The sequence below is a fragment of the Phocoena phocoena genome, chromosome 13 (assembly GCF_963924675.1).
Source record: "Phocoena phocoena chromosome 13, mPhoPho1.1, whole genome shotgun sequence".
NCBI lineage: Eukaryota > Metazoa > Chordata > Mammalia > Artiodactyla > Phocoenidae > Phocoena > Phocoena phocoena.
The window spans coordinates 2,763,070-2,824,017 of record NC_089231.1 but is presented as its reverse complement, the minus strand read 5'-3'; the positions used below and the strand labels follow the sequence as shown (position 1 = coordinate 2,824,017).

Here is a 60,948-nt window from a genome sequence, read left to right as displayed (position 1 = left end):
GAAGCTCGGAGCCGCACGGTCTGCGCGCCCCGCTCGGTGGTCCCCAGGGCCGCGCCCCGGGCCATCGCGGGACGGGGGCCGGCGACGGGAGAGGGTCGCCGGCCCCGGCTCTCGGGGGACGTCACTGATCTCCAAGGGCGAGGGGACAGAGGGGCGGCCGGCCAGAAGCCGGCAGGCCGCGCGCGGGGCCTGCTGTGCGCTGTCGCCAGGGTTAGGGGGCAGCGGCTACGTTAGGGATCTACGGCTCGCGGTTAACTTCCAGGCAGTTGTGTTAAGAAGCTGGGGACGGACGGGATTCCGGGACACGGGGCAGGGCTTCAGCGTCTCGCCATTGGGGACCCCGAACGGCCGTCTCGTCCTCCCTGAGAAAAGGAAACAGAGGGTTAGGAGGGCCGGGGCCGCCCGGCCGCCCCGCGTCCTTGCGGTCAGTGGATCGCCAGCCACGGGGCCTCTTCTGGAGTCTGTTGCTGGAAATGATGCCGCACGGAGCAAGTCTTTGACCCCGTGTCTCCAGCATCCTTTAGCCCGTCGGACCTCCAAGTGCCTCAGGGCAAATAGGACGCAGAGAGTTGGGGGTCTCGTCTGAGAGCATTGCGTTTTCTGGGCGTGAGAAGCTCAACTGATATATTACCAGGTTTCCAAGGAGCTCGTTTCCTCGGCCGAGATTCCCGGGGACCGGGGGAAGCGGCCCGTGAACGATGACAGGGACAGACTCCTCTGTGGGAGCTGAGGTGCTGATGTGATGGGCACACCCTTGCTTGGGCCGCCAGGGAGGGGCCACTGCTCAGCTGGTCTCCCCGGGGACAGTCCCCTCCCATGAGCCCTCTTCTGCGTCACCAAGAAAACCACCCTCCCAGAGGGGCCGGCCGCTAACTCCGACCTCAGGGTCTTAAAACATGTGAATTGACATGTTTTCTGGACAAATACAATTTGCAATAAAAAAAAAAAAAAAGAGTTGGCAGTCGTGGAGGTGGAGACGGCTGGGCGGGGACAACAGCTTCCAGGGAGCATGGCTGGGCATCGGCTCTGAGAAGATGGCACTTGTCACCCCAGATGTCACTTAGATTAACTCGGAAAAGGGCGCTTTTTTTTTTTTTTTTGCCTTTGAATTTTCATTCAAATTTTAGTCTCTTTGGATTTCCCTTTTCTCTTAGGTTATGGATGAAAAATTGACCTCTCAAAGATTCCCTTGAGACTGTGAGCCCCCAGAGAGCAAGACAGACATGAAATACCCTGTTGACCAGATGACAGACGGACACCTATTGACCTGACCTCAGCCACGCCTCCGCCCCTCACGTTACCAGAAATAAGGTGACGGAAGCACGAGGGCCCCAGATCCTTATAGTTAACGCAGTCAGCCAGAGAGATGGTAGTTCTGATTTCTTGGGGTTTTGCTTTTTCCAGAAACATCCCTATGTTGCCGAACAACTCACTGGAGGAATTTTATTTTCACAAGCGAGAAGGTTTGTGGAATTCTAACCTCTGAAGGTACCAGGAATCACCCAGAGACGCTCCCTCCCGGGGAAGGGGCTTTGTCACCTCTGCCTCAGGGCCACCCTCCTCAGCGGGGACTCGGGTCCGGTCCCGCGTGAGCCCGGCTCAGCTTTGTGTGCTCGGTCCTCAGAGCCGCTGCCGGAGAAGCCCTGATCCAGTCTGCCCCGGCCCACCGTGCCCTGAATTTCCCGCAGATCAACCTGTCAGGGCTCCCTCGAAAGTGTGATTTATTCCTGTGCAGGACCAGAGTCACGGCCCCATCTGACAAAGTACACCTGTGCTGAGACGGAGCCAGCTCCCCACGCCCTGGGCCAGACATTTCACGGGAGACGCCCCTGAATGTCCTCGGGGCTCCTTGTGAAATGAAAAGTGGCAAATTTGGGGGGTTTATTTTCTATCCTCGTGCCTACAATGTATTGAGCATCTCCCGCGAGCTAAATCCGTGACATCTGTTTCCTCTTGTGAGCGAGCAAGCCAACGTGGAGAGAGGCGTTGTTAGCATCCCCCTCACGTGGTCGAAGGAGCTGAAGCTCAGAGAGGTTGCGTAATTTCCCCAAAGTCAGCCAGCCAAAGGGGTTAGAACCCCAGATGAGGAGGGAAATTGTCCTAACTGCAGACGTCTGGGTTCAGCCCTGGGACATTCTTGTTCAGAAGTCTTGGGAGACTCAGAAATGGTCTGGGCATTGCAGGCAACCTCCCGGCCAGGCTTGGGTCACTGGTGGAAACCCTGCAGTTCCGGGTTTAGACCCAGAGCTCCTCCGGGGTCTGTACCCTCGCCGTCTCGCTGCTACGTTTCAGAATCGAGACACGTATATCGTGATGGTCTCTGTTGCTTGGACGTTTAGGTAGAATTTATTTTCTTATCAGATTTGCCTCAGAATTGACATTTTGAAGAGTGGGTCCTGCCTCTGGGTTTTTTGCTTGTTTGTTTGCTTTTGTGTTTCTGTTTTTTTGCTGCATTGGGTCTTCATCGCTCCGCAGGCCTTCTCTAGTTGCGGAGAGCAGGGGCTACTCTTCGTTGCGGTGCGCGGGCTTCTCATTGCAATGTGTTCTCTTGTTGCGGAGCACGGGCTCTAGGTGCGCGGGCTTCAGTAGTTGTGGCATGTGGGCTCAGTAGTTGTGGCTCGCAGGCTCTAGAGCACAGGCTCAGTAGCTGTGGCACATGGGCTTAGTTGCTCTGCAGCATGTGGGATCTTCCTGGACCGGGAATTGAATCCGTGTCCCCTGCATTGGCAGGCGGATTCTTAACCACTGCACCACCAGGGAAGTCCCTGCATTTTATCTGACATTAACCAGCTTAGCCACGGTTTACTCACCACTCACTTCATGTATTTAAGGTTTTTCTTGAGGAGACTAAGGGTCCTCAAAGCTGAGTCCTGCTTCACATCACCCACGAGTGTCCAGCATCTTCCAGAATCTGGGTCATGCGGTCCATCCGTGCTGTGTGTATATCCCGACCACCAAATACACCACACATGGGACTCGATATTGAATTAAAGATTAGGTGACCAATCAATGAGTCTTTGGGTTCCTGACCAAATCTTTCCACCATAAATTGTAGAATCTCGACGTTTTAATGAACCAAGTAGGAAGCCCACTTCTGCAGGTCAGAGGTCAGAGGTGATTCAGGTTGAGGGGCCGCTGTGCTTTGCTGGTGGTGATTGAGCCCTTGAGACGGGGCACACGGGGCTGTCAGATCTCCTGGTGACACGACCACGCCACGTACCACGGGACCTTCTCATGTTAAATCACATTGTGACCTGCTGTGATCCCAGCAGGTGTTCCCCAGGAGACGCTCCCATTCTCACCTGAGCCCACGAACACCTGGGACAGGAGTCCGTGGAAACTCCCGCCTCCCCCAGGTGGCCTCCGGACTGAGGACACGGGGGGAGGAAGCTGCCACACGGGGTGAGAATTGGGCTGCGTCTGCCTGCGATGCTGACACCATGATGCTCGAGGACGCAGGACGGTCCAAAGTCCGGGGACCGAGCAGCTGGCTCCCCTCCTGCGGCCGGATCCCGGCTTTCCTTTATCCGCAGGGAGCATCTGACGGTGCTGAGGGCATCGTGTGTGTCGTGTCCTTACAACGCCACTCCCGTCGTAACAGATGGACTCTGTCTTTTCCTCACTGGCGTCCGTCTTCCGTATGACGTTTCTTCCAGCTGGAAGAGGAGTTGACTGGACCCTCTTAGCAGTCAGGGCTTTGGTAGTAGTTGGATGTCGGCAGGGAAGTGATGGCCTGTTTGGATGAAGAGTCAGCGGAAGTGAAGGCTGGGCTGTTACTCTGACGAGAAAACATGGGACCCGAATATGGTGAAGTTTGTCCCTGCCCAGCTGCCCTGTGAACACGGTTCTGTGCCAGGGATGGCAAGTGCCCTCCTGGAGCCTCAGATCTGTGTGGACACGGCCCCAGCGGCACGGTAGGCTCGCCGTGGCTCCACGGGGTCATCCCAACTCCCAGCCCCCTTCCAGGTTTAAGCCTGAAAAGCTGACACGTGGTTAGAACCTGGGCTCAGCCGCCAAAGCCCCGGATGCGCAGCCGCGGAAATCCACAGGGTCTTCCTCGCTCTCCAGTCCAGGAAGTGCAAAATCCGGTCCCGTTTTTGTTAGTTTTTGCCAGATGGTCTTTCAACATGAGAACATAAGTCACACCGTGTCACTAGATCCCGGGGACCTCCCCATTCAGGGCCAGGGTCAGAGCGCTCAGGAGGGTCCCGGGACCCTCTGTGGGGGGAGCCCCTTACCCCTCCCACCGGTCACTCGGTGCCGGTGCCGCTGCCGCAGCCGCCTCCCTCCTCCGGGACCCGGCCAGGCCTCCCCGTGCTCCGTCAGCGGTCAGCCGGGAGCCCTGTCCCCGTGCCAGGCCAGCCCCTGCCCCCTTCGCGCCCCTGCGCCCGCCACCCGCTCCGCCGGGCCCTGTCTGGCGCCCCGCCTGGAATCCCGATGGCCTGGAGGGCACAGAGGGGCACGTTCGCGCTCAGCCCATCCCGCCTCCCCGCCAGCATGCACCGTGTGTTTTCCGTCGCCCAACCAACAGGACGACACGGCTCCTTTAAGAGGCGGCGGCCTGCGCGTAAGGCTTCGCCGGCACGTGACGACGCACCGAGCAGGCGCTCAGCAAAGCCCGGCGCAGAGCCCGCGGGGCCACAGGGCTGCCGCCGGGCCGGGGCCCCCGGCGCCATGCCCGGAGCAGGTCCGTCACTGGGTTAGTCCCGAGGCCTCCGCCACCGCCGCGAAGGCCCTTCCCAAGGCTCTCGGGGCCCCAAGCCTCAGGCGGTGGCGGCATGTTTCCGAGGCTGCGCCTCGTGCCCCGGGGTCTGTGACCTTCCTACGAGGAGCCGTCAGCGGGCCAGCGAACGGAGGCCACACACGTCTCTGCCGCCACCTGGAAGTCGCCTCGGCGTCGGGCGGCCAGCGGCGCAGGACGCAGGGGCGGAGCCCGCCGCCCTCAGCCCGTCCGCTCCAGGCCCAGCCCGGCTCCCGGCCCTCCCGTCTCCGGGCCGTCCGGCTTCCTCACAGGTGAGCTTGGCCTCGGTCAGAAGGCAGCCCTGGACGTGGGCGCCCCCGACCTCCCCCGGGAGGGAGCTGCAGCCTCGCGTCTCCGAGAGGGAGGCTCTGAGAGGCCTGGGGGGAAGGGCCACTGCCGGCCCCCGTCCGAGTCCAGAACCTTCCTTTCCCTCTTCCGTGCGGCTCAGGCCCGGGGTGATGGCGCCCGTCCCGCGTCAGAGCCCCTCCTGAGATGTCGGGTGCTCCGAGCGAGGCCGTCTTGTCACCAGCGGGCTGTGGGGGGGGGTGTGCCGGGCAGAGGGCGTTGTGCCCGCTCCACCGTCACAGCGGCTCCGGCCACGCGTCCGTCACCCCGTCGTCCGGAGGACAAGCCGAGCCTCAGGGAGCCCGGGGGCCCAGGTCACGCACTGACGGACGTGGCCGTGACGCCCGGGTTAACCGACGGGACGGGTGCCCGTGGTCCCCGGGGCCTGTCGGCCATCCAGCCGTCTTCCCCTCGTGTCCCCTTGGCCGGTTCCCTCAGGGACGGAGGTGCTGCCGTCTGACCTTCCAGGCCCCCGTGCCTCCCGGGCCCCGGCTGTAACCACGGACGACGGCGTCGCCCGCAAGCTCCCCGAGGGGCCCCGGCCTGGCGCCCAGCGCCGCCCCTGTTCAGGCGGGCCCTGGAGAAGCGCTTGGCGGGGCAGGGATGGCACGTGGGGCGCTGACTGCAGAGAAGCGGCGCGGGGACGAGCCAGAGGCCGGCAGTCCCAGCCCTGTCCCCGAACCCGCCCCCGCGCCGCCCGCCTTAAGAAGGTGCCTTACCAGCTTGAAGATTTTGGAAAGCGTGCCCTGGGCGTCATGCCCCTTGAGGCCCTTGTGACCCGATTTGTAGTCGGAAGCTCTGCCCCCGTAACCGAATCCTGGCTTCTGGCCCTCGGCTCCCTGCAAGAGAGGATGGCCGCTCTCAGTCTGTCCACGCGGCCTGGGCAGCACAGACCCTTCCCATCTGCTTTCCTGGAGGCGTCAGCAGCCTTCAGACTTGGTGAAATTTGGGGGCGCCTACCTTTCTAACGTGCACAGACAAAATTCCCATTCTCCAGCCTGGAGGAGCCTCTCCAGGACGACCAGGACCAGCTCCCCTGGCCGCGGCCTGGGTGCCCTGAGTGTGGACGGTGAACCGGGACCAGGGTCCTTCCAGGGGCTCTGGGCTGGGAGCCGGTCACCGTAGAGGGGAGGGGGCGGGTCCCGGCTGGGAAGCCCTGTCCCCCAGGCCGTGCACCTGGGCACAGCCCCAGAGCCAGCCACCTGGACGGGTCTCAGCAACCCCCTGCCCTGGCTGTGTGACCTTGGGCAAGTGTTGGAACCTCTCTGAGCTTTGGTTTCCTCTTCTATAAAATGGGGATAATGGATGCTCTGCTCTGAGAATGGAGCCTGCGGCTCTGAACTTCCGAGCTTGCTGGTGTTATGGGGAGGGGGGTTCCCCCGGCAGCTCCCAGCCTGGTCTCCAGCTGCCCCGGGAGCCCCTCTCACTTCAGGGAAGATGGAGAAAAATTGCCTTCGTGACACGTAGCAATGACAAGTGATTACTGAAATGTAAGGATATGTGTGTCTCTAGGACCAGTCTGCATTCTAATGCACTTTAGTTTCAAAGGGAAACTTCCACTGTGAACACAAGAAAGGAATGGGGGAAACTCTGATGCTCAGACATAAGGAATGTTAGCCTTTGGGGTAACAGGTGTCCAGCCTGGGGTGCGACATTCCTCCAGGGGTGAACCACACATCCTGTCTGCGTCACGGATCTTATGCAACGGACAGGCTCTGAGGTCTCACTTCAGGTTTCACCAACGAGAAGTAGGAAGCTCTCTGTCTGGCCTCTCCTGAGAATTCTATACACGAAATAAAACCGTCTCCTGATCGAGACCCCAGAACCCTTTGCCTCAGGCTGCAGCGCTTTCCAGTTTCACGAGGGTGCCGCCTTAGGAGCTTGGGAAACCATGGGATCGATCCCTCTGGTTTAGGCTCCAGAAGCTTCCAGATTCCTCCAGTCCACCCCTCTCGTGTTGGAACTGAAGCTGGACCAGGGCCATCTGTCCAGGCACACCCCCTGCCCTGCACCCCCAAGCTACTTCTCTTCAGCCCAGGTTTGGGAACAGACATTGGCCACTCAGCTATTTTCACGTGAAGGTTTGGTTTCAAGGGTTATCAAGTGTGCAAGGGACAGGGGCAGTGAGGATCCAAGACCACATACGAGAGGAGCCCAGAACTTCCCTGAATCCCAGAGGTTTCCATGGACACGCTCACTGCATCATGGTCCAGGGTCGGGGGGGTGGTTAAAGAGGACTGAGGCAAAGGACAGACACAAGAGTTGTCGAGATCCACGCCTTCCCATGCAAGTGCTAAATCGTTCCCTTACTCTGCTGTTTTCTCCAAAAATAAAGAGCTTCTGAGAATTAAATTCAAGGATTGGTTTTCAGATTAATAATCTGCTTAAAGTTTCTCCTTTCAAACTCTTGGTCACTTATATCTTTGGACAACCTAGAATTTACCAAAAAAACATACAACATAGTTTAGAAAACTGGTGGGACTTTCCGGAACTCCAAACGGGAAGACAGTCGTGTGGCTCTAGGAAACCGACAAGCCAGCTCACGGAATACGGAGCAGGATTTTACTTTGGAAAAAAAGAGAAAATTAACAGACATTAGTGGGACCAAACACGGAGACGTGAGAGGCATGCAAAGGCCGTGCTGTTAGCTGCCGGGCTCAAGTGGCCTTTAAACGACTGCAAGAAACATGGTCTTTCCCCCTCCCATCACTCCACGTTCGCCGATGGCTTCGCCCTGGTTCACGCCTAGAAGGTTAGAGGCAGCTCAAGCGGTTACTAAAATCAGATTTCTGGGTCAAAAGTGGGTCCCATTCTTCAGCATCATCTTTGTCTCCTGCTGGCACAGAAAGTCAGTCATTAATTGTCCCTGAGGGCTGGCCCGTGTCGATTCCCTACGTTATCATCACCTTTCGGCAAATTCATTAGGTCAGGAAGACGCTCACGCGTATGTGTATAAAACGTTCCAGCAAACATCTCAGTTCATACTTCAACGTAGTGGTGTGTTGGGGCAGTTTATGGAAGCCTCCCCTGCCTTTTCTCTGAGGGTGGCTCCCCCCGCCCTCCTCCCTCCCTCCCTTCCTTCCTTTTCTTTCTTTCTAAATTCATTCATTGATTTCTGTGATGCTTATTAATTGGGTATCAAGGACATGTAGGCTCTGCACTAGAGATACATTGTGTCTCCAAGGACATTGGAGGATGTGTTTCTAAGGATACTGTGTCTCCAAGACAGACACAGTTCCGGGCCTATAGATTAGTGGTTCTCTTTTTATTCTGGAGATTTTATAAAGTAAGAACGCTATCTAATATTTGCTAGTAAGTATGGTCGATAGATTTAGTTAAAATATAGATAGGCATTTAAAGTCGGTTCAGACACAAAATTTTACTAGAAAGTGAACAGATCAGCCATTTAATATCTTCATGGGTTAAACGAAGATTTTAATCTTCTTTAAAATCTTCTCAGAAACTCCTAAAAAGGTTTTCCTGGATGGCTTGATAGCCAAGCTTTAGTTATGACTAAGTCAAAACCCAAGCCAAACTCTTTTGGATCACTTAGGTTATAAACTGAATGACTGAATTTAGCATCCTTTTGTCTCGTTAGCAGAATCACGGTTTTCTCCCCAAAATGTCAACGTCTGGCAGGGGAGGGAGTGCGGGCTATTTGGACAGGTCCACACGCAGGCTGCAGGGACCCATTTTTCCTCATCTGCCCTTTCGGAAGGAAATCAGGAATTTTCTCATACGTGGAGTCGCTCCTTCCCTGGGGAGGAGCCCAGGGGAGTCTCCTAGGAGCCCTTTGGTGCCTGGGCCCTGGGTCATGAAAACAGGAGCGTGAACCCAGCTGGAAGGAAGGACCGGCTGCGGCGGAAGCAGCGGGGGACAAGCTGGGTGGGATGGGAAGGAAGGTGGGCCCAGAGAGCAACTGAAACAGAGCAGAACAGAACAGCTGAGTGGCCGTGAGGAAGGAGAGGCAACGGGTAGACGTGCATTTGTCACCTACCCAGCTAAATCTGCTGAGGGACAGTCCTCGCCCCTGTGTGAGGAAAAGAAAAAGAGGGACATGGTGATCAGTGTGGGAAAAACGTTCTCTGCACGAAACAGGAAACACAGGACAACACAGTGCTGAGATGGCAAACAGGTTTTGGCACACGCGCCCTATCCTGTGGTTGGCCGTGGCCCCGGGGAGCTGCCCAGGGAGGATTTCAGGTTGGGGTTGAGAGGGAAGGGAGCTGGGATGGTGAGCGCTGTCTGCACGGCAGCAGGCGGGAAGGGGTGTCACGCGCGGCTCAGCCTGTCCTGCGTGGGCTCCACGTGACAAGACATTTTGGGGTGCAGTCAGGGAGCTCTGAGTCCAGCCCTCCTTTTGATCCGTTTAGGGATTTCAGGGAAGGGCTGTAAAGTGATGATGACTCAACACATTGGGAGGTCTTACCTTTCCTTGTGATGGAGGAGGTGTGCGAGGGGTCACCTGCAAAGACACGGGAGAGTGGTGAGCGGGGGTGGGGTCCCTGCTTCACAGCAGCCCTGACCCTCCTCGTGAGAGCCTCCTGTTGTCACCGTGTCACCTCGTGTTGTCACCTGGCTTGTTGCTAGTTCCCTGCTAGCTCCTGCTTGCTGGGAGGGTCTGGTATCTATTGGTATAAGAAGCCACCCACTCAGTCTCTGCCCGGCGTCCCCATTCTGTTTTAGTTGAGAGAGAAATATACGATTTGAGAATTTGAAAGTATCCAGTGCCACCTCGATCTTCCAGAGCACACAGACAGTGTTTGAGAGGGTGGGAAACACACCAAAGGCTCTGCAGCCACAGAGGCGATTCCTCTTGGTGTGTGCTCCCGTGACACACGCCCTCTCGCAGGTGATGGAGACGGTGAGCGTCACCACCGTCCTCTCTGGGGTGGGCAGTCAGGGGCCCCTGGTATTCGAGCCTCAAAAAGGACACCCGCAGGTGTGCGACTCCTAAAGCTCCCTAATCGACATGAAAATACCATCTTAGATGTCTGCTGTACAGAAAGTTTATAATTAGAGCCTGTGGTTTTGTTTTTAAGATGTTATTTTTTAGAGAAGTTTTAGGTTGCCAGAAAACTTGCACAGCAATTGCAGACAGTTCTCATGACCCCTCTGCCCTGTGCACAGCACCCCTGGCTCTCGCGTGGTCCACTTGTTACAACTGAGCCAATGTCAATACATTAACCAAGGTCTGTGGACTCTGTGTTGTACATTCTGTGGATTTTGACAAATGTATGAGGTGTCTCCGCTGTCACGGGATCGTTCAGAGGAGACTCGCTGCCCCCAAATCCCGGGCACTCCTAGTCTATTCGTCCCTCCTGCCCCCGCACCCCTGATCTTCTTACCGTCTCCAGAGTTTTGCAAAGCTTGTATTTTTGAACTAAGCATCTCCTACTAGCTTAGTCTCAAAAGGAGTGAGTTCTTTGGTAGAACTCAAAGTTTTAACACAAAGCTAAGCCGCAGGTGCATCTCAGACCTTGGGACCAGGTGCCGGCCCTGGGCTCCCGAGGCCAGCCTCACCCTGAGGAAGTGGGAGGCGTCACCTGGGGATATACTCAGAGCCCCCATCATGGACTACAGCTGTGTCACATGGAGATATACTCAGATCCCTTGTGGATCAGAGCCGAGTGTCACCTGGGGACATACTCGGGCCCTCGTGGACTGGGGCAGGGCCGGACGCCCCTCACCCCTCTAATCAGTCCCCTCCCACCGTGGCTGCCACTCACGATGTTCTTGAAGAAGTGCACTACGGGGTTTTCATCTTGGGGCCGCCCGTGCTGCGCCTTCTGGGGCAGGGAGCCGTAGTGGGTGGCTCTGGCCGCGTGGTGTCCATCCTGAAAGACAGGACGCGTGGTCTCAGGGCAGGCTGGACCCTCTGCTGTCTGGGGAAGCTGCCTCTGCTCCTCCGTGGATCTGGATACTTTTGGAGACCTGATGCTAGGAAGCTGCTGACGTCACAGGATGTAGCCAGGCGGGTGGGGTCTGGGCGGTGCTGTCCCCGCAGGTCCCTCCTCGGCTGACCTCCTGGCCACTGCAGACGCCCCCTCGGGAGCCCTCCCGACGGGAAGGCCAAGCTCGGGGGGAGCATCGCCAGCCTCCCCGGACGTGGGCTCCACCTTCAGAAGCACTGACAGAGCCTGCGAGCTGGAGGTCCCAGGAGGAGGGGGACTCGCCTGGAGCCCTGGCAGAGAGGACGGTGCTTGTGCACAGCCCCTGCTATGGGAGTGTGGGGGGGTCGTGAGAATGAGGGGATCAGGAAATGTCTGGAAGGTCAGAGGAATCCCCTGAAAGCCCGTCAGGTACATGCGCCAAAGCCTCGTGCACACCTCCTCCATCGCCAGCTCGGTGCTTGTGGTTCGAAAGGACCTTTGCTGTTCAGAAGACACTGTTGCCACCGAAAAGTCTAAATTGGGCTTCTCGGGAATTTAATGCATTTAATGGGCTTAGTTTCACTGGTGATACCTGCACCCCTGACTGGGCTGTCACTGGAGTAACAAGTGCATCGTCCCTGGCACTAGTTAGAGGTACACTGTACCTGGTACTAGTTAGAGGTGCATTCTCCTTGGTACCAGTGACAGATGCGTTATCTCCGGTACTAGTTATGGGTGCATTGTGTCTGGTACTAGTTACAGGTGCATTATCTCTGGTACTAGTTACAGGTGCATTGTCCCCGGCACTAGTTACAGGTGCATTGTCCTTGGTACTAGTTACAGGTGCATTGTCCTTGGTACTAGTTACAGGTGAATTCTCCTTGGTACTAGTTATAGGTGAATTCTCCTTGGTACTAGTTACAGGTGCACTGTCTGTGATACTACTTACAGGTGCATTGTCCTTGGTACTATTTACAGGTACATTGTCCTTGGTACTAGTTACAGGTGAATTCTCCTTGGTACTAGTTATAGGTGCATTGTCCCTGGTACTGGTTACAGGTGCACTGTCCCTGATGCTACTTACAGGTACATTGTCCCTGATACTCGTTACAGGTGCATTATCTCTGGTACTAGTTACAGGTGCATTGTCCCCGGCACTAGTTACAGGTGCATTGTCCTTGGTACTAGTTACAGGTGCATTGTCCTTGGTACTAGTTACAGGTGAATTCTCCTTGGTACTAGTTATAGGTGAATTCTCCTTGGTACTAGTTACAGGTGCACTGTCTCTGATACTACTTACAGGTGCATTGTCCTTGGTACTATTTACAGGTACATTGTCCTTGGTACTAGTTACAGGTGAATTCTCCTTGGTACTAGTTATAGGTGCATTGTCCCTGGTACTAGTTACAGGTGCATTGTCCCTGGTACTGGTTACAGGTGCACTGTCCCTGATGCTACTTACAGGTACATTGTCCCTGATACTCGTTACAGGTGCATTATCTCTGGTACTAGTTACAGGTGCATTGTCCCTGATACTACTTACAGGTGCATTGTCCCCGGTACTAGTTATAGGTGCATTGTCTCTGGTACTAGTTACAGGTGCATTATCTCCGGTACTAGTTACAGGTGCATTGTCTCCGGTACTAGTTACAGGTGCATTATCTCTGGTACTAGTTACAGGTGCATTATCTCCGGTACTAGTTACAGGTGCATTATCTCTGGTACTAGTTACAGGTGCATTATTTCTGGTACTAGTTACAGGTGCATTGTCCCTGATACTACTTACAGGTGCATTGTCCCCGGTACTAGTTACAGGTGCATTATCTCCGGTACTAGTTACAGGTGCATTATCTCTGGTACTAGTTACAGGTGCATTGTTCCTGGTACTAGTTACAGGTGCACTGTCCCTGATACTACTTACAGGTGCATTGTCCACGGTACTAGTTATAGGTGCATTGTCTCTGGTACTAGTTACAGGTGCATTATCTCTGGTACGAGTTACAGGTGTATTGTCTCTGGTACTAGTTATAGGTGCATTATCTCTGGTACGAGTTACAGGTGCATTATCTCTAGTATGAGTTACAGGTGCATTTTCTCTGGTACTAGTTACAGGTGCATTGTCCCCGGTATTAGTTACAGGTGCATTGTCCCCAGTATTAGTTACAGGTGCATTATCTCTGGTATGAGTTACAGGTGCATTTTCTCTGGTACGAGTTACAGGTGCATTGTCTCTGGTACTAGTTACAGGTGCATTATCTCTGGTACGAGTTACAGGTGCATTATCTCTGGTATGAGTTACAGGTGCATTTTCTCTGGTACGAGTTACAGGTGCATTATCTCTGGTATGAGTTACAGGTGCATTTTCTCTGGTACTAGTTACAGGTGCATTGTCCCCAGTATTAGTTACAGGTGCATTATCTCTGGTACTAGTTACAGGTGCATTATCTCTGGTATGAGTTACAGGTGCATTGTCTCTGGTATTAGTCACAGGTGCATTATCTCTGGTACGAGTTACAGGTGCATTATCTCTGGTATGAGTTACAGGTGCATTTTCTCTGGTACTAGTTACAGGTGCATTGTCCCCAGTATTAGTTACAGGTGCATTATCTCTGGTACTAGTTGCAGGTGCATTGTCTCTGGTACTAGTTACAGGTGCATTTTCTCTGGTAGTAGTTACAGGTGCATTGTCCCCGGTATTAGTTACAGGTGCATTGTCCCTGGTATTAGTTACAGGTGCATTATCTCTGGTATGAGTTACAGGTGCATTTTCTCTGGTACGAGTTACAGGTGCATTGTCTCTGGTACTAGTTACAGGTGCATTGTCTCTGGTACGAGTTACAGGTGCATTGTTCCTGGTACTAGTTACAGGTGCACTGTCCCTGATACTACTTACAGGTGCATTGTCCACGGTACTAGTTATAGGTGCATTGTCTCTGGTACTAGTTACAGGTGCATTATCTCTGGTACGAGTTACAGGTGTATTGTCTCTGGTACTAGTTATAGGTGCATTATCTCTGGTACGAGTTACAGGTGCATTATCTCTAGTATGAGTTACAGGTGCATTTTCTCTGGTACTAGTTACAGGTGCATTGTCCCCGGTATTAGTTACAGGTGCATTGTCCCCAGTATTAGTTACAGGTGCATTATCTCTGGTATGAGTTACAGGTGCATTTTCTCTGGTACGAGTTACAGGTGCATTGTCTCTGGTACTAGTTACAGGTGCATTATCTCTGGTACGAGTTACAGGTGCATTATCTCTGGTATGAGTTACAGGTGCATTTTCTCTGGTACGAGTTACAGGTGCATTATCTCTGGTATGAGTTACAGGTGCATTTTCTCTGGTACTAGTTACAGGTGCATTGTCCCCAGTATTAGTTACAGGTGCATTATCTCTGGTACTAGTTACAGGTGCATTATCTCTGGTATGAGTTACAGGTGCATTGTCTCTGGTATTAGTCACAGGTGCATTATCTCTGGTACGAGTTACAGGTGCATTATCTCTGGTATGAGTTACAGGTGCATTTTCTCTGGTACTAGTTACAGGTGCATTGTCCCCAGTATTAGTTACAGGTGCATTATCTCTGGTACTAGTTGCAGGTGCATTGTCTCTGGTACTAGTTACAGGTGCATTTTCTCTGGTAGTAGTTACAGGTGCATTGTCCCCGGTATTAGTTACAGGTGCATTGTCCCTGGTATTAGTTACAGGTGCATTATCTCTGGTATGAGTTACAGGTGCATTTTCTCTGGTACGAGTTACAGGTGCATTGTCTCTGGTACTAGTTACAGGTGCATTGTCTCTGGTACGAGTTACAGGTGCATTATCTCTGGTATGAGTTACAGGTGCATTTTCTCTGGTACGAGTTACAGGTGCATTATCTCTGGTATGAGTTACAGGTGCATTGTCTCTGGTACTAGTTACAGGTGCATTATCTCTGGTACGAGTTACAGGTGCATTATCTCTGGTATGAGTTACAGGTGCATTTTCTCTGGTACTAGTTACAGGTGCATTGTCCCCAGTATTAGTTACAGGTGCATTATCTCTGGTACTAGTTACAGGTGCATTGTCCCTGCTACTAGTTACAGGTGCATTGTCCCCGGTACTAGTTATAGGTGCATTGTCCCTGGTACTAGTTACAGGTGCATTATCTCTGGTATGAGTTACAGGTGCATTTTCTCTGGTACTAGTTACAGGTGCATTGTCTCTGGTACGAGTTACAGGTGCATTGTCTCTGGTACTAGTTACAGGTGCATTATCTCTGGTACGAGTTACAGGTGCATTATCTCTGGTATGAGTTACAGGTGCATTGTCCCTGCTACTAGTTACAGGTGCATTGTCCCTGGTACTAGTTACAGGTGCATTGTCCCTGGTACTAGTTACAGGTGCATTATCTCTGGTATGAGTTACAGGTGCATTTTCTCTGGTACTAGTTACAGGTGCATTGTCTCTGGTACTAGTTACAGGTGCATTATCTCTGGTACTACTTACAGGTGCATTGTCTCTGGTACTAGTTACAGGTGCATTGTCTCTGGTATTAGTCACAGGTGCATTATCTCTGGTACGAGTTACAGGTGCATTATCTCTGGTACTAGTTACAGGTGCTTTGTCTCTGGTACTAGTTACAGGTGCATTGTCCCTGGTACTATTTACAGGTGCATTATCTCTGGTATGAGTTACAGGTGCATTATCTCTGGTATGAGTTACAGGTGCATTTTCTCTGGTACTAGTTACAGGTGCATTATCTCTGGTACTAGTTACAGGTGCATTATCTCTGGTACTACTTACAGGTGCATTGTCTCTGGTATTAGTCACAGGTGCATTATCTCTGGTACGAGTTACAGGTGCATTATCTCTGGTACTAGTTACAGGTGCTTTGTCTCTGGTACTAGGTACAGGTGCATTGTCCCCAGTACTAGTTACTGTTAATGTCTATGCCTGTCTCTAGCTGGCAATCCTCCTACCCCCATCCACCAGGGCTGAAGCCCTGCGGTCACGCTGGCCTCCTTCTCTGCTCTATTTCCCCCACTGACTCAGTTCACAAATCTTGTAGGTTTTTCTTTAAAATATTCCTTACATTTGTCTTCTCCCCACATTGACGTTAAGGCCAAGGCTGGGGTAGCCCTGTTCGGGCCCCTCCCTTTCCAGCCAAGACGGGTTTGCAAAGGATGCTCTCCTCCTGTCCTTCCCCACAACCGTTCCCTGCGCCTGTTTCACAAACTGAACATCTTTTCTCCAGCCGGGGGGCCCCCGAGACCTGGCACCGCATGGCATGGCCTGGTTTTGTCCACTTGGTGAGACCTCGCCTTGGCTCTGAGTAGACCAGCCACCTCGATGTCCTTTGAATGAGGTGTCCACGTGCCCTCCACGCCTCCTGCTTCCCTGTGACTTTTTGTGCCCTGCTCAGCCTTCGAGCTCAAAGTCCATCCTTCTGCGGATCCTGACTGGAGTCAAGGCCCCTTCCCACTTCCCTGTGGCTCTCTGCCTCTCCCAGGCTCCCACCGCTGCCCGACACCCACCCTCCCGACGTCCCGGCTGCGCGTTCTGCTGTCTGCAGTGCCCTTCCTGCGGCCTCTGCTGGGCACAGCTTTCTCAGCTCACCTGGGGCGACTCAGCACGTGATCTGCTTTCCGTGTGGCACATTCACAGCCTCCCAGAAGGGCGGAGGGTGCAGTGGAGGCCTGGTGGCCACGGGCTGAGTCTCCCTCTCCTCCACCGGGCCGGGGACCTCACAGGATTCTGGTTCCCCACAGAGGAAACCGGGGGGATTGAGTTATGATGTGGGTACGATGGCGTGGGCAGAAGTGGACGCCATGCACATTTGAACTTGAAGACGTCAACCTCAAGGGGAAGCGCTGGAGCGTTTCAGGAACTGGTGACCCTCCCTCCCCCGTCCTTACTCTTATTCTCTCTGCTGGGGTTGCCAGAACATAAATAATCTGGTTCTCCTTGTGCTGTGTTGTCTCTCAGCTAGCGCCTTTCTGAGCTCACAGACCAATCAGATTCACTCACCGCTGGCCCACCTTACACATGCTTCTCCAATAAAAGAGAGTATAAAATTAAGAATGAAAAAAGAAAACAGATGAGCTAGGAAACTCTTTAAATTGCTTATTTTAAGAAAAAATTTCTTTGTGTCTAATGTATCTGCCAAGTGAAGTTATTTATTAGATACCACCCTAATGGCCAAAAATAATTAAAGCAGCTCAGAACTTAGTACAATTTGCCCTGACTTTGGGTTTTTTTGTGGTTTTTTTTTTTTTTGGCCGCACTGCACGGCATGTGGGATCTTAGTTCCCTGACCAGGGATCAAACCCACGCCCCCTGCAGTGGAAGTGCAGAGTCTTAACCACTGGAGAAGTCCCTTTTCTTTTGTTTTTATATACCATTTTTCTGCAGGCTGTGTTGGATTTTGAGTCACAGAAACATTGTGCACTTTGATTCACCCATTCTGTGATTAAACTAGAAAAGTTTCTTAAACTTTACAAAAAGGTTTTTAAATAAATGAACGTTCAGTCCTATATGCAGGTCTGATATTATTAAAACTTACTTTTGCTCTGACATAGTTAATGAAGTATTTCACATGTTTATCATGCGTACCAGCTTTGAACGCTAAAAGAAAGAGCATATATTTTGGTGATTTTTATAATGAATACATTGGTCGCCAATCTTTTGAGGGAAAATTAATTTAAATCTTTTAAGGAACACATGAAGTTGGTAAGTTGTGTTCTACCTCTCAGAATCTGGGGTCAGAACTGTTCATGAAAACGTCAATTAGTGTATTTATGGCCCTCGGCACAGAACTAAGCATGCAATGAGCATTAACTGTTGAATTAACGCATCGACAGTTTAGATCCCTTTTAATACAGAGCCCAACACATGCAGTAGATCTTAAGTAAATAGAACAATCATCATGGAATCCTTTTGTAACATATGCATTGAAGAGTGACTGAACTAGGACCCTGACTTGGAATTTTGGCTATAAGTTGTCACAGATAATTTAATGTAGAGTTATAGCTATATTGTTGTAGTTGTAATGGTCTGTTGCTGAAAGAACGTTTAGTCAATCATATTTCTATATATTAGCAATGAACAGTTAAAAAAACACCAAATTTAAAAGCACCACCATATATAATAGCATCAGAGAAACAAAGTATTAGTTATTAACTTGGCAAAGCGTGTATATGATCTTTATGCTAAAAACTAGAAAATGCTGGTGGAAGAAAATCAAAGAAGACTTAAGTGGAGAGACATACTATCTTCATGTGTCAGAAGACCATGAATAGTACAGATGGCAATTCTTCCCAAACTGATCTACAGATGTACTGCTCTGCCACTCAGAATCCTAGCAGGATTTTGTTTAGATATAGAAAAACTAACCTTGAAACTATATGTAACCAAAATAGCCAAACAACTGTGAAAAAGAAGAATAAAATCAGAGGAACCGCATCACTTGATTTAAAGATTTCCTACGTAGCTATAGGCAGTGTCGTACTGGAGAAGGTGTAGATACATAGTTCAGTGGAACACAGTAGAGTCCAAAAGTAGACCCACACAAATAGGACCAGGTGATTTTTGACAAAGGTGCAAAGACAACTCAATGGAGAAAGCATAGTCTTTTCAACATATGGTATTGGAACCACTGGACATCCAATATCCAAAAACATGAACCTCAATCCAAAGTCACACCCTATACAAAAATTAACCCCAAATGGATCATGGATCTCTATCTGCACTGTAAAAGTACAGAGTTTTAGAAGAAAACGGGAGAAAATAGAAGAAAACCTTCATGACGTGAGGGTAGCCAATAAATTTATAGACCTGACACCAAAACCATGATCCATAAAAGAAACAAAATTGATAAACTGAACCTGATCAATATTTAAAACCTTTGTTTTGCAAAAGATACTTTAAGAGAATGAAAAGACAAACTACAGATGGAGAAAATATTTCCAATCATATATGTGACAAAAGACTTGAAACCACAAGTCCTTCTTGTAAAGAACTCTCAAAAATCAATGGTAAAAAAACAAACCACCAGGTTAAAAAATTGGACAAAACACTTGACTAAACACTTGACTGCAGAGGATGAGCAGAATACAAATAAGCACATGAAAAGATGCCCAGCATCATTAGCTATTAGTAAGATGCAAATCAAAATCATCAGGAGACACCACTACACCCCTATTAGAATGGCTAAAATAAAGGATACCGACAATACTAAGTGCTGACTAGGATGCAGTGCCACTGGAACTCTCATGCTTTGCTGGTGGGAATGCAAAATGGTACCCTCACTCTTGAAAACAATTTGACAGTTATTATAAAGCTAACCATGTATCAATACATATTATATGGCCCAGCGATCCCACTTCCTGCTTTGAATGATAAAAGAAAAACTACATATTTTTGGATGAGATTTTTGTAATGAATATATTGGTCTCCAGTCTTTTGATGGAAATAATTTGAATCTTGAATGAAAACTTATGATCACACAAAAACCTCTACATGAATGTTTATAGCAACTCAATTCGTAATCACCAACTCTGCAAACAACCCAAATGTTCGTCACTGAGTAAAGGGATAAACAGACTGTGGTATGTCCGTGCAACAGAATACTATGCAGTAGTAAAAAGGAGCAACAACTCAGAGGCATCTCCAAGGCATTGTACTGAGTGAGAGAAGCCATTCCAAAGAGATTTCATACAGTACGATCTCATACATGTGACTTTCTTCAAAAGAGTACACTACAGGGAGGGTGACCAGAGCAGTGGCTGTCAGGGGTCAGGAATGGGGGAGGGAAGGGTGTGGTGTGAAGTGGGAGGGAGGTTTTGGGGTGATGTACCCTTATTGTGGTGGCGGCCACGTGAAACTACATGTGTGTTAAAATTCACAGATGTGTACACCAGAAACCACCCAATTTTACTGTATATTAATTTATAAAATAAGTCCATTTAACACGATCTATCATTATTTGTCCCAAGGTTGGTGATGGCAACATTACGTCGTTCCGTGAATTTCCTGGTTGGAGATCTCCGCATAGGTGAGTCTGGCCTTCTCCCTACATCCATCTTTTGTCTCCAGGTCTCCAGCTAGATTTTAAGTTTTTGGAGGAAAAAAGAAAAACTTCTACTTGATTCCCCAAAGCTTCTGGCAGTTTGGTTCAGCAAACAGAAGTGGACAAAGGAACAAAGAAACCCTCTTTCTACTGGGGCCTCCTGGAAAGAGCAAGCCTCTGGGGGCTGGAGGGCTCTGGTCCTGACCCAAAAACCCCTGCGAACCGAGCACGCCAAGCGCTGGGGCTTCTGTTTCCCCACATGTGAAAGCACGGGGTTGAAACCGAGACTCGCTGAGAGAGTTTTTAGCTCTCAGCTTTTACTAAGGGGCCACCTCTGAGTAGCAGGCAAGGAAAGAAAGGTAATTCTGCAGCTGGTTTATGTATTAGGGCGTTTTCCTAAGACTCTAGGGCTGCCGCTTAATCTGTTTGTTTATGTATCACTAAAGAGTTCTGTGGTGAGCACAGGAAGAGGAGCTAAGAAACGAGCCTCTGTTGCCATGGTGATGACACCTTTACACAGTGGCGGGGGGGGGGGGAGTGCTGTATCTGTCACCCTTAATTTTTTTTTATTGTGGTAAAACATACGTTACGTGAAATCTACCATTTTGCCGTCGTTAAGTACGCAGTTCAGTGGCCGTACGTGTATTCACAATGCTGTGTGTCCATTACACCATCCACCTCCAGAACTTTCCCATCTTCCCAAACTGAGACTGTACCCAGGAGACACAAACTCCCCATCCGCTGCTGCGGCCCCTGGAAAGCCCCATCCTACTCTCTCTATGGATCTGACGGCTCAGGGGACCCCATACAAGTGGAATCACACAGTGTCCGGTGGCAACTGGCTTCTTTCACTGGTGTAGTGTCCTCAGGGTTCAGCCATGCTGTAGCTGGGTCAGAATTTCCTTCCTGTTAAGGCCAGGCCATATCCCGTCGCCCGTGTAAGCCACGTTTTGCTCACCCTTTCATCCACTGACGGACACTTGGGTTGTTTCCACCCTTTGGCTCTTGTGCTGAGTCACCTGCTCTGACTCGGACCCCGTGATGCTGACGTGGTCCGGCCTCCGACAGGTGGCTGAGGGGATGCAGGCTCCCAGCTTCCTTCCCCACAGTCTGAAGAGCATCCTTTATTCTTTGAAGGAACATGGGGTGGGGGGGGGCGGGTTGTGACTCTGAGGCCATATCGAAGGCCCGCCTGCGCTGAGGAAAGGGGTCCACACCCAACTTGAGGGGTGCCGGGCGGGGAGGCTTCGGCCGTGCAGGACGTCTCTGCTGTCAATCCTCAGCTCACAGTCAGAGCAGGGCCAGCCTTTGTCTCCCGGGCAGCGGTGGGAGCCCCTGGCAGGAGTGGCAGGGTACTTAAAAACAGTGGGTTTTGGCTTCTTTGTTATATTTCACAATTTATAGGGAGTGGGTACTTATTTCCATGCCTCACTGTAAACAAGGGGTTCCGTTTCTGTCCTGGAGGAAACAGTCTGGGGAGGGAACGGGCCACAGGGGAAGGGGGATGATGGCGGGGCCGTCTGGGTGCGAAGGTGACCCCTGTGGGGGGAGGATGGGGCGCGGGTCCTCCTCCCTCCACCCCTGTGTCCCCAGCCTCTGCCCCCAGAGCCTGGGACACACAAGTTTCCCTTTAAGGAGCCCCCTGGACTCAGCTCCCTAACTCAGGAAGGGTTCGTGATTCTCCAGTGCAGCCCTTCTTATCTGTGTGCAGAAAGGATAGAAGAACCAGAATTGTTCACATTTTACAGTTATTTGCCAGGAATGGTGTCTCTTTGTCCATGTCTCTCCTGATCCAAGTAGCTCATCTGTTTGTAAGTGATTAAAAGGCAAAGGAGGAATTCGAAGGTCAGTCCTACCGGAAAATCAGAACCGGACACCCCGAAGCCGGGGCGGGGCGGGTAGCGGTCGCCCCTCTCAGTGTGAGCCATCAGAAAAGGAAACGGGGCCGGAGACAGGGCCCCCGCCCCACGTGCCGGTCTAAACCTGAGGTTAGGACATTAACACGCTATCTCCAAAATAAGTGGAGCTGAATATTTGGGACAAGTGAAATTAGAAAATTAGTCCAGTTTTTTAAAAATGAAAACTCAAGTTGTTTAGAAAAATGGTGCTTATTACATAGGGCTTTCAATTAACAAGAAGTTTGTAGAAGAAATCCTACCTGTTAGGGGTGACTTGGTTCACACTCTGATGAACCACATGGAGACCTGGCTGTCTGCACACGTGAACACGTGAGTCGTGTAGGGGCCTCGGCACGTGATCACAGCACGCGCAGGGTTACGGTGGCACTGATGTGTTACTCTTTTTTGGCATCGTGATTAACAAAACAACAATGAACTTCTTGGTGGCAAATAAAATAACATTATGCTAAAAAATTTAAACACGACTGGAGGAAAGCCATGGGATAAAGGACAACCATTTCATGGATTTTTAACATAAACTGCTTTTTCCATTAGCCTGTTTCATTGTACTGGTTTTGAAAAACTGTGATTCATTTTCCCTCCACTTGTGATAATGTCCTTCACCAGCAGGGGGGGGCTCGTGCACTTGGCTTCCCGGCTGCTTTCCCGTCCCGTCTCCAGATAACGGGAAGGATTTCATAACTGTTTTTCCAACTTGCTGGAGAGCTGTGAGTCCTTAAACTTGCAAGTAATAACGGGGGATTAGTTTTTGCCTGACACATCTGAAGATCAGTGGTCATCAGATTGGGTAAAGATTCATTCCCTTGACTAGCGGCTGTCTTACGAAAACGGGGATGAGGTATTTGCCAGCATCATCATTTGCATTTGCATTTGATTGAAACAAATGGATAGAGTCAGTCCCTCTCAGAAGAAGACGCTGCCTCTTGAAAAAATTAGTATTCACTGTGCCTGGGGTTTTGTGCTTAGGGGGGAAAAAAAAGAGTTCTAGCGCTTGCTTTATTTCTTGTCTGTGAGAGGAATTTAAACTCTTCCCTGAGTCCACCATCAGAATTCCAATGATGGAAATCAGAGTGAATCCATGGCTCTGGGACGTTTCCCCCCTCTGCATCCACCCCTCCCGGGCTGTGCACCTGAGAGGCACCTGTGTGCTCCTTGTTGGACCCTATGAGCCCAGGCGGTCTCCCCTCTCTCTGCCCAGGCTTTAGTTTGCTTGCCTCTCTCCTCCAGATGAATGACAATGGATGAGTGCAAAGGAGGGACCAGGAGAATAACATCATTAGATACACAAGCATAAGGAAAAACATCTGAGGACCGCCCAGGTGTAGACGCATGGCTTATAGTAGCTACACAGGAGACTACGAGCCTGTTATAGGACCAGCTCTCCCCCTGGTACTTTAAAACCCGGTGTGACGATTTGAGGTTCGTTACAAGATGAGAACATCTTTTAAATATCCTGTGTTCTGGCTTCCCTCAGATCACAGGCATTAACAGGAAGCATGTTCTCTTCTTGCGCTGTTACTCTGTCTTACTGTGGGCTAGTCTGGGAGAAACTGGTCCTTCAAAGCCCATGTGTGTCTGATAACTAGTGTTGGTAATACCCGCTCCGTCTTTTCTATGTGATGTGAACAGACATGAGCTCTGTGGGAGCTGCTATTTGGAACTGCTGCCCTTTTTAAACTGGAAATCGAGCATTTTCATGGAGGTGACTGACGCAGGTGCCCTGATGCCAGGGCACCTCAACCCACATCTGTCGGGGTCTTCCCTGTGCAGCCCGCCTCAGTGAGAGGTCCTGGTGCCATGTCAGAATGACACAGCCGGAGTGGCCTCTCTGTGGATCTGTCTCAAATATGTCCGGATGGTCATATCCAGTGGCTAAAAGCAGTGACCATTTTCTTACTGGCACTTTCTTAGTCAAGTCAATCATGCAAGTTCCAGGAACGCACGTTTCTCCCTGTGTCCCTAGAAGGATCCAATATAAAAAAAGGAGCAAAGAAAGTGGCTCTACTTGCTTTGAAAACACGGGGTGGACACATGATTTTTTTCACCCCAGCTGGTCACAGACCAGAAATGTTGCTCTGTGTGGCCACCTCTTTTTGCAGATGTGGAAGTGGATACTCAGAGGGGTTAAGTGAAGAGCCTGTGGTCTCCTTTCAGCCCCAGCTCCATGTTTTAATCTGCTGCGTCATCGGAGATTCCTGTGGATTCCATGTGCACGAGAAGGAATGTCCCAAACCGAACCCTAGCAGCAGGTGGAGAAATCACGGGCCAGCCACGTGACCAAAGGGAAGGGAGAAGAACTTTTTCCAAGTTTGCAGACTTACCTCCTGTTAAGCTGTGAAGGCATGGTGCGCTAGAAACAAAAATGTGCTCAGATATAAGAAAAACAAATTAGTGTCTCTTGGTGGCATCAATCAGAGATGTCGGTTAATATCTAGAGAACCGGGAAAGCTGTAATCACTGCTCTACTAGAAAACGAGTTCCTACTTATCTTGGTAAATACTGGTAACTGGATACGACAAATGCGCGGCATGTCTAGTGAGAGAGATGAGATTTTTCAGGTTCATTGTTATTTGGAAGGATGCAGTTCTACGTAATTAAAACGGGCTCGATCAGCTCCCACTTTCAATGGAAAAGTTATGGCTCAATCCAAGCGCACTGTACTGTCTGCAACGTTCTATTTTGTTCACGTGGTTGAAAGCATCCAACTAACCAGCCATCCAACGAGCAAACATCTTTGATACTTAATCCTTCAATTTACGTGTTGAACACGACAGAATTGTGCACATATCCGCCGAGTAGCATTAAGGATACACGCCTTTAGTAGATGGTTTCTCCAGTGGTCCAGAGACGCGGGGAGCAGAGGAACTTGCATTCTCCTTTTTTCCGCCAGAGAAATTTTGATTTTGTGGCACCCTCAAGAAACCCAGATCCCGGCAGCTAAGCAGTCCATCTCTTTAACCTGTTTGGAACCACAGACCGCAACGGTGTCGCTGTTTTTCTGAACTGCCGACAATAAGGGAGAACAGCAGAGTAAGACTTGGGATCAATAAAATGATTTTTTTCCTTGTGAAAGTGGTAAGGAAACCAAATATGCTTCTTGCGTATTGTTTTCTTTATATTTAAGAACCACGACACGTAGTTCACTGTGAAACGGATATACTTTTTCTGCCCTTTTCCTCTTGCTTCACACTTCTTTCGATGGTTTATAAAAATCCTTCACCGCCCTTGTTTCGGTGATTTGTCCTCCTTAAGGACTCACTGAAAGAGGCAGCAGCATATCTTGGGCTGAATGACTCTTATCCGCGGCTGCCCTGTCTGGCTGCCCTTCTAGCCCTTTGGAAGGACGGGTTGTGGCAGCTTTGTGCCCCTGTGGCGACTGGCCCAGGTGCTGAGCTAGTTGCCAGTAAAGTAAGTACTCTGGACTAGAGCATGTGACCCAAAGGTCACAGGCCTGTGGAAGACATGACACATCTGGCTGGAAACTCTTCGAGCTATGAGTCTCCCCCTTTCAGAGCTGGTCTTGATGAACACGGCATGTTTTAATCCCCACACCCTGACCGCACGGTGCTCTCTGGCCGTTCCCAGAAATCACTGGATCATGAGGTTATCTTGGGCCTTCTGGGCACGCTCCTAGTTTTGTGTATATATGTTTTTCAGAGGAAGCAATTGCTCCATTTCTGGTCAAGCAGCTTCTAATACGCCTCAAGAGCATTAGATTTTTTCTGGCAAGGTCAACGTCTTTAGATTTTGCAATCTGGAGAGAATTCTTTTCTGTCTGAATGACCTACACAGTTTTGCCCTAGGTTTCTGCCCTTGGCAAGGTTAAGAATATGTTTGTTCCTGAATCATTGGCTCGAAGGAGTTTAATTAAAGCCGTGGCTTTTTCTTTCTTTAGAGAAAGCCATGCAGTATCAGCAGCGGGCTTGTCTCAGTTACGGGAGAGATTCACAGGCAGACCTTCGTTGAGGTGGAGATTTTCGGTGACCTGCTGCCTGTTCTGATGACACGTTTCTTCTCAGATACTGGCATGTGAGAAGGCTGGCGGGGCGCGGTCTGTGCGGAGGTGTGGGTCGCCCCTGGTCCTCCGCTCAGCTGGGGCTGTTGCCTGGCCCGTGGTTAGAGGGGCCGGTTTCCAAGCTGGGGAGTTGACCCTCTTAGCAGCCTGTGAAGCCGAAGGCAGCGGGCTGCGGGAAGCACGGCGGCTTCTGGTTTCCTCTGTGATGTTTCACCGGAAACGAGGAAACCGAAGCCCCCGGCCTCCTCTGCACCGATGACTTTGCCTCCACGGGACGGCCGTCCAAAGATCGGGCTCAGAGGCCTCCTGGCAAGGACAGAACGAAACCTGGGATGTGGTCATGAGGTCACCCTGGACACTGGCACACAGGAAGTCGGTGTCACACGTCGCAGCTGGCGCGTCCGCTCCTTCAGTGAGCGTGTAGTGGCTGCGTGGCCCCCGAGGGGGGTTAAACTCGGGTGGGGCTCCGAGGCCCGGCCTCCACTGTCACCCCGGCGAATGGGCCAGGATGGTGGAACAGGAGGCAGTGCAGTGGACAAGGGCCCGGCCAGAGCTGGGAGCTGCGGCCACGTCGGTGAGGACGCCACAGACCGTTGTGTTCTCCACCCACAGCTCCGTCTTCTCGTCCAGACAGGATGCGCGGCTGCCCCTGGGCCGTCCCGCCAGGGACGGGAGGCTCCCTCCGCGGTGCCCAGGCCACCCTCCCTTGTCCCATAAGGCAGCTCCTCCCTCCTCGTCTCGGGCAGCCCTGGAGAGCTCACAGCCGGAGGCCTGGGCTCGTCGTCCCCGCAGGGAAGGCTCACCGCTATTTCCCGAACTCAGGGCGCCTGGGCTGGTGCCGAGAGCTACGCTCTTGAACGTGGGTTTGGAGGCCTCCCGTGTCTCCTTCCAAAACAGCGGGAGGACAGGTTAGATGTCGGCCTTAACCGCTCCGACTGTTGTCCTTGCTCCCAGGCACCCACTTTTAAAGGCCTCAATGTGTCTGAAGTACGCAGAAGACTCCCAGCGTAAACATCAGACAGCGCAGCAGAGGTGGAAGCCCGGATGCCGTGGCTCGGCTTAGAAATCAGGAGTCTCCTCGCGCAGAGTGACAGCAAGTGCTTTAAGGGACGCGGAGTCCAGAAGATTATTTTGGAAGAAAAGCCAAGTTGCAACAGTCTTTCCTGCAAGTGAAGGCTGCGGGCCCGGGCGCAGCTGCACTGGGGGGCAGCCCGTCGGGGGTGGGGGGAGTAGACCATGGTTCCCCAGGAGGGTCCCGGCCCCACGACCGCCAGTCGGCCTCCGCCCCGGTGGGCAGGGTCCCACTCGCTCTGCCCTGGGTCCCCATGGCCAGACCTCCAGGACCCATCAAAACCACCCAGCTCTGGTCAGAGCCATTTGCTTGGGCATCATGAAGAAATCTATTGAGAAAACCTGACGACTAAACACGAGGGAAGCCTCTGGAAGGCCTTCCATGTGAGGGATGCCTGGGGGCTGGGGGCTGTGCTTCCCGGGAGCAGAACAAGAGCCCACAAGCCTAAGGCACGGAGTCACCCCGAGCACCTCGGGGTTGGCGGGGCTGGGCTTACGACAGGTCCCTGGAGACTTGAGGAAATAACCATGGAGTCTCAGTCTTCAGAGAGACGTTTGCAGTCGCCGACTCTGACCCCTTTGCTTTCTGGGTGAGGAAGCTGAGGCCTGAGAGCAGGAACCCAGGAGCTGACGGCCAGAGCTGGGGCGGCCTCGCAGGGTCCCTGCGGGAAGCAGGCCTGACGCGCCCTTGATGCGCCGGCAGCTTCCGGATGTTTCTCTCCATCAGCACGGGGGCCCGGGGCGTCGACAGGACAGACGGTTATTTCTGACGTTGGTGTGCTTTTCAGGCCAGGAAAGGAGGCTCAAAGCAGACACCCGGAGGCTGGGCAGTGGACTCAGACCTCCCACGCGTGTTTCCATCCTTACCCTGTGCTTGTCCGGGTGCTAAGAGTCCGACTCCTTACCCCCCGAGCATCCTGGGGACGGTTGGTTGCGGGGTCACAGCGGGCAGGGCGGCTCTGGACAAACCTCTGGGGACCTCCCGGGCCGGGCGTCCAGGCAGTGTCCTCTCCAGGCCGCGAGGACCGGTTCCCGGGGTTTGTGGGATGCAGGCAGAGGGGCTTAAGGAAGCCAGTGAGAGCAGCTGACGGGCGTGGGAACAGGGGCTTTCCCCTCTGTCCTTCCTGCCTCTCCAGGGCCCAGATGTGCAGGTGTGGGTGGGACGGGGTTTACTCGGGCGAGGCACTTGCTCCGCGCTCCCCGCCCTGGGCACCTTTCCAGCTCCTTCCATCCGCAGGCGCCAGGCGCTCTGGGCCATGCAGTTTCCAAAGGCCCAGCCGTGCGGAGCCAGGGTGACATGATGGAGAAACCAGAGGAAAGGCTCTGCCTATCTCCCCACGGAGCTGTCTTCCCTGTTGTATATTTGCTCCTTGATTCTGCCTTGGAATTCGTGCTTTCCCAGCTTGCTTTTGGGTATCAGATACTATTTCATGCGTGGCCTCGGGCTTGCCATCTTCCATGGTCCTCTTCCAGCCCTCAAGGTCAGCCCTGTGTCAGAATCAAGAGAAGTGTTCAGGCTCCTGGAATCAAGGGATTCCTCGCAGCGGACCCAGTCCTGGAAGCGCAGCCGCAGTGCTGAGCCCACTTGTTCCTTGACGTGTAGTAGGTGGGGCTCTCCCCCCCTTCCTGGTGTGTTTGTTTGGAGAGACAGACAGACAGCGAGAAGGAGGTCCGTGTGCAGGACGCCAGCCTGACATCGCTCACCGACTTTAAGTTTCCGAACCACAGGGGAAGAAGGAGGAAGCTTTCGGTCCCGAGCCGGCCGGTGGTCCTGCACTGCCATCCCCAGCCCCTGCGTCAGCCCTCCAGCCGTGGCCTCACCCCACGGCTCCTGTCCCCTCTGCAAGCCCACTCCACGTGCCCTTTGTCATATTTTCAAACCACTTCGTGCCACCTGGCCCTTCAGTGCTCTCCTGTGTCCGGGGCCGTTAATGCTCCGAGAAACATAAGCTCTTTCTTGAAATACTGAAGAATGCAGCATGCCGGAGGAAGACACAGTGAACAGACAGCAAAGGCAGAGGCCGCGGATGCCCGGCCCCCATGCTGCGTCCCTGGGGCTGCTGTGTGGACCTCGTGCATTTCTGGCCAGTTGTGCACGTGCGGGCCCAGAGGTCTGTCTGGGATGAAGCTGTGGAGGGTGGGGCTGCGGCCCTTTTTCCACCAACAGAGAAGAATCGTTCTGCTGTAAGTTTCCTAACATCCCCAAATGCCAAAGCCCTGGCCTCTGGCCCTCCCCGCCCTGCACTGCATCTGGGGTTTCTGGCAACGTCTCTGCCTCTTGGTGGAGCAGGCCTGCTTTCTGACGGCGACGTGTCCCATGGAGGAGAGGACGGGGGTCCCGGTGGCTTCGGGCACAAGGAGCACGTGGGTCCCCGCCTGCGTGCCCGCATCCCCGCTGCCAGAAAACAGGGAGCGTCCGCCCCAGCTCTCTGCACTCGGCCTGGGAGCCCAGGGCCCCCGAGAAGGCCTCTGGGGCCCAGCCCTGGCTTCCTCGGGGCTGAGTCTGGACCAGGCCAAGGCCCGAGGGCCCCAGAGGTTATGTGCCTCCAGCGGGACGGGGCCCTCTCGACCTCCCCGGGGATGGGGCTGTTTGCTTTGAGAAGCCACCGAGGGGCCCTCTGCACCGGTGAGCACGATGGTCACAACTGAAACGCGATTCCCGTGAAACCCGGGCTCGGCGGCAGCACCCCTCTAGCCCCACTGCAGCTGTCACCTGGAGATGCGCCCCTGCCCACCCGAGGGGGCTTGACGGCAAGTCCCTCCCGGCAGCCAGCGGCCCCGGCACCGCTCCCGTGGCTGGGTCCTACGACGGGCTCGGGCCCTGGGCTCTGCGGCCGCTCTGCCAGCCTCCCCCGGACCGACGTCCGCGAGCCGACCCTTTACATCGTATGGATCCCCTCCTCCCCTGGGACCAGCCGGTCCCGCAGGCCCCTGTGGTCACACTGTCCGGTGCGGGGCAGAGGGCTCCGCGGTGGGTCTCAGCTGCGGGCACAGCTCCCGGCTGCCTGGGTCCCGCTCCCCTGGCCCCCTCTGCTTCGTTTGAAGAGGAAGATCCACAAGCGGGACTCCTGGGGCCCCATCCTCACCCTCGGGGCTCAGTCAGAACTAGCTTTCCTGTCGCGTGCCACGTGGTTTCAACCTCCTGCGCTTTCCCGAGGTTGGTAAGGCCGGTCGATGCCTGGGCACAGCGCCTGCTGGGGTCCCAGAGCAGAGGTCCGGGCGGGGCTGTGCCCCCCACGAGCTGAGTCTGACCCGGACTGATCGCGCGTCTCCCCTGGGGTCGCCCCAGCCCGACTTCCACGTGGCTGTCCCTACGGTCCCTACGAGCCCCGAGGGGCAGCCGGGAAGGAGGTCCTCCCCCGGGGAAGCCCAGCTGGGCTGGCGCCTGGAAGAGCTCACTCACCTCGTACTCGGCGGGCGCTCCGTGTCCGCTAGGCGCCGGTTTTCGGAGGAGACGGGACCACAGGCGGGTCAAGGCCATGGCTGCCGGCCACCTCGGGGGCCAGGCTCGCTCCAGCAGCTTGTCCTCACCCTGGTCCCACCTCCGTCTGGGCGGGACCCCCAGTCGAGGTCGCGCATCCCTCGCGAGGACCCCCCCCCTTCCGTCTTTGCACATTTTCCTTTGCTCGCTTCCCCTCAGGAGCTGCCCTGCTCGGTCTGACAAACGCGACTTTCCAAGGCTCCCGTGCGGGGGAGCGAGGCCCTGGCAGCGCCTGCGCCGTCCCCGCGGTATGGCCGCGGCCGCCGGGCGGAGCCGTCTTACCTGGTGCACGTTGCACAGCCCGGGCGGGCTGCGGGCATGAGGGGGTAGAGGGTTCCCGCTCTGCTTGAGCCACGGGACCTGCCAGAGGGACAGAGCGGCCACTGAGTCCACGTCCTCCAGCGGGTGAGCTCCTGGCGGCAGGGAGGAGGGCGGGCGAGCGGAGGGTGAAGATTAGAGGATGAGGCACGTGACGGTGATGGAGGATGGACCAGCCAGTGGCCAGGGCTCAGGGGACACGGGGAGGGCAGATATCAGGGGACAGCCCCTGAGGGCTCGGGGGCAGGAGGAGGGACGACAGAGAGAAAGGAGGAAGGAGAAAGGTTTAGGGAACAGTTATTTCCCGGAGTCTATTCTGGGGGCCTATAGCTCATTATGTGACCAAATTTCCTTAAAAATGTTGCCGGCACCAGACATGTAAGATTTCCAAGGCAGCTTCACGAGAAGAGCTGAAAGGGCTTTTCCGAGTCTGTAATGGAAGAGATTTTACACTCTGGGGGCTTTTATTTTATTTTTCTTTTAGAGCAAGTGTGTTAGCTTCTGCTCTGGATTTACAAGTAGAAGTCTTTCCTGCTCTGTGCGGTTACCTGTGGCTCTCAGTTGGGTCCCCTCAGTCTGTTCCACAGTAGAAGGGAACCACTTCAAGAGCAACAGAGCGCTCAGAAGGCATCCTAGCCGACCACTTGGAGTTAGGCTTTCTCACGGCCGTTCTTCTTTGCTGTCGGTGGCATTTAGGAGTTTAATAGTAATATTAATAGGGACCTGAAGTTGCTTCATGAGCTGTGAACGAGCCTGAACTCTAGTGTTATAAATCTTCCTGAATAGTATTTGCTCCTAACTGAGTGCGCTTTCCCTGTTCTATCGGCTACGAGACAGTTTCTGCCGAATCAGCCAACGTTGAGGGATGTGGTGGAGAGAATATTATTACAGGACCAACGTAAGGGGCCTGCAAGAAGTTCCTCTCTTTTGACCTGCCATAGCAAAATGGCAAGAGAGAAAGAGGGAGAGAGAGAGACAGAGACACAGACAGAGAGCCTCATAGGGGTCAAGAGGTGAAATCAGTGTAATGGGCTTCAAGCGATGTCTTATATCGGCTACAGATGAAATGGAGTTTTAAAAACCAGGTTAATAGCTGGTTATGCATGGAAATAAGCAGTAGTTATGACACAGGAAAATATGCATTCTAGAAATATTACTGTAAAGTGAACACACCAGGGTTTCCAGAGGCAAATCCGTGGTGAGCGTCTACTTAGCTGTGCACCTCACTATCAGTTGTCTCTGCCTGGGAGAGGCTATTTCAATACTAGCAAGAAGTACTGGCGACTTTGATGCACGGTATTGGGTACTTAAATAAGACCACTGAGTACTTGTTTAGAAGCACACCTCAGTGGATAAGCCTGTGGATTCTCTGCCTTGATGAGGCCAGGCTGTCCCCACTGAGGGTGAAAACCCTCAAAAAGGGCCTGTGGTCCATGCCTACACTTGGTCCAAAGGCAAAGAATTTTCTAGTCCTCTATTTAAGACCACATCCCTCCTTAATGAAGAGGTCAATCTCTCTGCGACATTTTCAGGCAGCTCTGGGGGCTGGTGTTAAGGCCCCTCTACTGCCACCCCGGCTTCCTGGGCGCTGGCCACGCAGCCTAGGGCAGGGATGGCCCACGGCTCTGAGATGGGGTGGCCCCCTGGGCGACAGACTGGCCTCCCTGACGGCTTGCCTCTCCTGCGGCAGCAGGAGGACGGAAGACAGCTCTGTCTGTCTGTGTGAGAGCAGAGGAAGGTTCTCCACCTCGCGTCCAGACGTGCTCAGGATCAAAGGGAGAGCATCTCCAGCAGAAGGAGTGGGGCACCCGCAGGGCAGGAGGAGAAGAGGCAGGAAGGCCTCTTCCGGAAGCCGCGTGTCACCCTGTCCGCCTTCTGCTGTTTCTCGTAGAGCAGGACGCTTCCCGAGTGCTTAAGAGTGTGGTGATGTCCATAATGGAAAAACTCTACGATAACCTATCAAACCAGAGTGTGAGAAGAGATTTCTCCAGTTCTGGGATGCTAAATCCATACTTAGTGATTTCCACGAGAGATCGAGGGAGTGTTTTCTTCCCCTAATGATGCGATATTCCCTCAGATGTCAAGCTAAGCTCTCCACCAACCGGTAGGAATTGCCTGTTCCTTCTACCAAAAGGAACATCAGCGATGATGGAAAGCAACACCATAACATGGAAGTGAGTTTAACAGGAGATGAGTTAGTTAGGACAGGGTCTGGTGGCAGGATACGGGCACAGACGAATGGGAGACAGATCGAAATTAATCCTATGTCTTTGCACTTATTTCTAGTTCACCAGCAACCCCGAACTTACCCTCAATTTCACAAACTACCTGTCATCCTTAAAAGAACCAGCCTGCCTCTACGTTCAGATTCTCCGCTGTTTCTTCTACCCCCTGGTATGTACCCTCCCAGGGAGCCCAGGCGGGGGCCGTCTTTCCTGTGCTCAATCAATCACTCAGTAAATGCTATTAAGGGTCCCGTGTCCCAGGCACAAGGGAGAATACAGTCATTTCCCCCAACATGTACAGGACGGTGCTTTGAGAGAAACAGTAAACCTCAGGCAGAACGAGAACAGTCCTAACAGAAAGACCAGGATACTGAACTGCCAGTGGAGAGAAAAGAACAGAACGTCTGTGTGTAAAGCAGAGGCGTGAAAACTGTGCGCAGAAGGGTGTGCTCGGGCCCCCAGACTCACCTGTTGGTTGACACCTGCTGTGTCAGAAGGTCATGAAAATACCAGTTACACCGTGTGCTTAGTAAAGGGAGGGTCACCAAAAAAGACAACTTAAAAAAATCATGTGCAATTAGTCTGTTAAAACGTTTAATAAGTGCATAAAAAGGAAGAAATATATAAAAAGCGAAAGGTCGTCACAAAATCAAATCGGAATACAATCACAGAAGGCAATCGGCATTAAATACATCAACACAATCTACAAACGTTTCACTCAGAGGACACAGCCAAATGGCTGCCAACACAGGGGCGCCCCATTCCGAGTCCTCGCTCGCCTGGTTAAAGACAGCGGAGGGGTGAGGCCACAGGAGGACACGGCAAAGCGCTGGGAGCCGATCAGCAGTGGATCCCTAATTGATCAGGGGATGATACGTCGGAAGGAATTCCTGTAGGAACTCTCAACAAGTGTTTGGGCGCAGAAACACATATACCCAGCATACAGGGATCTTTCTCTACAAAGACTCTTGGCAAACTGATGTACTGAGTGGCTGGGTCGTGGCCACGTTAGCTGAGATCCGTGTTTCGTGCATCGCTGCACCGTGAGTGGACACTCTCGGCTGAAATGAGCGAGCGCAGCTCCGCCGGCCCCCGACTTCAGGGCTAGACTCACACGGGGTGGGGCACCCTGCTCAGACACTGCCTGCCTGCCGTGTCCTTCCTGTCACCTCCACCTGTCACCCTCCCCGGGGGATTACAGAATACATCTCTAACATTAGGCTGCCATGTTAACGGTGAGGAGTTAAGTTACCGTAGAACTAAAATGTGCTCAATGAAATTGAAATGCGGTGGAGAAAAAGGCAGGAAACAGAACATTGTGATTAACTTGCAAGACTGCTTAGACCCCAGGGCACTGGGTGACAGCAAGCGTTCTTATCCCACACAGTCAAGGTTAGAGGCAGGGAGGTCATGTGGCATGCTGAGGACAGACGGATGCTGAGAGCAGCAGGTCGTAAAACCTGCTGCAGCAGGTCGTAGTCAACAGAGGAAGACAGGTATAACCACCAGTACAGAGACCTGCTGTACAACACCTGAAGGAAAGTAGACTGATGCGGAGGACGGCGAGACAGGCCTGTCCCCTTGCATCCCTACTGGGGGGTGTCCGGGTGTCACATCACTGCGGCCACCCTGGCTGTTGCCCAAGCTAACAGGTCACGATGTTGCTGTTAAGCCCGAGGGTACAGCGCTGGCCCCGGAGTGGCGGGTCTGACGGGTGGGTAGGTGGGGCAGCTTAGGGGACCCCCTCCACCCGCTAAAACTGACCAAAAGCAGTGGCATCTCCGTCCTGACCACCCACCCATTCCTCACAGGGCCCCACGTTCCAGGGACTTGGAAACCTGGTTCTTAAAGGCAACAACTCCGCCTTTCTTTCTTCCTGCCACAAAGGCGCGTGGTCTCGTGAATGCACTTTTCATGTACGGCTCTCTCGAAAGTATACGCCGCCTCAAGGAATTTGTGAGCGCTCTGCTCGAATGTCAACTCCCGGCCGCACAGAGGGTGGGTGTGCTGGTGCATTCCCAGGGCAGGGGGCGCTGCCGCTGCTCACCCAGGGGCCACCCCACGTGCCCTCGGAGGAGGGGGGCAGGCGACAAACAGCCCCTGTTCCGGGAGCCAAGGGCTCCCATCAGTTTCACACGCTTCAATCCAAAGGACCTTTCTAGCACCTAATACAAGGAGGGCTCTCCTGATTTATAAACAGAGCAAAGCAAAAATAAGATCAAAACCAAAAAGTAAGCCCACACCAATAAATACCGCAGGCCATTGCGGGTGTGACACTGGGTGTAGAGTGTGTGATGTTTAAAGGTGAACACAGAATCCACAGTAAGACAGGTGAGCTGAGTAAGGCTGCCGGTAAGGCCCACTGCGTATTTTCAGCAAAGATACTCGACAGGAATGTATCCCTAGCCTGGGTTTGCAATAAGCAACTACGGATATGATTTTGCATTTGAACTCTAATGGATTTCTTTGGCATCAAAGGGCAAGGCTGCTCATTCAAAAATCTTCTTTACTCAACATCCAGTAGTGAACAGAACTGATACTTCAAAAGTTCTAAATCCATTATTTAAACATTGTTTTTATGTTTAAAAATCCTGAATCCTTGATAACCTAGCAAGACTAGTTTGTGAAGTGGATGCCTACTTCTGAGGCTGGAATCTTTTCTTTGAAAATGTTGAAGATCATGTCAGACTTGATGCAATCAAAGTTGTACTTTTACGTAAAGGAAGAAAAACAGGTATGTCTAATATATATTCATTTTGAGATGAGGTCACAACAGTCGACATAAACGCTTTCACGATTTTATTTTAACTTAACCCATTACCACCGAAATGAAGCTCGTTTCGCAGTATATGCTCTATCCAGCTGCTTCATCTCTTCTGTACAGTTTAAATCTGTTTTTCCTGTTCTTTGGGTTAAGCAGAATAGTTTAAAGACCGTCGACGCTGCATGCATATGGGGTGCTTTGCATAATAGCAAGACTTGATTAGGCAGTCAGGGTCTGGTGTGGTTTGACAGCCGTGCTTGATAAAGCATCTCGGATGGAAATCGGCATTAGAAATAGGTCAGAGGACCCACATTTCAGGGTGAGGGAAGACTGCCCCCAAGTACAGGACACTGAAGAAACCAATCAGAAAGTGAATTCTATAAGCACAAAAGGTACACGGAGTTATTCACAGGAAGTCCTGCCAAGTGTCACGTGACAGATCTCAGCTTCCCAGCAGGTCCCCGAAAGCTCAACGCTCCTTTAACACCACACAAAAGGCGCAGCTGACATCTGTGTTTATCTCCAACCATTTCAGGATCGTCACTAATTTTAAGAACTGTAGTTAGAGACTAAAGCAAATTCGAGAAACTCCTGAACTCCCAGTGCCCCAGTGTTGATGATGTTATAGGACCACGATGAAAGGGCCTCTGCTCCACACTCGACTCAAAGCCCCTTACAACTTCCCAAAGGCCTTTCAGAATGAGCACAGGGCACAGCCAGAAGCAAAGCTGCATCTTAGGTGTTTTGTGAGCACACCCAATAAACCAGGGGCTTTTCTGAAAAACCTCACTCCTTCCAAAATCACCCAGCTATCCAACACGCTCAAATTCAGGTGCCGCGCATGCGATGTGTTTGCTATCGGAATGCCACTTGGGGATTAGCTTTTCAGTGAAGCACCAGCCACAGATGATCTATTCACAATCTAGTCCAGAAGCCACTTTCACAAACCGGACCACAACAGGAGCGATTTTCTCCTGTGACACACTTTTATCTGCAGAACATTTAAATAATGAAACTTCACAAATTCTACATTCAAATGAATGGAATAACGAACTAATACAGTTTTGATTCACAGACGCACTCATTTAATCCCTCACACTCATTTATTTCCCTAAACAACTCAGACAAAAGAGAACGTCTGCTCAAGGCGAATTTAAATTTCGAGTTTGTTCCAAAGTCCTCAATCACATCATTGTTGCAGAGCAACGCGAAGCTAGCGGCACTGAGTCCAGGAAAACGCTGGCAACAGCCCAATGTGGAGCCCCGAAGCGGGGGCAGCAGAAGCCACGTCAGCCCTAGAGCCCCCAAGCAGAAGACACAAAAGACCACAGTGCCCACGTCCACACCACCCTGGAGATGTGAATTCAGAACGTTCTCCTTTCCCGGACCACATTCTGACCGCATCCCTGGTGAGCAGGGGAGAGAGGGGGGAAAAATCGAAAGCCGTGACCCAGGCCCCTCCCAGGAACCCGTAAGCATCTCCAGCAAGGACCACACGTTTCCCCAGACAGCACGGAGGCTGTACTCCCTCTAACGGCTGAGTTCACCTGCAGATTCCCTTCCTTTTCCGCTTACACCGCCTGGGAGGCACGACCTGCATGCGCCTCTACTCCTCAGAGCTCACCTTGCCTGAGCCCCGCTTGGGTGCACCCCTGTCCGCGCCAAAGAAGCGGCCGAGGGAGTCGAGGATGCCCGTGTCCCTGTGTCTGGGGAGGAAGCCGTGCCTGGCGTGGTCCATGGTGCTTGCCGAGGCCAGGTACTTCGATCTCTGGGAGGGTCTCTTCTGAGCCGCCATCACATCCAGGCCCTCGGGAGCAGCTGCGCTGTCTTCTTGGATGGTCTGGAGCTCGTCTGACTCTGAGGGCCGGTCTTTGAAGGTGTTGTCCTCCCTCCCTGGGGCATCTCGGGAAAAGAGGCGGATCAAATGGGGGCGGCCCCCGGGGTCAGCTGGGTTGGCACCCGGCCAGGCATTCTTTGGGCCCGCTGTGCGCTTGGAGTCTGTCACCGCTGTGTCCTGCAAGGGGGTCCCATTGTTCTGGTCCACATCTGCAAACAACAGTGAGATATGAATACGGCTGTGCAAAGCGGGGCACGGACAATGCTGCTTTCTTCCCGGGCTGGGGAACCGGCCGTCTCCTATCAAATCCACAGGGTGCGCAGGCGCCAGGAGCTCCACGCGGCCCCGGACTGCCTTGGGCAGAGCCCATCCGGCCCGAGCATCCTGGTGGCGGCTCTGCGTCTCAGAGGCCCTGGGAATTGTCTCAGGTGCTCCAGATCCGGCACCGGGCCTTCCCGAGCAAGCAGGGCCAGGCACACAATCTCCCCTAGGTGCTGCCACGCCTGCCCTGGGGGGCTCCAGGGTTGCAGGTGCCGTGATGGCACGTTTATCATCTAAAAGGTTACTGGTGCCTAAGCAAAGCATGTCGGGAGCACTTGTTTGACAAAAGGTACTTTTAGCATTCTTGCTAAAAGTGGAACTGCCCGCACCTTTTGCAATGCATGCCTTAAAGAAATGGGGCATTTAGAACTCTTTAGTACCCAGAGTCCACAAGAGGCCTCTTGCGTGAGAGAGAGCTGCCTGTTCAGGACATTTTGGTTTGGCTTCTCCTCTGTAAGCAGCAGCAGTCAGAAGGTTTAAGTGGAAACGGGGTAGTTCATGTGGCACACCATCCTCCCTTAGCCTTTTACAAAAATACACAGTATTTCCCTCGAGAATGACAGTACCTCCATCTTGCTCTCAGTTATTACAGGTGGGTATAAATGAATGTCATGTAGTTAGGTCCTTCTCCAAAGTTTATTACTTACCTACGGCAAATGTGGCTTTACTCACACTATCTGTCCATCAAACTGCCCAGAAATCTGTGTACTAGCATTTACCAACAGCATCCGACCACCCACCCATCCATCCATCCACTATCCACCCGTCCATCCACTATCCACCCGTCCATCCACCCGTCCATCCACTTATCCACCCGACCATCTGCTAACCACCCTTCCATCCACTTATCCACCCATCCATCCACCCGTCCATCCACTTATCCACCCACTTATCCACCCGTCCATCCGCCCACCCAGCCACCCATCCTTACCAAGCACCTAGCAAGTGTCATGTCCCCTGCACTAGGCGAACAAGATGTGGTCCTTGTCGCATGAACACAGATGAAAACGAACGTTATGGGTTGAATAATGTCCCCCCCCCCAAATGGTGTGTCTACATCCTCGTCCCCAGTACCTGTGACTGTGAACTTATTTGAGGGTTAGGTCTTTTGCAGATGTAACCCAGTTACGATGGGGTCTCACTAGAGTAGAGTGGGCCCCGACCCAATGACCAGTGTCCCTGTGAGAAGAGGGGGATTTGGACGCAGACACACACACACACACACACACACACACACACACACACACAGAGGCCACGTGGCATGGAAGCAGGCCGTGGCCTGGTGTGTGTACAAGACAGGGTTGCCGGGAACACGGGGAGGCGGGTGACCCGGGGAAGAGCCTCCCCCCGAGTCTTCGGGGAGAGCGCTGCCCTGCCCACACCTGGGAACCGAGAGGGTAGAAATTCCTACTGTTTTCAGCCGCCCAGTTTGCGGTCATTTGTGTGGCTGCCACAGGACACAGGCACAATGCGTCGTTTCATGTTGAGTAATGGTGTGAGAGGAAACAGCAGGATAAGGGGCATCAGGAAGGCCCCCTGAGGGGACCGCTGGACGACACGGGAGTGTGGGCCGAGGACGGGGCTGGGGGTGGCGGGGTGGCCGGGGGGTGGCGGGACGGACTTCTGCAGAGAAGGACGCCCAGGACAGGGTCCTCGGGAACGAGCTTGGCCTGTTCCCTGGGGAGAAGCAGGAAGGCCTGGAGCCCGAGCGTGCAAGGCTTAAGGTGCTGAGCGGGAGGGGGGGTACATGGGGAAGGGGGATGGTGGGGGGGGGCGAGGGGATGATGGAGGAAAGGGGAGGGGATGGTGGAGGGAAGAGGTGAGAGGAGAAGGATTCAAGACAGGCCAGCAGACTAGGCAGGGCTTCAAGGGCTGAGGCAAAGGGTTTTCTTCGCAGAAAGTGCCCAGAGACAGCCAAGGAATGGGGTGTGGGTGGGACCAGACTTCAAGGGAGGAGAAGGCTCAGCCTGCAGGTGAGCACAGGTGTGGGTGAGCACAGGTGGGAGGGGCTATGGTCAAGGGAGAGATAGGGCGCAGGGCCAAGGTCATGTCCTTGGGGTGCCAGGAAGGAACGGCACGTGTCTGGGGGATGATTGCAACGAGGGTCTTTCCTTTTGTTACATGTATGCGGGGGAGTTTTTATATCTACAACCCCTACTTCCACAAATATATAAATAACAAAACCCGAGTGATTCCACACTCCTTTAACAAAGTCACAGGGGTCAAGAGACTGTCCCGTGGGTGACACTCATCGTGCAGTCAGTATATTGACTTATGTTTCCAAAGCAGAGTAACTGGCTCCCAACGGGTATCATAAACGTTTGCTGGGGACCAAATACCAGGCAGACAGCCAGACCCTGTGATCCCGGGGTCTTTTTTCTGCTGCTAAGAGGGTGCACACAGCTCTCAGGTGTGCCTAACGCCGGCCACGCTACAGGCCTTACAGATATGCCACTTAGAATATGGCACGTCTTTTATGACCACTGGTTACTTGAACCACGTGAGAACACCGATATTTATCACATACCAAATCCCTCACTGTATCGCAGCAACGTGAAAAAGCACCATGAAGAATGCTGTGGCCGCACAAAGCTGTAGATTTTTGCAGGGATGCAATCCTAATTTATAGGTTGCAACAGAAAGAGTCTGATTTTCAAGCTGTGCTTTAGATTCTGTGGCTGACATAAATTAATGCAAATGTAAAGGGCAAACAGTCACTATATTGTACATGATTAAATGCATTAACGAAACACAAGCGCCTCTGAATGCTAATATTTTTACAACAGTTGGCTTTTGTGTCTCTGAATATGCGTGTTTGTGAGGCACAGAGAAGGGCGTTTGTGTCCTGAAAGTAGCTTCTCCCAGGACGCAAGGAGCACAGGGAGAAGCTAAAATCTGTGGATCTGCAGCATTTTGGGTTAGGACAAGGGCAGTTTCAATTTGTCAATTAATAACAGCTTTAATCGAGTTAAAGCCCAGGGCAGAGTTCTTCTTTAGACTCTGTCTGGAGCAAAGCCTCTAGTGCACAATGTGAGAGGCACAGGTCTGGCTCTGCTCTACTACCCAAACATGCACTTATAGTCCTCTATTACTGTACAAATTCTACAGGAAATCGCACAAATGTCTTAAAAAACCCCACCTCCATCTAATGGCTAAAATGACCCCAGGAAACTCAGGGAAATGCACTGGACTTCTGGGAGTGGAGATATTAAATCACGAATTGCTCCCTGGACCGTCTCTGAGGAGCAGAGGATGTCACCGGCTGGAGGGTGGCTTCTGGGGCCTTCAGAGACCCCCCCCCCACAGAGCAGGATGGCGACCTTGGGGCGGTGTTTACTCTTTAGAGCAACTCACAGGTGTCACCACCCGAGGGAGGCTCCAGCCCAAGGTCTCGGCAGCATCACTTGGGCCTGTGGGTCCTCAGCGTCCCACCTGCCCAGAGACAGGGCTTGCAGGGTGTCACCGAGAAGGGCCCTGGAGGCTGAGCTTGACCCCCGTGCTCTGCAGCAAGGGCCCCGAGCTGCCTTTGGTATCTGCGGTCCTGAACGGGGAAGGGCAGCCACGCGCTGGCCTCTGGCACCTCGAGCCCGTTTCAGCAGCACATACAGGGATCAGGCGTGCTGGGTGTGCCCCAGGGCCACCCCTCTGGTAAATGCAGTGTCCGGTCACTGCCCACAGGGAAAGCTGAGCGCTCGCTGGATGCTCTGGGCATTGCCAGCAACCCCGCGAGGCAGGTCGTTTTACAAGCCCTTTTACTCATGTGAGGAAACCGAGGCAGAGAAAAGTGAAACAGGACTCGACGGAGGCGGTGATGTTCATTCTGGGTTCCCAGCTGCCGTCTACGTACTGCCGACTGCAGACCATCCCCAGCTCTGGGCGCCCCGCAAGCCTGCGCCAGCCCCTGCTGGCTTGAACTGGCACTAGGTTTTGCCTCTCAGGGTCACATGTAACTGCAGATGACCGATGGCTAAAACGTTTCTGTTTAACAGAGGGACCGACCGGGAGAGATGGAGGGACATCCTAGAGCGCCGCCGTCCTGAGCTAAGAGCCCAGCCTGGGCCCTACCTGCAAGACACAGGGCCCTGGAAGCCCCCAGCGCTCTGCGGGGCTCCGTTCCCCCGCCTCCCCCTGACCTGCACGCATGCATCTGCCCACAATTTACTACATCAGCTGCCCTTGGCAGAATATGTTAATGACTGTTCACACCCAAAAAAGCTGAGTTGAGGAAGCCTGAAAATCATCATTTTCTATGATTCCATATCATTTTTGCTATAACCAGAAAACGACACACATCACATATTCATATAAGATCATCTCAAAGAAATTGTGATGATGAAGTGAATCTTGCTCTATATTTAAATATGACTGTTTTTACCTAGACTGTGTGTCTTACGCTTTTTTCCATCACAGCCATGGAAATCATATTCCATCACCAACTTCCATCAAAACCACACGTATGCGTGCACGCGTGTGTGCGTACCAACGTGAGGACACACACAGACGCCGAGGCGCACCCCAGACCCAGAAAGTCAGAAACCATAGGATGGCCCCCCATTCTGCACTTTTTTTTTTTTAACAGGCCGGGGTGGAGTGGGCAGTGAGTTATTCATTCTCCCAGTAACTAGGTTTGCCCTTTAACCGAGCAGTGTACGCGGTCAGTGACACCTCCTGTTCACCCAAGCTCAGAGCACGTAATTATCAGGGAAGTTCACTGTCAAAGATGCTGATGACCTGGAGCCCGTGGTGGTGTCGGGTGTTTGCCACCCTCGGTGTCCAGTGTCCTGTGGCCCTGAGTACTCTCGTCGGGAAGCCGCGCCTGCGGGGACAGCACTTGTCCCGCTGGAACTCAGGGCTTTCCCCAGCTTTGCGCTGACCCGGGCGGGCAGCTCTGTTCCCACCACCATGGGAACATCCCGAGTCTGTCGGGGGCGGTCAGCGTGAGCACTGGCTGCGGCTTCACCTTCTGAGTTTGCCCGTTTCTCCAAATGCCACAGGCTCTCAGGTCAACAGGAATAGAAAGGATGTATTCAGTTTCTCAGAGCAGGGCTGTATCGCTCATCAAACCAGAACAACACATAACACAGAAATCCCCTCCGTGAGTGCGTCAGTCTGTTAAAGTTAACGACAAAATGAAAACCTTCTATCGATAAGATAGAAGTGTTCTTCTTCTCACTACAATTAATTTAACGTTTCTTTCTATGATTAGAGAGGCATCGATCGTAAGGGATCATCCTTCCATAAGGGATCGTCAGGGAAGTTCAATAAAATTTCATCTTCACGGCTGATCAGATCTTTAATGAGACTGGAAACGATAGAAATGATCATCACTCACCCAATTAGAGGTTTTGCCAATAACAAACTTTAAAAATGTGTGGTAGAGGTTTAGCCCACTGCAAATCACCACTGTGGGTTTGTTTACAGGCATCATTCCCATCTCAACAGGAGGTTCCCAGACTTCACAGACCAGTAAAATAGTAAAAATTAGGGGTGAAGTCTTCACACTGGCATATCCAGAGCTTCGAGAAGCTTTTATTTTATTTACAGCTAAGCTATAAAGAGAAAACAAGTAACTACCACGTACTAGCCTACATTTCACTAAAGAAAGAAAGGGAATTTGGGTATCAAAAGAACAGGAAAGGCATCATCTCAGAATAAAGGGCCGGGCCATGTCTTCAGGTCACTTTTTGACCCAAGAGGCTGCATCTGTCCACAGACGCCTCACAGGCCCACCTCGAGTGGAGGCTCTGGGTCCAGCGCTGCTGGTGGCCTCCTGGGAGGGGCAGGGCTGGGACACACCAGGAAGCGCCAGGGTTCCAACTGACTCCCCCTGACCCGTGCAAAAGTCCCAAAACCCGAACGCCATGCTGCCTCTACTGAACCCCTCAGAGCTTCTCGCTTTGCCACCAACCTCTAACAACCTCCCACAGAGGGGCTTTCGGTATATATTATACAGATATACTTTTCCCCCGCATGACATCCATTCAGATATTTTGATAGAAAATAAAATCTGTTTCTTCATTTTGAGGGATCAGTCAGACTCACTGGTTGTACCTACATTTTTTTGGCTTGGTTTTAAAAACAATTGTTTTTGGTGGCCTATCTAATTAGGTTTGTAGCCCAGACTATAATTTTAGTTGACTATTTTAAATTACAGAAAGAAAAAAAATCACCCAGAAACTAAAGTCACAATTGAACTGATTTGCTCGGTCTGTCCCCCATCACAGGGATTTTTCCTGGCTCAAAACCATGGATTTCCAGTTTACGGTCTCTGCCACTTCTTCCTGGTGGGTCTGACAAAGACAGTGTACCCGGCTACAATCTCCTATGGATGCCCCATAGAAGCCCACCGCAAGTTGCTTCCTGGTTACCTTTTATAGGGCCTGAAGTAGAGACGACTGTCTAAGGAATTGCTGGGGTTCGTATAGTTCACGTCCAAGCTGCCGGCACCAGGGCTCCTGGGAGCTCAGGCAGTGCTCAGGAGGTCACCGGGACCCCGCCGTCCCAATCCTTTCCCTGCTGTAACGTCGTGTGATACCCGAGGCAGAAATTACCCAGAGCCTGAGCACCCCAGCGACCTCGCATGGAACGGGGTGGTCGCCCTCCTGGGTGGGGAGGGGGCTCTGGGGCACTTGCGCACTTTCCGCTAGATGCACAGGGGCAGAAGTTAGAGCGGCTGTGAGCCCCGCTGCCCTGGCGCACTTGCACAGTTTTCCCCTAAAGTGATCCGCAACCTGGTTTCCCAGCTTATAGTCGCTTTAGGAAGTATTATCCAAAAAGAAATCCATAAGCCCGAAAGCACCAAAGGTGCTACTTTCATAACTGTTCATAGGAATCCATTTCTAAGGAACAGATGGAAGGAACTCTCACTGTGGAATCCACAAAATGGAGGAAATCTTTAGTGTTTCGATCTTCGATTTGCTGTTTTTAAACTCATGCTTTATAACTTACATTGTTCTTCCGTATTTTTCCCATCAGATGTCATCTTAAAGATCATTGAAACCATCGACACCATTGTAAAATGTAGATTAGCACGACTGACACTATTTCAGGCCCTCTCTCACTGGGACCAGTTGACCTGGCAAATGTGTGACCCCAAGGTCAAGCCCTTCAGGGCGGGTGACCTGAATCAGAAGGGGAGAGGAAATCTGAGGTCACAGGGCCTTCTTGAGAGTCCAGAAGAACTTAAGGGATACAGAGATGGTTGTAAGAACGAAAGAAAAGTTATCCAATACTTCAGCCCATTGCAGAAGAGGTCTTATTTCCAAAAAACCACGAGCAGGTGATTGGGTTTCCTACAGCTCAGGAACAAGGAGGCAGGAGCTCAGAACTCGAAACTGAAATAGACAACGCAACTGTCCTCCAGTGGCCTTTGTAAATTTCGCTTCCCAGTTGGCTCCTGTGGTGGGGAGATGGTTTGGATCTGCTGCTGCAGGATTCTTGCCCGAGGCAGCTCTGCGGACACGCAGTACCGCCGCAGAGCCTCCTGTCCTGCCCTGCCCTGCCCGTCCCTGCCAAGCCTGCCCTGCCCGTCCCCTCCCGGACCATCAGTGCCCACGCAGAACCTTGGCCTCCTTCTGCAGAAACAGGCTCCAGCTCCACCCACCCCCGCCCCCACTGCCCGCCAAGCAGAGAGAGATTCTGTATCAGGGAAGCTACAGAAAAAGGAGGTGGACATCGTTTCATCTGGTAGGCCTGAGTCCTGGCCGGCATTATCATTTTGGTTGGTCGAGTTTCCACGTAACTTTTCTCTGGGCCTGCTGATACGTGTTACCTGACAGAAGAACATCTTGGGCCATCTCACGTAACCATCCACATAAGAAAGCACCGTGCCTGTCCCGTCTGTGGACCGTCAGCCCCTCTCCATCCTGCGGGTGGAGGCACCGCACCGGCTGCCAGGCATGGGGTCTGCTGGGCTCGGCCTGAACGCGCACCCAGCGTCCTTCCTCCTGAAGCAGCCTGCCCGGAAAGGCCAGGCATCGGCTGCGGGGAGCAGCCCGCAGGCTCTGCAGTGCCTGTCTTTCAAGGGACTGCCTTAAACCGACGGCCACAACCAGGCTGTGAGCTCAGGGCCTTGGGCAGAACCTCACGTTAACGCGACAGGGACAGGTGTGCGGTCTGGGGGTGGGGTGGGGTGGGGGGAAGGGCAGGAGGGAGCCGCCCCTTACAATCACCCGCTGCCCTTGGCCTGCGACCCTCTGAGCAGGGCCGGGCCCCTCTCTGCAGGGGAGCTGGCCACGCCCCTGGGCCCGTGGAGCCCTGGAATTTGCCAGTGTGGGCCAGGGGGAAGAGGACCCTCCTTGTGTGTGGAATACTTCTGTTCCTGGCACGCTGCACTCAGGGTCACCAGGGAGGGCGAAGGAACAAAAAGGCCCATGGTTGTGGCCTGTGGATCTGCTCCGGCAGAAATTCTGCATCTATGAGAGCTATGCGGCCGCCCGCAGGCTGCCTGCAGACATTTCTTTAGAACTTTGCCACAAACGAATCTTGCCAACCCACACATCTCACACGAATGCCTCCTTTGTGGACCCAGAACATATAGTTTTTATTTGCTCTAAATAGCTGGCCCCTCAAACCCTCCCACAGCGGGGACGGGGTCACGGGCGAGGCAGCCCCGCGCGGAGCCAGAGCCGGAGCCGGGCACCCCCCCCCCCCGAGTCTGCACCTTCTCCACTGCACGACGGTACCCAGCTGGTGTCAAGGTGATGAGATTCCAAAGAACCCGGTATTCACACGGTTCTGTTCCCTGTGCGGCCTCTGGGGATTCTCACAGTGACTCTGCACAGACTCGCAGAGGCTGCAGGATCCCCCCGAGAAGGTGGCATCGCGGGCACCACTACCATTTGCTTTTCAGTGGGGAGCAAATAAGCTGAAACGGGTACTCCTACCTCTAGGCCAGTTTTACACAGTGGTGCTCAACAGGTGCTGGTAGTGTTAAACTGAACTTGGACTACAGGACCAGAGTCTGCTGCAGTCACACCCAGCGGACTTTGATTTGGTTCTACCACCTACTACGTGACCTTGACCACATGGTCTAATCTCTCAACGCCTTGGGTGCCTCATGGGCAAGGCTGAACGAACACGTGGAGCTCCCCCAGATCACTGTTGTGACAAGCACTTGAGGTGCACGTAGTAGAGTGTTCTTAGCACCGGGGCACGGTGAACACTCAGTGGGGGCTTTTGTCACTGTTGCTATTATGATGATGTTTATAAAACTGGTTTGGGGATACCTTGTGTAAGAACCCATACATTTTCCGTCTACCCACCCATACACCTACCCACCCACCCATCCATCTATGTATCCATCCATTCATCCACTCACCCACTCACCCATCAGCCCACCCACCAGCCCTTCCATCCACCCATCCATCCACCTGTCAATCAACCTATCCATCCATCCATCCATCCACCTGTCAATCAACCCATCCATCCATCCATCCACCCACCCATCCATCCATCCAATATTCATTTCATGCCTGTGTAGGCAGAACTGTGAGAATGGGTCCCAATAATCCTCACCCCTTGTACAATTCCCTCTTCTCTCAGTGTGTGGAACCTGTGAATATGATGAGGTATCAGTTGTGATCGTGTTATGTCTCACGGCAAAAGGGAGACTCTCTGCGACTGTTTCACCCACCACAGGAGCCTCTGGAAGGCACGGTTTTCTCCAGCTGGTAGTCGGGGAGACCGTCATCCAGGTTTGAGAAGGATGGGAGTGTGCTGCTGTTTTTAGAAACGGAAGGACCACGCGCAGGGTCTGGAGACTGGCCTCTAGGAGCTGAGGGGACGGTACAGTCCACGGCTCACAATGCAAAAAATAATCGATACATTTGCTATCGTCTTAGTAACTGAGAACGTTATTTTTAGATCTCTTCTTGGGCACAGTTGCAGATCTGTCCAGCACTGTCTGTCCCTGGAAGCCGCAGGAACAATGGTGTCAAATGTCTAGCGGCAGAGATGGGGGCACTTCACACAATGTCTGCTTTTCACAGGCGGCCTCCCAGCAGAAAGTGCCCACGCAGTGCCAGTCCAGTACCAGCTAGTGTCAGCTACTGCTCTTTTTTAAGGATAAAAATAACTTGAAAACTCTGTAAGTGAAGAAATATTCAGTGAAATACTTAAAAAAAAAACCCTCAGGCAGTAAAACAGGATTGTTCGGCTTCAGAAAAGGTAACGTAACAATTAGATAAATGGAAATAAAGGAAACACTCCAAGTACCGATTATAAAAATGTTCTCAGGTAAACTCTCTTTATCTGCTGTTTTAACTGTTCCCAGATATAGATTGCTTTAGTCAAGTGCGTGCTAATATTTTCATGATTTTTTTGGTCTATTTTCTTTTTTAGAAATCGTTTTGAGACCGTTTATCATGATCATATAATCAGACACCATTTACATTTTAGAAGGTATCCGACTGAAGAAATGGGAAATATTCCCTATCTTCTCATGCAGTAGAAGTAGACACTTTAAAAGACTGATTTATGGAAAGTCTAACTTAAACACAATGGGTGCCTCTAATAATCTATTTTGACGTTTTGTTGCATGAACCTTGAATAATCAGATAATTTCATAAGGAAACTATCAAACGCAGAAAGTCAGCATTTCCACATCATGAAAATAAATCCGTACACACATACGTGGATGTGTGAGTATTACAAAGTTCTCCAAAGCTGAAGAAAATCTGATCTCCTGGAGTCTCACTGTAACGTTTTACATTTTTATCCCAGAGACAATTTGGCATCATTTGCTACAGGTCCTGGTTTATTTCCGAGGGACCCTGGTTTGAGGAATCTGAAGGATGCAATTGCAGGGTGTGACCTGCCAGGTGCTGGAGCAGGTCCTGGGCACTGAGGCGGTGTCGCTGCATTGCTCACGTGTGATCACTCAAGGCCAACATCGCTCACAGCAGGGCTGGAGCAGGTTGCAAAGTCCCTTCTGGCCTGAAGGTCTGCACAGGTCGAAATGCAGGGCATGAAATGTCGTCCTTAGAAAGTGGTTGCTTGGGGATAAAGCTTTTAATCCCTGCGAACGCTCTGCGCATTGTGATGCCCTGAGCTACCGCTCAGTGCCGTGGTGTGAGGGGTATTAGTTCATCCCAGGGCTTTCCGAGAGCACAGTGAGGAGGGACGTCAGTCCCACGGAGGCGGATCTATCCACGTGTCTAAACCCCGTGTTCACGTGTGCCACCTGATGGCCAGACATTTGGGGCGGGAATCTCACAGGTCAGCCGGCCCAGCTTCCAAGGGCCCTGGGTCACTCTACCTGACCTTCCCTGACCCCAGCTCCTACTACCGTCGTGGCAGCCCGCTCGCATCAGGTGCGTCCGTATTTCTGCATCTTTGACTCTGCTGCTCTTCACCTCTGCCCTTGTGGCCAAGGAGACCCCACCTCCTTCGGGATGTGAATCCCCTCCCTGGACGCTGGCAGCCGGTAGCCGGGGCTGATCTCTAGATGCCAACTGTACTTGCTATTCCACCCAGTTTCAAGTCAAGGTGACGGAAGGGTTTCAGGGTCTTAACGTTGACGACCCGCCCGTGACCTCCTCGGGACAAGGTGCCTCCCCCTGGGCCCTGTGGACGCTGAGCTGGGCCGATGCCCACGCAGACCAGCAGGGGGGCAGCTGAAGGAGGCAGGGAGGGAGGGAAGGTCCTGGACGGTGGTTCCGTGTGGCCTGAGAGCACGGGGGCTCGGCGACGACCCGGGAAAACGTCTGCAGAGGCAAGTGTGGGAGCCGGGGCCGCCCCTGCCATCCCACCTCCTCCACGCCTGCAAGCCCTGTCTCGGATGTGCTGCATCCCGAGGGCTGTCCGCTCAGAGCCTCGAGGACGGGGGCACCGTCCTCCGTGCTCAGGACCCTTGGTGCCTGCCCACTGCTGATGGGCCGAAGGCGAAACTCGCCCTGCGGGCAAACTCCCCTTTGATGCTTTCCAAGTGTCAGCTCCGCTGCTGCCCTGCAGCCCTGCCGCCCTGCCGCCCTGCCGCCCAGCCCTCCGGCCCAGGGACCCCACACGGCCTGCTGGCCCCAGGCAGCTCCGCGGGGACACGCAGTAACGGCTGCGCTGGTCTGACATTCTAAGGGCGGCTCAGGCCCCCTGGAGCCTCCACAGAGGCCGGGCCCTGCTCAGGACTCTCCCTGGCTGGTGGCGTCCGCACCGCCGGGCTGTGCTCACCTTCCCACCCGGTCTGCAGCAGACTGTCCCCAGTCTGGCCCCACCGAGGGCCTCCCTGTTCATTTACACCTTAGGGCACCCAGGGATTATGTGCCGTGTGGACAGACAAAACCAAATCTGTGAGGCTAAAATCAAGTTAAAAAGCAGAAGAAAAACATTTGTTAAAAACAATTGTGATCTTTTTCTTTTTCAATAAATTTACTTCTAGGAAATGGAAATGTCTGTTTCCTTAACAACGATGGTTAGGATGGCTGTAGGGCTTTGTGGTTGTCATCTTGTGTTCGTGTGTGTACGAGTGCATGTGTGTGTGTCCGCACATGCGTGTGCGTGTGTGCAGGCACTCCCATGGTTAAAGACTGCCCTTTGCAACAAGATACCTCCGGACGGATGGCTCAGTGGATGAACATGATCTTGATATATCATGACTGAGGTTTGCTTTCTAAGTAATCAGGTCATGCGTCTGGAGTTAATCTGCTTATCCTTTCCCATTAGAAAAGGAACATTGCGTTGGCTGGAGAAGGCGGATGACAGACAGTAACAAAGCAGCCTTTGAGAACGGCAAATGGACAGAGGGCACTGCCCTGGCCTCCCTAATCTCCACGTAAATATCACAGACCACGGATAATGCAACCCTGATTATGAATTGGCATCACTGCTTGAGGACAGCCGCCCAGCAGAGACATTGAAATGACAGGTTTCCTAACAGAAAGAGCCTGCACCATCACCGCCGACCTCCGGTCCGGGGTCAGTTCCGCAAACCACCGCGGGTTAGAATGTTACCCCCAAGGGCTGGGGTCATTGGTGATAATCACAAATTCCCACACTTTTCAGAACGTTCCATCTCCTGTAGCGAAGACACTTCCAAAGTTAAAAATCACTGTTATGAATCTAACCTCTTTTTCCTTCTATTAGAAAAAGCGCTACTTAGTAGTGAGACTGCTTGAATAACGGCAAGTAGGCGACACGCGGGAAGAACCACGCCTCCCACACAACCGTGAGACACGAAAGCGACCACACATCGGTTCTGAGGGAGCATTTCTCAGAACACACGGGGCAGGAAGGCACCATTTGAAAAATTCAGATGCAGCGTTGAAGCCTGGGTCAGTGGCCAGCCTGTGAGTAGATCTGACGTCTGTGTCAGGGACGCACAGGAGGGAGAGCGTGTCACTGATGTAAGCTGTTAACTGAATGTACAAAATGCTTAATGAGCTACACATTCAAATGGCTGGACCACACTGCAGGTTAACTACAGATAACAGTGCGTGTGTGTCTGTTAAATATCACACTGATTTGGTGGTAATGTGGAAACCCAGGGGCCCTTCGAGTCTTAGGAGCGTCAGACACGTCTGCTAGTGAGGCTGGCATGATGGCTCCTTGGGAACATTCGCAGAGCTGGAAACGTACCCCTGCACAAGCAAAACAGCCGGTTCTGCTAGAGCACTTCAGGTCACCGCCCCGCTTTGTCCCCAACTCTGAGTGCGTCCTGCTCTGCATCCTGAGGGTCAGAGGAACACGTGCTGGGCCTGCAGGGTCATCCCGTCAGACCCTTGCCTCTGAGCTCTCCCTAAAAGCCACGCTCCCCCGTGTACCGGGAGGCCGGGCGGAACGGCTGGGGCAGGCCGAGCCTCCACACGGTCCCCGGGGGAAGCCGAGACTTTCAGTGACCGTCGGTCTTGTTCTGTGGTTCCTTCCAGTCTCGGGGCCTCTCTTTAGAATTCCCACCTTTCCTTCAGTTTAGTTAGGGAGAGGCAGCTTCTGGAAGATGGGAGTCGGGGGAGGGTTGCTTTAGTGCAGGTAAGTACGGGCTTGGGCACATGAACTTTCAAGGTGGGTCAGTGGACTCCGGTTTGATGGCTAATCCAGACCACAGCGGTCTGCAGAGGCAGGAAAAGAAACCTCCGACGCAGCGAAATGCCAAGGGTCTCCCATGCCTCAGCCAGCAGCAAGCCTGACTGCGTCACGGATTAAGTGAACCAGGCACTAGGACGGATTTCAGCTCTGGGGGGTGATGTTTACTAAACACCCAAATGCAAAGGACAGACATAAAAATGAAGGTCTAAGCAAACAGCCCTGCCCTCTGGAGCTCAACGTAACAGACAAAAGAATGCCAGCCTGGCAGGCGTCTGCCCCCCGAAGCCCTGAGCACCAGGCTCCTGGTGGCACCACTCGCGGCGGCCAGGATGCGGAGGCAACGCAAACGGCCGGCAGTCGATGGGTGGACGAGCAAGACACGGGCCACCGTGGGAAGGAATGAAGCACTGACACACACACCCCACACAACGTGGATGGACCTCGAAAACGCGGTGCTCGGGGAAAGCCAGCCACCGAAGGCCACCTGTGACGTGCGGAGTCAGCAAATCCACAGACAGAGCGTGGGTTCGTGGTCGCTGGGGGCCGAGGGGGGAGGGCTGGAGGGCAGAGAAGGACCAGTAAGGGGACAGGTTTTCTTATTTAGGTGAAAAAATGTTCTAAAGTTAGATTACAGTGAGGGTCGCACCACTCTGAAAAGACTAAAAATCATTCATCTCTACACTTAAAACGGCTGAACTTGATGGTATGTAAATTGTACCTCAAAAAAGGTGCTAAAAATAAAAGCAATTAAGGAAGTCTTCTTCATTTTACTCAGTTGTTGCTTCAACAGAGCTTTTCAACCAAACAGAAAAGAAAGCAGAAGATGCAAGGGGATGTATTCAATCATATTTTTAAGGCAATTGGGAGAAGCAAAGAGACGTTTAGTACTTGATGCCAAATGCCAGAGAATTAACGTATGTCTGATGATTACATACCTGTCAGAACATCTCAGTGAATAATGTATGTGCGATGCCATAAAGGAAGTAGGTGCGTCACTCTTCAGAGGAAAATGCCGTGCAGAAACTGCTGTTATAGTGCTTATGAAAACAATGAGCTGAAAAGCTGGAAATCTAAAAATTAATTCTCTAACACGTGACCGTTAAGCAATGCCAGTACGAAATATGCCAGCCGCAAGTGCAGGACTACAGATTTAAGGGTCACAGGTGCCTCTTCTCTCTTCAAGCCCCTTTGACTCTGCACGTGGACCCGTGGCCCTTCCACGCGCGTCAGCTCCCCTGGGGGGACGTGCTACTTGCCTAAGAAGCTGATGTAAGTTTCCCTCGACGCTCTCTGGTTTCACAGCGTCGCTCACCTGGAAGAGTCCCTTGTGTGTCCTGCCCCCACAGTCGGGGGCTGACACATCAGTAAAGGAAAGACAGGGACAGAATCCTCGGAAACTTTGATTCCTGGTTAAGGAAGTGTGGGTGAAACACAGAGGCTCCGCGCCAAGCGGAAGAAGACGGAAAGGAGGAAAAGTGAGCTTCATCCTTACGGACTCTTGTGTGAGGTCTTTTACTGGTACTTGTCTCTACTGGACCCCCTGCGCCCGCCCGCCCCCCGCCCCGGCCCCCCATCGCTACATCACAGGCATCACAATCCCCATTTTACAGCTGTAAATACCGAGGGTCAGCGAGGTCAAAACAAAATCCACACATTTACTAAGCAGTGGAGTCAGGATCCGAACCCAGGTCAAGAGTCATGGCCGCGAGGGCAGGGTTTTCTGTTTTGCTCACTGCTGCACCCCTGCACTGAGACCTCGCCTGGCGCATAGAAATGGCTCAGTAAATATTTGTGGAATGAGTAATTCTTATTTCAAAAATAAGAAAACAGTCCCTGTGCCATGCCCTACGGAGATGGAGGGTTTAATAGCCTGGTGTCTGCTCAAACCCTAACAAAGCAAAGGCTGGTTTTCTTTTCTGTCTCTTGACGTTCCCGCAAGTTTCGAGGAAAGACCATGTGAGGCGGCTCAGCGGGGCCTGGGATGTGTTAGAGTTACTGTCACTGGGTAGGTAACCAGCGACCAAAGGACGCTCTCTTGTGTAGCCACGGAAACGAGTGCTGTTCTGCCCTCTTGCTAAGGGCAGGGTTTGCCCTTGTTGGCGTTCTTTAGTGGAGTTAACGGCAGCAGCGACGCGAGCGACAGACTTTGATGAGCAACAGTGTCTCCATCTTCCAGCTCCTCTCTTGGCCTCCAGAAGTTACACGTCCCCAAGGCACTACTGTCCCGGGGAGATACTTCCAGACTTGGGAGTTACTCACCGACATGGACCTGGGACAGAAGACTCCTCTCCTGCCTCAAGCATCGCGCTGAAGAGAGAAGCGGTGGCAAAAATAAAAGAGATTTGAAAACTGTAGATAATATTTATAATTGTGAAGACACTGGCTTTCTGAAGCACAACGATTTTTCACACGTCCGCTCGCACACTGCCCCCTCTCTGAGCTGTGCTGAGTATTATTAGTCTCTGTTCAGAGGCAGCTGTCTTGGTCCTGGAACCCGGCTGCACATACACCTCCCAGTGTAAATGCTCCTATTTGAATGGCTTAGAAATTCCAACGTAGGAAGAGCTTATGCCAGTTCCGTACCGTATTTCAAGGGATGTCGCTGTGAGTGAGTCAGAGTACAGCCGATCACTGCAGGCGCCTGATCCTTTAGAGAGTAAGTGTGGAACCCACTGTGCTCCTGGGGTCGGGTCACACCCTTCACTGCCACCTCTGACCCCGAGGCTCAGAGCCACACCCATGCCTCCCTCCCTCCCCGCACTGGTTTTGAAACTTTCCTTTTTGTTCTCCCACTGCCCCCAGCCTGGCGTCCCACCCCTCATCATCTCAGGGGTTCACTTCTTTAATTCAATGTCACTGAAGGTCACTGAAAAACGACGCTGAGGACCGGACAGCAGCCCCGAAAGCGCGAGGCAGACCCCCGGGGACCAGAGGAGCCAGGACCGGAAACTGCGGCCCAAGAGAGACGCACTGGCGGGATCTCCAAGTCCCCCCCCGAAGGCGCTGCCCCATCCTTTACAGGCATCTCAGCAAGCACAGTGATGCTACACTCCCCACTCCCTGACGCCCACCCTTGGGAGATGGCTCCCCGCATCTTCCTGAAGGTACACAGCCCTCTCATCTTTAGTTACAAGCAAACAACTGCCCACGAGGAAACTACTAGGAAGATTCTGCCAACAACACCCCGCTGGGCGCGGCTGTCCCGACCTTCCGCACATGGTCCCCACCGGGGAGCCTGCAGCCGAGCGGCGAGCCCGCCCTGGGGCTCGGACATGGGGCCGCCCCTCCCCCCCTCCCTCCGGTCCTGCCTTCCCCTGTGCGCGTGTGTGGGAGTGCACCTGACCGAGCGTGTGCGTTAACGTGAGCGTGAGACAGGGAGTGTGTTTATGGGAATGAGTGTGAGCGGACGTGGACGTGAGTCAAATTCCGTTTCTCTGTGGCTGGAACTGCACTTGCTTTCCAGACAGACCGACCGTTCACAAGGCCTGCCCTGGAGACCGTAAAGCACTGGGGCAGCTGCTGTGCAGGTGTGGCATCACGAGTCATGCATCACCTGGAGGCAAGGCTCCTGGCACCCTGCCCCCACCTGCGGCAAATGAGATGCCGGTACAGAGTCGCCTTCCAGTTACGGGACCTCCACTTATAACCCTGGGCCACAGTGTCCTTGGTTCTTATCAAAGAGTCCAGAGAGAGAAAGGAAACATTAAGACACGATTTTTTGAAGCAACTTAAATACAGAATTTCAGCTAGAGGCAATTTTCAAGTTAATTAAGATAGTGTATAAAATTCAACTATCCGGGTAGGGTCCTGGCTATTAGAGAGACAGGAATGAAGGCAGAAGGAGTACCTTCTTACCTAAGTTTTATATAACTTGGAAAATGATTATATTGTAGCCTTGAAATAAAAACGGCCTGGATGCACAAAGTCTGCTAACAAAACATTCCAGTATTCATGCACCTAAATCACACCAATTTACCTAGAGTTCACCTGCTGGGGAATGACAGGAACACCTCTGACTGCCTGTCACCTCTCTAATGACACCATGAAAGCTGCCGAACCGAGTCACGTCCAGGCTCTATTGTACGAGCCCACCTGCCACTGTCATCCCAGCTCAGGTACGGCTAGGTCACCTGCAGGAACAGGTGTGGGGCTGCGCCTGCATCCCTGGATCTGGACTCATACAGGGAGGGTGACACAGGACATGGAGCCTGGGCCGAACCCAGGGCCGGCTTCCCCTTAACCCTCAGGTGCCGAGGGGCAGGGCGGCCACCACGGTCCCCTCACCCTGGGAGACAGAGGTGAGCAGTGATGGCCAGTGACAGCCTTCCTGATCTGTCACACCTAACATCCCCGGGGCAGACCGCACATGGCCAGCAGGACGCAGCCATGCGGGTGTGGACGGGGCAGGGCCAGTTTTGGTTCGATGGGTAAGGGCTGGGGGAGGAGAGGGAGCAGCTTGCGCTTGGCCTGCGGCGCCCACGGGACCAGAGCGCGGCAAGATGCCTCACGCACCTTTCGGAAGACCTTCTTCAGTTAGACAGCGTTCACAGTAATGGCCTTGGTGGGAATGAGGGAAGGTGAGGCTCACCCCTCAAAGCTTCCTGAAGGACGCAGGCACCCCTCCCCCATTGGAATAAGTCCAAGCAAGGCCACGGCCACCTCCTGAACCTGCCAAAGGAGGAGGGTCTGGCTGGGAAAGGTGCCTTGGACCTGCTCCACCCTCGAGGTGGACTGTCCTCGGGTTTGCCGGGGCCACTGGCCGGGGACTCAGAGGTGACAGCACCCTAGCCACACGCCAGCTCCCAGGGCCACATTACAAATTCAGGCTGGCTTGAGGTGGAAATTGCAAACAGTCACTTTTCCTGATGGAAGCCAATATGGGTGCTTTCAAGCTGGGGACCCAAGACCCAGCAGGCTCGCCTGTGGCAGTGGGTGAAGGGAAGGGTCCACGGGCCGGGTCCCGGCTGGGACACGGCGCCTTCTGCTGGCCAAGCCCGTCACAGCTGCAGTCTGTACCATCCTACGGCCTGTGTTCCCCTTTTGTTCTGGAAGTGGTTCTGTTGCCCTGTTGTGACTCTGCTGGCCTCAAGTGGCTCTCAGCAGCACATTCTAGTTTGAAGGCCAGGACCGGGGGGGACGCGCCTGGACAGCCAGCTGTGGCCTCTGCGACTCTGATCGCCGGTGCCGGCTGATGCCCTCCCAGCTCGCCGCGCACTGGGAGCCTCACCCCCTCCCGGACCACAGCGCTCATCCCGGTCTTGGCGTTGCGGGTCCCCAGGGGACATGCTCAGCCGTCCCAGGAGACACCAGGCAGCCACCTGGACCCCGGGCTCCTCCCACCCGCCTGGCCCTCTTCCGTACACCTCTCGCTCAGCAGCGGCCCAGAGGCAGAACTTCTCAGGAAGAAAGAGCTCAGGCCTGAGGTCACACGATCTGGGGGGCGCTTCTGGTGAAAATCAGCAGTTTGCAAAGGTGTCTTAGTGAGAGGAGGGGACGGGCCGCAGGGGGAGGTGGCGTCCCACCCATCCCTCCATCATCGGCAGATGCTGACAAGCTCCTACGAGGGCCTTGGATCGGGGCAGTCAGGGGGCAGACAACACACAAGCTGCAGACGCCCATTCGAGAGCCACAGCAGGTGGTGGAGCTGAGGCCGCCTCCACTCCCCTCCTCTCGGTCCCTGGCAGCCAGACTGGGTCGTGCGATGGGGCACCGTGACTACTTCTGGCCCGTGGAACCTCAGCGGACATGATGGACGCTGTCCCCCTGAGGGGACGTGCCTCTGGCTCCCCACCCCACAGATGGAAGCAGCCCAGGCCTCCGAGTCACTGCTGACAGGGGGCCTCCTGCCTGTCCTTGCTGGGCCGGGACACGGGTGAAGTTATGACATGGAGCTCTAAGGCCTGGGAGCCTGTTTGGGAGGTCGGCACAGCCTAACTGTCCTAATGCAGCTCTCTTCTAAGTGGGCTGGTCATTTGGGTGCAGCATCCCAGGAGGAGGGTACAGCCCGTGCAAAGGCCCTGCGCTCCAGGAACAGCGAGCAGGCGGGGGAGGAGACAAGGGAGGGTGCGAGGTGCCGTCAGATGGGTGTCGGCCCGCGGGGAGGGCGGGAAGGGCGGGAAGGGCTCTGAGCAGGGGCGTTGAGAACAGACGGGCGGGCGCGCGGGCAGCAGTCGGGATGGAAGCCGGGGCTCCTGAAGGAATCCAGGTGAGCCCTGATGGTGGCTTGGACCACACGACATGGTAGGTGCGGGCTCAGTGAGCGAGGCGAGCTTGTTCAGGTGCTGGGACGCGAGGGACCCGAGCACCACAGTGGCAGCACACCCCATCGTGTCCTCGTGGGGGAGGGGCCAGGAGACAATAGCGCTCAGATTCCTGAGACATCAGTAAGTTTTTACTGGGCCCTTCCCTTCTGCCGTTTCCCTCTGATGATCTATTTCATCTTCAGGAAAATGAGGCTCAGAGCAGAAAATCCAGAAAAAGAGGAAACCGGCACGCAGGTACGCACATCTAATTTAAACACTGTATGTAAAATCGAATACCATATATGTATGTGGACTATTAAAGGTCACCGGGGGCTTCACTTGAGAGGTCGGGCCCTTGGGAGAAGGCAGCATTCCGGCAGGCACCCTCCGCCCCCCGGCTGCGACGGAGGGGCTGAGGGCATTGCCGCCTGCCCCCCCCCCACCCCGCCCCGCACCTGCCCTGCTCACCTGCACCGCCGCTCCCTGGACTGTTTAACTCCGATGCTCGCTCACGACAGCCCGGAGCTCAGCGGTACTGGGATCCCCACCCACACAGGGGAACCTGAAGCATGGAAAGAAAGGCTGAGGACCCGGCCCGGAGGTCTGGGTCCACACTCCTAGCTACCAGATGATACGGCCTCACACAAGAAACAAGATGATCCTAGATGCCAAGACATCCGTCCAGCAGCTCCTGCCGTGCTAGAGGCTGCCGAGTAGAGCCGACGTTCCGCTGGCCGTGAACGCGCCCCGCCTCACCACGGGAGCATCACCTGAGCACCTCTGGGAGCAGGGGGGCTTCGGCCAGAAACACACACACTGAGAGCGGGAAGAGCGCGCCCCCAGAGGGCTTCCCGGGAACTACAACACAGGCAAACGCGTACTCGAAAGACACAAAGCATCCTTCATTCTCACTCAAATGCGCAGAGAAGTAATAACGCGTTACGATGTTTCACTGTTCTAACCTACCTGTCAGATGAAAGGCGCCTCTGTTCCCCAAGGACCGTCCAGGACAAGCCACTGTTTTCCTGGTGGGGCTCAGAGCAGGGCCAGGGACCCTGGGCGGCAACCTTGCCTTTTGTGTCCCCAGGCCTCTGTCTTAACTGTCCTGGCTGTCAGACCCTCATCGACACAGTGACCGGGTAGACGAGATGGACTCAAATATTCCTTCAAGTACTCAACTTGCGGTTTTGATTCTATGATTTTTATCCACCCCAAAGGCGCCCTTATACAGTATCGATTCTATCACTTGTCTAGATAAGAATAAAAGACCTCAGGCAACAGCTGAATCGCAGTTAGCAATACATTAAGGCTACCATCAAATATTCTCAGGAAAAAGGCTGTGCAATGATCATTTCTGAAGGGCATTGATTATATCTGGGGAGGGACAGTTAAACAGGAGTCTGCAGGGCAGGACAGAGTGGGTCCCTCGCCTACGTTCGTTACTGAGTTGAGATAGAATTTTACATCAGTAATGACTGCTACTTACTGATTTTGTAACTTAATCCAATAATCAGAATATATTAAATAAAATATTACCTAAAATAACATCTCAAAAAGATTTCCTTGTGGAAGGTTCTTGGAAACAAGCAAACAAACAAAAAATGCAACTTTTTTTTCTTTTTTTTAAACGCTGCATGAAAATTCTCAGGCAAAAGATCTGTCTGTGGCAGAGTCTCTTCCAAACTTGGCCGAGCATTATCTCAGGCCACACACGTTCTCACAGGTCCTCCCCATCAGAGGGGCACCCACTTCCCCTCCCTGGGGGCTGAGCTGCCTCGGGGTGTGGCGGGAATGATACACCAGGTCCCAAGTAGAGACATGAGCCTTGAATGGGCTTCGAGCTGCAAGGAAGCTCATTATTCAGTTTATTTCAATTTGCATATGAAACAAATCGCCAATATGCCATAAAAACGCCTTGAGGTCCTTGAGGACCACCTAATCATCTGTGATAAAAACTTAAGCAAGAAAAAATTCTGACAGTGTGTTAACTACAGCTTTGCTTCCTTTGAGGAGCACATGTAGGCACCTGTCTGGTAGCAACAGCTGTCACGTGGCAGACAGGAGTGACACACAGGTGCCAGCTCGTTTACTTCTCACGGGCAGCTCTGTTATCACCCTACGTGCTGGTGAGGAAACCAAGACACAGAAAGATGGGGGAGTGCATTGCCCCAAACCACAGAGCTAAATCATGGGGGTAGGCAGAGGGAGGCTATGTCCTGTGTAAAAGGAAAAGCTGACGAGGTCTCACTTTCCATCAGGCAGCTGGGAAACTACAGGTTAAATAAGTTCAACACAGCAACCACTGTACAGTCAACAAACGTACGTGCGGACTTACTTCATCTCTGCTTTATGTTTTCTTGTATTTTGTTTCTTTTTCTTATTGCAAGTTAACTCAAGCCTTGCGAAATAAAGACACACGCATATGCATACATATATATATTTCTATCCACTTAAAAATATATAATTATTAATATATAACATTATATACTTTATAATTATATACTTAGACATACAGGCAAATGTTTCTAATATGAATGCTTTCCCCCTAAACATTAAACATCGACAACTCTCTCTCCATTATCTGAGCAGTGAACTAGTGATTTTCACAGGATTTTGCCCTTCCCTGCAACGCGCACGTGGCTTAGCTGTGTAAAGTGCTCTGACCTGACGCGCGGCCGCGTTCTCACAATCCTATGGCCCTGTGGAGCTGCACTAGCGTTCACCCAACGTGAC

General features: G+C 52.9%; 1 protein-coding gene across 4 annotated transcripts; it reads right to left on the bottom strand.

Moving 5' to 3' along the window:
- Window positions 1–317: 317 nt before the first annotated feature.
- On the bottom strand, window positions 318–37,648 carry MBP (myelin basic protein). 4 transcript variants are annotated; one of them, XM_065889831.1, is made up of 7 exons: window positions 37,424–37,594; window positions 30,775–30,852; window positions 10,816–10,923; window positions 9,516–9,551; window positions 9,084–9,116; window positions 5,806–5,925; window positions 318–362 (listed from the first exon to the last, which is right to left on the bottom strand). In XM_065889831.1, the coding sequence occupies exons 1-7, from the start codon at window positions 37,592–37,594 to the stop codon at window positions 318–320; spliced, it is 591 nt and encodes a 196-aa protein (XP_065745903.1). The 4 variants fall into 4 exon arrangements, with proteins under 4 accessions (XP_065745903.1, XP_065745904.1, XP_065745905.1 ...); XM_065889832.1 differs by lacking the exon at window positions 9,084–9,116; XM_065889833.1 differs by lacking the exon at window positions 30,775–30,852.
- Window positions 37,649–60,948: the final 23,300 nt, after the last annotated feature.

What these genes read in the sequence shown, in the direction of transcription:
- MBP (XM_065889831.1), bottom strand. Translation starts at nt 37,594, where the DNA reads ATGGCGGCTCAGAAGAGACCCTCCCAGAGATCGAAGTACCTGGCCTCG. An exon ending in GGCTGTGCAACGTGCACCAG is followed by an intron (nt 10,924 to 30,774) that starts GTAAGACGGCTC and finishes CCTGTCTTTCAG; the next exon opens with GATGGACACCACGCGGCCAG. An exon ending in TGCACTTCTTCAAGAACATC is followed by an intron (nt 9,552 to 10,815) that starts GTGAGTGGCAGC and finishes GTGTCTTTGCAG; the next exon opens with GTGACCCCTCGCACACCTCC.